The following is a 54,626-nucleotide window of genomic DNA, read 5'->3' on the forward strand; positions in this document are numbered from 1 at the left end:
TTACTTATGATTAAATTATACTAATTTTATTTGTTTTGCAGGATGGTGGGTCTTACTAACTTTTTATGCAGGGCTGACCCACCATATTTTTATTTCTATATTGTCTATTCTATAATCAATTTATATTTCGTTGTACACGGACAAGAAACTAAATGCCACCGTATCTCAAGAAACTACTCATTCGTCTCGGTATGGTTGGAACTACTTGTGTTGTTCCGTAACAAGAAATAATGTACTTTTTGTTTGTGTCTGGTGGACACGTGGGTGTCAATTCTTGTACTCATACCAGTATACCTGTATACTGACCCGTTTTGTCTCTTGGCAACTCGGGTGCGTTTTGTTTGAGCGCAGCTGAGCTTCATTTGCAGGATTAGTTGGGGCTACGGTGGTGACTTGGATTTACGATAGTGTTGGACCTGCCGTTTGGACTTCTTTTGTTTTATTGAGCTTAGGATTGATATTAGTCTATGTATTTATTATTCTCTTTATGACTTTAGTATTTGAATAATTTAGAATGGTTTGTAACCGTACTTTATTTAAGTTGTTTGGACTAGTTGTTGGCACTTAATGTTGAGGTATTTGTTAGTAATGAGATTATGGTGGATGGTTTAGTTGGCGTTTTAGTTTTTTTGTTTCACCCCTAGGATTTGGATGATGGAATATTGATTGGGGTTTAGTCCTAATTTAATATTTAATTCTCAAATTTTGGGGCGTGACAATGGGGAGGTTGCAAACCTTCCAAGTTTGGTGGATGGAGTTGTGGAGTAGTATGGCTAGGGGCTCTTTCTTGGTTGGGGGGAATATCTGGAGGTGGGGGAGGAGGCATTGGAAGGTTCCTTTGAAGTAAAGCATTTATCAGGGCTTGGGTTTGCTCGGCCATGTGGTTAATGCTGTTGGTAAGCTCGACAAAATACTGTGGTGGGTTGTTTGGATTGGGGGGGTCGGCTTGATGGTCGGCGGCATTATTGTGAGAAGCCATGGATCTACTCGTGACCATGCACTTTGACGGGTAGGAGAAAAAGGTTGTTGGAATGGGGCCTCCAGCGACAGTGAACACAACTGGCGCAAGGAGCAAAGCGTTCCCACAGACGGCGCCAACTGATGATACAGTTTATCCCCGGTGAATGGAGCGAACTGGTCCAAACTCCTCAAGCCCAAGCCCAAATGATCGAGCCCACCGGATACGCTGCAAACAAGTTCAACGGGGAACGGGATAGTCCCCCAGTGAACCCTCCGACGATCAAGTTAGGAAGAGAAATAGAGTATATGGGAGAAGATTAGAGATAGAAAGCTTAACCTTTTTCTTGTCGACAACGTTCGCTTATATCCTTTGGCAATCATTTCGCTGTCTCTTCCGATCTGCTCTCCTTGCCGAAAGCCTATGCTGTAGCCTACCTTGCTCAGGGTAAGAGGGTCCTGTTCCGGCGGAGAGGTGTTGTCGTAATAAATGCTGTGATGGGCTGCATTAATGGTGATGTGCAGTAGCAATAACTTTACAGATCTTTGTCTGCTGATGTGGTTCGTCCTTCTCTTGCCGTGTGTCTGGATATCATTGGCTCTTTATGTCATGTTGGACTCCAGCTGTCCTAGACCTCGTCAGCTGGGTTATGCACTGGGCTTCAAGTGATGGGCCACAGGTGATTCATGGCCTTTATAGGCTTATACATGTCAAAATTTTATCAATTTATACTCCAATTTTTTTTTTTTCAATTTAAACTATTTGCACATTTTTGTTAACTAAAATCGATAGAAAATTGATATTTTAATCATTAAATTCAATGTAAATGCAACACCCCAAAACAATTCTCATTAAACAACCATTAAGAGTATGCTCCATCAATCCAAACAACACAACTCAATCCCAATACTTCTCTTTCTCATTGAACTATAGATTTCAATTTACAAAATTACATATCACATTTCACAGTTCAATAAGTTAGAAAAAACAACAAAACACAGTGTCCCCTGAATTTACTAATTACATTGTGCCACTTAATAAAAAAGGTGCAAAATTTCAAAATAATAATAATAATAAAGAAGTTCAACAATTATATTACAACTTCAAAGTTCATAACAAGTAAAATATTTTAAGTAATGGTCATTTTCTTCTTCATTGGCGAGGTGGTGGCTCATTATGTCCTGAAATGTTAGTAGGTAGGAATGAGCAATTGCCTATTAGAGAATATATTTAACCAAATATATAAATATTTGATTTAAAATATGCATGATCTCTACCAATGCCCATGAGTTTTAAATGTTCAAATTTTATAACACAACACGTAATTCTACATTCAATTTCCACACATTTTCATCCTCACACGAATGGCTAATGGATGCCTCAAACCTTCCACATTTGTCGTCCTCACACGAACCAGGCAAGTGGATACCTCATAACATTCCCACATTTGTCGTCCTCACAGGAACCGGTCAAGTGGGCACTTCAACACATTCCCACATTTGTTGTTCTCACACGATCCGGGCAAGTGGACACCTCAACACATTCAAAAAAAAAAAAAAAAAAAACAATAACACCTTAAACACATTACAAGGAATCACAAAGACCCTCCAATTCTACTCATCAATTTCCTTTTTTACCTTTTTAAGTCAAAATCAATGAACAATCTCTAGGGTTACACAACAAGTTTTAGGGCTTTTTCTTCTATATATTATTTTCCTCTAATTCAAGTCTTTTTACACAATCTTCTAATTGGTTACCCAACCCTTCATCAATTTCACATAAAACCCTTCATCATCACAAAATCTATATATATGTATATGTATATCTCCCATCTCAATAATCACTCCACACTTTAAGATTCACACCCACTTAAACCAAATTATAAATATACAATGATAAAGATATTCCTATCTCAAGAGTCGAAAGTGAAGGATGAAGATCCACACAATGAACTTCCGAAATAGCATGATCCAATTAGTTCAAAACGTAGCTCGCAGCATGAATAACAACTTCATTGAAGACACAAGGATGGATTCTTGTTATTGATAGATGAAATCTAGAGTTGTAAGGCTAGGGTTTTCGGATAGAGGCTGTTAGAAAGAGAATAAGTATGAAAAAGTGAGCTAGAAATATGTTTGGATCACAATTTAACTCTGCTGCCTTGAACAGATCGCTCGAGCGATAAACACATGGTTTCAGAAATTTTGTAGAACTACAGTAAAAATATTGAGAGCTTAAATTTTACGCTCGAGTAACCTATCCCATGCTCGGGTGCTCTCGCTTGTAAACATACAAGATACTGAGAGCTGTGAATCTACGTTCGAGGGACCAAATGACTGCTCGAGCGGTGACCCAAAATCAACTGTTATAGTAAATGTATATAAAATGTCTAAAATATCCCGTTTCATTGAGTTTAATGATTAAAGCATCATTTTTTCATTAATTTTACTTAATAAAAACAAATAAATGAGTTAAATTGAAAAAAAATAAAAATAAAAATAAAAATTTACTTATAAATCCCATTTTGAAGAATGATGATTCGATTAGTTTTAAAATTTTTCTTATAGACCAATTAGTCCCATTGATTTTAGAAAGATAGATTTAATATATTATTTAAAAATTTAATTTATGATTATACCCTTATTTCTATTATGTTTTCTTCATTTTTTTTCTCTTTTGTGCTAGTAACGTAAGATACACAACATATGAAAATCAAATTTAGGATGGATTTTTATATGTGAATCTTTTTTTATTTAGAATGACTTGACATGTAAGATTTTTCAAATATTTCAAAATGAGTACAAAAATGACTTGACTTGAAATATGAGATTTTTCAAACATTTCAAAAAGATGTGAGATTCTTCAAATATTTCAAAAGGAATACAAAAACTTCGTAGTAAGATTTGAGCAAATGTATAATTTCAATTTGTAATACTCCAATGTAACACTTCAAAAAAACTCCTTAGTATAATTTTTCCAAAGATAACACTCTTATGTAATACTCAAAAAAAATTTCTTAGTGTAACACTCAAATGTAACACAAAAAAAATTTCCTTAATATACTTTTTTTTAAATAATTATTTTTGAATGTAGCACAAAAAAAATCCAAAAATTCCTTACATTAAATTTATGCTCATTTTATTTATTTATTATTTTTTTCTCCTGTTTTTTGATTTTGAATACAGACGAGAGAGAGAGAGAGCCCTTGTTTGGTTTTGGAGTCTCTCTGGTCCACGCGTTGATTAATATGCTGCACTTTACCTTTTAGGTAGAGAAGAGGCGAGAGAGAAGGAGGTAGAGAAGAAGATCGCAGGTGGGTATCTCTGTTTTTTGTATTTTTTTTTTCTAGTGGATCTGGATCTGGATGTGTTGATGATGATGATGTTGATGAAGGTGTTGTTGTTGATGATGATGCGTTGTTGAAAATGTTGTTGTTGATTTTTTTTTTTGTGTTGGGTGATTTGGATTTGATTTTGTGTGATGTTGTTGTTGAATTTTTTTTTTTTTTTTTTTTTTTTTTGGTGTTGGGTGATCAAAAATAGTGTTTGATTTGGGTTTGATTTTTTATTTTTGATGATCTGTATCACTCTCTCTCTTTCTCTCTGTTTCCTTTTTCTCTTCTTCCTTCTTCTTCTTCTATGAGTAACGAAGGAAAGAGGAAAAAAATAATAATAATAATTCCAAAACGACGTCGTTTTGGAATTTCGGGCCACTTGAGCTTTAGAGATTCGAGCTACAAAACGGGATTGCGAGTTAAATCGTAGTAAAAAATAGAATAAAGGTTGACACCCCCTTTGGGGTCACCCCTTGACCCCCTTTAGTTTTGATTGGTCAACTTTTCTTATTTTTTTTTTTTCTTCTCACCCAATCCCCAACCTCCATGTGTGTGAGGGGTTATGGGGTGGGTGTTTTAAGGGGGTCTAAATCAATGTCCTAAAAAATAAGGGCATTGCTTTCGACCCCCAGTAGCACCCCTAGTGACGTGGCAACGTGTAGTTGGCTGAAATCCAAAAAAAAAAAAAAAAAAAAATTGTTTTTGCACCAATCAGGGATGACCCCCCAGCACCCAGCTGAGGGTCTAAGTCATTTTCCAAAAAGAATAAAGATTGAGACCCTCTTTTTCTCACTTTTTTTGACCTTCTTTCTTTTTTAATTGGTCTTTTTTTTTTTCTCCAATTACTACCCGTCGCGTGTCTCGGGTGGTAGGGGTTGAGGGGTCTAAATCACTGCTGTTCCAAAAAAAAAAAATAAACACTGAGCAGTTGTGTGCCCTATCTAGGGGTGTCTGCAGTTCGGTTTGGGACGGTTTGCGGTTCGGTTTGGACCCGCCCGCATGTATGCGGTTTGAGAAAAAGTCAACCCGCAACCGCCCGCAATGCGGTTTGCGGTTTGTGCAGATAGGGTTCGCAGTTGCGCGGGCGGTTTGCGGATTGAACTTTTTTTCAAAATTTTTTTGTTAAACCCTTTTTTTTCCCCAATTTTTTTATCAATATTTCTTTTAAACCTTTTTCCTCTCATTTTTTTAAATATTCTAACATTAATAATTAATGAATTAAAACTTACAAAAAAACTTATAAAATAAAAAACACAACAAAATCAATTCATAACCTAAACGAATCATTCAAAATTTACTTTCATCATCAACTTGCATTCATCTCAATTCGCAACCTAAACAAATCATTCAAAATCTACATTCATCATTAACTTGCATTCATCCTACATTCATCATTCCTAACCCAAATACAAAAAAAAAAAAAAGGTAATTCTTCATTAATTTACATTCATCCAAAATGCAAAAAAAGAAATAAAAATAAAAGGGGTTTTTTTGAACGGTCAGATTTAGAAAAAAAAGAAAAAAAAATATGCGGGCGGGTTGGGCGGGTGCGGGTCAAACCCGCAACCCGCCCGCAACCCGAAAATTAGATAAAATCCAACTCGCACCCTATCCTAATGTGTTTGCGAAACCGCCCATACATGCGCGGTTCGGATCGGGTAGGGCGATTTGGACGGGTCGGATGACCCTATGCCCAGCCCTAGCCCTATCTATAAAAGCTCATCACACAACACACTTTCTCTGTTTTGGCAAAAACTCACCCAACTCTTCTCAAGACGGCGTTATCTCCAGAAATCTCCATCCCCGATCCTCACTCCTTACAATCTCAATTCATTCTCTCCTAAGGTTTGATTTCTTCAGATCTACACTTTGATCCATTTTTTCTCTTCAATTATATCGTTTGATCTAACTGAGATTCGTAGATCTACTGCTATTTTTTTTTCTCATTTTGGTTTCAACTCATTTCTTTTAGGTTTTGATATTGATTTGTTTCATCGTTAAACAGATCTTCCAAGTGTTCTTTATTTTTCTTACTTGATCGTAGATATACTCTTTTTCACGGTGTGCTCTGGGGTTTGGTTTCCTTCACCTTTGCGTTCTTTTGATGCATCGTGATCGATATTTGTAGTGGTTGAATTTCTGATAGTTCCATCGAGAGGAATTCAAATGAAAAAAAAAAAATTGGTGGTAGCTTCACTTCTTTTATGGTTAATGGGCCAACTGGTAACTTGTTATTCTGTGTCTTTCCTTTGAATTATCTTCGGTCAATCTACATTGTCCTTTGTAATTTAAAGTAACTATCTAAAGGTAATTGATTGTAATATTTTTTTCATTTGAAATTATTTGTGTTCGGCTACACGTGTGAAGCAATAGATGTAGTGTTTGTTTTATTTTTTTGTGGGTTTTGGACTGGGTTTACACATACTTGTTTTTGTTGGTACTCAAAGGGGTTATTTTGGTCGACACGTTGCGTGAATGTCGGTACTCAAAAGTTTGCGAAATTAGAATTTGCAAGTGGCTTTCCAGCAGGGGGGGGGGGGCGGCAAAGATGGAGCTATTTTATTTGTATCCACTTCCTTGTCTAGTTTTAACGTGTTACGTAATGGATAAAATTTAAAACTATGATTATTGGATTGAACATTTTAGGCAACAAGTGTGCAAACATATTTCTGTTAGAAACAGGGGCGTTATGGATTTGCGATGGATGTAGCTGAAATTGCTATTTTTCCCATTATGCATTTAAGTTGTTTTGAAAATGTAGTCTACATGTAATGTGGGCCATTGATTTTTGAATTGTTCGTAATCTGTTAGGTTGATTTTTGATTGTTGTATGAGCTTTCACTATGTAATATCAGTATGATTAATATTAATTGACTAAATTTGTGCTTGTGGAAAAACATAGTTGTTTGAAGACAGATGCATTTGATAATAATTGTTGGTTATTTTCCTTTATTTTTATATGATTATTCTTACTAAACTATGAATGTATTTGTTGTTAATACTTATTAAATTTAACTTTAAAAAGCTTGTATTGGGGCTGGTGGTGGCATAAAAGTACATCATAGATATTAAAAGACCGAATAAAGAAAACTACTAAGCTTTTTAAGAAAAATATTTTGCGACATCATTTTTAGTAGTAGTGTGCAAGATGAAAAAATTATAATGTCTCTGATGATGATCTTTATTTGTAATCATGATACTGTATAGTTCTCTTTAAATATCATATCTTGTAGTTATATATCATTTAAAGCTTTTAAACGGTGACAAAAATGCTATTTGTAAAGCTGTTAAAGCATTAATAACCCCATGGCCACTTTAGTTTCATTCATGATTCCTTTTGGAATCTAGATTTGGTATTATTAGCTGCAGTAAGTGACTGAATCTTGACGCCATGTTTATGATTCCAGTTTTAAGTTTGCTTGCCTTTGTGCTTTTAGTTGCCTAGCAATCTCCTTATCTGGAATTAATGAAGCATTTTGTGCTTTAAAAAATAGTTACTGAGGAGCTTGAGCATTTCCAACAAGCCTGAATTAAAGGGAAAGACAACAAGCATATGCATTATTATTTTATTGATTGGGATTAGTGGGGGGATATGCATTATTATTTTATTGATTGGGATTAGTTGAGGGGGTGTCAGGATGCACTTTAGACATTTATTTCCTTGTATGAATATAAATATATGGGAACATGAATGTTAATTATCAATTGCATTGATGAGAATCTATTGATTATGTATATTGTGAACTTAATGTTGCGGTCACAGTGAGATTCACAGTTTAAAGATTTGAAACCTTAAATATGTTGTGTCACTGTAGAATTAATATTTAATTGAAGGCATAGACCTCTGGGCAATATTTTGAAACCAGATTAGAGAGGCCAGTTCGAGTGATGAACCCATTCGCTAGTCATGTTTTTCGCCAAACAAACCACCAAAGCCGTTTGGACAATAAAACCTGTGTTTGCAAAAACCGGCAAAACACATGTTTTAACTGGTGAACCGTGAAACCCGGTTTCGGTTCATTAGAATCGCTTGGGCAAATGCAACATCTGTTTTCAGCTTTGAGACCTTTATAAAACCATAAAGTATTCATTCTGTCCACGGTCAATTGATGTGGGCATTTGAAATTTGGAGCTGAGTTTCTTAAGCCTTACACAATATGCTGCTCTGATGTTGGCCATTATAGGATTTATGAAGAACCTGTTAATGCAACCTCTTGTTATGGAATGTCAAACAATAATACAAATGATCAAGACTAAGCTTTGTAAATTTTGTTTTACAAGCCAACAAAGATATATATCCCACACTACTCACTTTCTAAAATCTAACCTGTAAAGAGTTGAACTCGGTACCTCATGTGCGGAAGGCGTTGAAGTGAACCACCATAGCACCACATTCCTTTGAACACATTTAGTAATATAAATTATTTGTTACATCAACTTCATTTTCCATTAAACACAAGATTAATTAACGTTCTATGTATGTATAAATTTATGGATTTGGTTAACATATTTACGCAAATATGTGTATCCTAAAATGTAAAAGTAGTTTAAATAAATATTTCTTAATACCTTTATTTTATATTTAAATATAATTTTAAATACCAACAAGGGTTGGTTTAGTTGGTAAGGCTTGTTCCCTTCGCCCATTTGGCTTAGGTTCGAGTCTCGCTGCCGGCAATCCTTTGTTTGTGGGTGATGTTGCGTAACGCCCTGGAGTGGGGTAGCCACCCCTCCTCCTAAACTTTTTTTGAATAAAAAAATATATATATATAATTTTAAATATATTTATGACATAATTATGACATATAGTTTAATTCTGGTTGACTCGACTGTTGGATGCCATGTTTTTAAACTTGAAAATTAATACGAAAACATGAAAGGATTGATCTTACATCCTATCCTAGCATCATATTTTTAGAGATTATAGGTGCTTACAGTACTGATCTTATATCTGAGTAACATAGTTACACATTGCAGTACTATATAGTGGTTGTGGGTGGGTTATGGTTTTTGGTTTTATGCTAGTTATGAATTGCAAAACTATTGAGCACACATGGTTGGGATATTGTATTTTGTTTGTGGAATTTCGATTCTTCTTCCAGTACCTGATGGTTATTGTTGTTTCTGTGTGTGCACTTGTGCATGAATATGGTAGCGGCTGTAATTATATTTTTGACTGGCTGCTCCAATCATGTTGTCCTTTTCAGATTATAGGTTAATTACACATACAGAAAAGCTTCAAATATCAGAATATTTTTGTCAATCCAATTTGAAGACAAGGAAAAGCTACTTTTCGGCAAGGAAAACTTTACTGCATGACCTTTTGACATTTCTGCAATGTCAGGGTTACTTGGAATGGCAACGGGGCGGGGCGGGGCCGGGGATCACACTCCCCGTCCCCGATCCCCGATGGTGAACATTGCCCCGTTCCCGATCCCCGACGGGGAACCTATTACTCTCTCCGTCCCCGCCCCCTATCGGGGATCGGGTTTCCCCAACCCCGAAAATTTCCCGTCCTAAATTTGTTTCAACATCATCAATAACAACATTACACATACATTTTCAACAACAAAAACACAGATCTGAGACTGAGACACGCACAAAATCATTAATATCATCAAATAGATCAACAACAACATAGATCATTAACACAGACCTCTTTAACAGATAAATAACAAATCATTAACATTTTCAACATCAACAACAACAAATCATTAACAGATCAACTGCACACAAAAAAAAAAAAAATGATAACATAAGACACACGGATCCGAGGGGACGACGGAGGAGAGAGAGAGAGAGAGAGAGAGAGAGAGAGAGAGAGAGACTAGATCTGTAATCGATCGATCATGCAGCAGCGAAGATCTTGAGTAAATCTGCACCATGCTCGATCGATCTATAATCCCTGGAGTTAATCTGCAACGGCGAAGATCTAGTGAGGGACGAGTTCCACTAGCCAGGGGTAACACGGTGATAGTGGCGTCGAAGGAGGTAGGGGCGTCGAAGGAGGCAACGGCGTCGGAGGATCGAGTCGACGTCGGACAACGGCGTCGAAAGATAGAGTAGAGGGAAGAGAGAGAGAGAGAGAGAAGTGGGTTTGTAAGGAAGAAGAGAGAGAGAGTCGTAGGGAGGGGAGAGAGAGAGAAAAAGAGGAAGAGGGGCTTGTATCAGTGAAATGGAGTGAGGGAGCAGGCTATCTTCTGTTTATATATATATATATATATATAGGGGTAAAATGGTAATTTAACATCAGGGATAAATCGGGCCGGGGATCGGGGACAGGGCCGGGCCGGGTACGGGACTGGGACACTTATCCCCGTCCTCGGCCCGAATCTGTTCGGGGATTGATTTTTAAATACCATCCCCGTCCCGTTGGGGGTATTTTTCGGGAAAAACCTGCTCAATTCGGGGTCGGGTCCCCATCGGGCCGGTTTCAAATTGCCATCCCTAAGGGTTACTTAATGTATAGTCCTCTTTTACATAACCTCTTTATACATAAAATGATGTTGACAGTGTTAGCCATATAGTTGTTGGATCTTTAGGTTCTTGTTTTTGAATGAATATATTGCATTTTCTTGTTTTCAACTCATCCATCCTTTTCAGTTTAATGTGGAAGTTACAGGACTTGGTCTTGTAATACATCAGTTTCTTATCCAACAAGAAATGCAGAAAGGCTGGGCTTAAAACATGTCCACTTTTTATATGGTTTCTCACTATGTTGTATGGAGGAATCTCTAGCATGTATAGTTAAACTATTTATGGAGGGTGATTGGAAGACCATCTTACTTCTTTATTTTATTCTTTTGTTTTTTGGCTATCAAGAGGCAAATCTATTTATAAAGAGGACCACCAAAATTTGGAGATAAATTGTTCTGGACGTGATTGTAGAGATACATTAGCTGTTGGGCATTCACTCAATTCCCTTTAGTTATGTTTAGTTCTACATGCATCCTCTATTTGTTTCACTTGAGTCTTGCATTTTTTGTATGCCAATTGTTTGATCTTGGTTCTGGGTTTTGTGAATGCTTACTGTCATATCAAAACTTGGACCACGAGTGGCATGATTTATATGGTCACATGCATATTCCTGGTGCTTGTAAAATTTATCAAACTTATCTGCAGTCATCTCTCAACGGATCAGCTTCAAATCTTCCAGACAGTACTGGGCGTTCTTTTGCTACATCTTTTTCTGCTCAATCTGGTGCAGCCTCCCCTGTTTTTCATCACACAGGTGAGTTGATTTTGCTGAGTATCGCTCTATATTTTCCATCAGGTTTTATATAATATGAAAATTTCCTTTTACAGGAACTATTCAAGGGCTACATAACCTTCATGGGAGCTTTAATGTTCCCAACATGCCTGGCACACTTGCATCTAGAAACTCTACAATAAATAATGTTCCTTCTAGTGGGGTTCAACAGCTTACTGTAAGCCTTTCTAGCGGACGTTTTGCATCAAACAATCTCCCTGTTGCTCTTTCTCAGGTATATGTGTTAGTTTTGCACATATTTATTAGTTGGTATTTTTCATTCACTGGTGTTTCACTATGTTTGCTAAATTAATTTCTTTGCTGAACTCTATCCGATTGCATATTGTTTTGTATTGCAGATATCCCATGGAAGCTCACATGGTCATTCAGGGGTGGCAAATAGAGGTGGAATGAGTGTTGTTGGTAGCCCTGGATTTAGTAGTAGTGCAAATGGAGTTGGTGGTTCCATTCCTGGGATTCTGCCAACCTCTGCAGCAATTAGTAATCGGAGTGCTGTTCCAGGACTAGGAGTGTCTCCAATTTTGGGAAATGCAGGTCCTCGGATTACCAGCTCAATGGGGAACATAGTTGGTGGGTGCAACATTGGTAGGAGCATGAACTCTGGAGGAGGATTATCTGTGCCTGGTCTTGCTTCTCGCCTAAATATGTCTGCCAACAGTGCTTCTGGAAATTTAAGTGTGCAAGGTCCAAACAGACTAATGAGTGGTGTGCTTCAACAAGGTATATTACCTTTAATTGGTGACAAAATGTTTGGCTTAAGAGAATGTTGTTTTGTTACTGACTACTATATACAGCTATGATGTTGCATACCACATTACTTGCGTAGTGTATGTAAGAGTTTTTATGTATACTGGACTTCATTTTGATATGGTCATGCTTAGTTTCTTTAAAGCTGTGATTTTTTCTGGAAATAGTATATTCTTAGTTCTTACACAATAGAAGTTACGGCTTAGATAACTTGGCAAGTCTTGAACGGTTCTATTATTTCTGAGAAAAAGAATTTGATAGTTGCCTTTATTGTTTGTCTATTGATTCAGTATATGTTTAGAGGTGTAAAAAGCTGCAAATGAAGCACCTCTAAGGTCAGACTAAATTTTTAAGCTTTATAAAAAAGAGAATATGTATTAGTTGAAGACCAGTATAGCATTGTGATGATTAGAATTTTATTTTATTTTATGTTTTGAACAGAGAGTAGAATGGACTTGCGATGGTACTTGTTTCGCATAAAACTAGATCCAAGTGTTTGGACAGCATGCTGAATGACCAAACTAGAATTTGAGATTTTGTTGGTGCCTTTTCCTTGTTTCCCCTTTGCACTGATTGACTGGCCCACAAAATTGATGGTTTTTTAGCATATTGGGCATGAAGGTTGCATAATCACAAACGAGAGGTTTTCAGAGGTCATCTTGCACTATACACTGTTTAAAGTGGGCGGGTAGTGTAGAAAGGGCTTTATGTAAGTAAGATCTTGTAAGATCGACATCTTTTTGCCACTAGTTCTTTTATTATCTGACTCTTCTGTGAACCCATTGGTTATGCTTGAATGGCAATTATTTGCAGGATTAAGGTTCTGTTTATGTCAATAATACTGTATTGATCTGTTTGAAATTTTTAAGAAAAGAACTTGTAATTGACATAGTGGTTTGTAATATCAGTCAGTGTGGAGTACGATTTACATCTTGGTCATGACCTAAGTTGGATTGAAATAGCTAACAGCTTTACACTATTGTTAAAGTCCATTTTTTTCTTATTTTTCATCCATCCATGGAATACAATTTGAAACTATATATGTTGTGTTGTCTTCCTGATGCTCATATAATTATCTACGCTTACTACTCAACTTGCTTTTGATAGGAAGTTATTGTGATTGTTGTGATAACTTCTGCCTTATTGGGAAGGGTGGTTGATAACCCAAATTTAGCAATAATTGAGATTCTCTATCTATATTAGAAATCCTTTCTCTTCCTACTTTTAGTTAGAGTTTGTTTGGATACTTTTATTTTTACCAGATTTTATCTTTAAAAAGTTAAAATCTGCTAAAAAATAGTTTCCAAACATGCCTATAAGTATTTTAGGTTGTGGGGGTAGCAACCGACTTGTAATTGGATGCCCTGGTTGATTAAATTATGTTCACTGGTTGTGTTGTATGTAATTCTTGTTGGATGACATTAGATTTCTTATTATTCTCTGTAAAGATGAAGATGTGTTATGTTTTTGATTGCTGACTGATGCTTTTGCTATAGTAAGTGACATTCTTTGGATTCAGCTTCTCCGCAGGTGATTTCTGTACTGGGAAATTCCTACCAAACTGGTGGCCCACTATCGCAAAGTCATGTCCAAGTTGTCAATAATCTTAATTCTATGGGAATGTTGAATGATGTAAATTCCAATGATGGTTCTCCCTTTGAAATAAATGATTTCCCTCAGCTGACCAGCCGCCCCAGTTCTGCTGGAGGTCCTCAAGGACAATTGGGTAAGTTAGGTGCTTATTTTTGCTTAGCATAGTCCTCTGCAGGTCTTTATGCCTGCAATTAGATCATTATTTTAAGTAAAGAATTTCAGGTTCGCTTCGTAAACAAGGTCTTGGTGTTAGTCCTATTGTTCAGCAAAATCGAGAGTTCTGCATCCAAAATGAAGATTTTCCAGCTGTACCAGGATTTAAAGGTTCTTACATGCTTTTATTCTCCCTCTCTCTCTCTCTCTCTCTCTCTCTCGTTTTTAATTTTTAAGTCATTTTCACTATTGATGTTATTTGTTCGGGTCAGGTGTTCTTGTAATCTATTTGTTTGTCTGGTGATCAGTGAAGTGCCTAAAAAGCCTGTAATAGAAATTTTTGGGCAGCCTTTTACCATTGTTGCTATGTCAGATTATTATTATTATTATTTTTTTCCTGGTGTTAATTATTAAATTTACATCTCAGGAAGAGTTAGGGACGTTAGATATGCATGCTTATCGCTCTTAACGGTTCATGTCTAGGTCTATTGGATATTAGGCAATGTATGCTGTTCTTAACAGCTGTGAATTTTTAAAATTGTAAGATGTTAAATTTTTTGTGATTCTTCCAATTGACATTGCCTCTTGATCTTTTTAGTTATCTTGATCTTTTTAGTTATTTTTCACGATATTTCTGCCTCTATTGTACGTTATTTCTTTCTTTATTTATTTTTTCATAGGATGCTTTTCATTAGTTATATGGCAATAGAAATTGCATATGCATGCAGTAAAACCAAGTTCGATGTGTCATATGGCTTGTTGCTCTGGATGTGAGAAACTGTTTATGCTGTAATTTGTTTGATCTTGTCTTCTGACTAGCATGTTCTTCACATTTTGTTATGACATACAACAATTTTATCTCTATGCCCTGGTAATGACCTGCTGTGATGGAAACATATTTTGTACGAAAAAAGGGAACATTTTTGGCAGCGTCAGTGCATCATTCATGTAATATAGCTTACATTTTTTATTTCAGTACAATGCTTGGGATTTGGGTCACATCACATCACATCTTCAGACAAAATAAACTTTCACCCACATCTTACTGACTGTTGTACTAGATATTGCACAGGTGGCAATGCTAATTATGCGATGGACTTGCATTAGAAAGAACAACTTCATGACAATACCGTGTCCATGATGCAGTCTCAGCACTTCTCTGTAAGTGTTAATTTGTGAAAGGTTTTGAGTATTTACCGTAATATCATCTGATGCTTTGTCTTTTCAATTTTGCCCATATACTTCTGTGCTTTAATGTGCAAATGGGGAGGTCTGCTGGATTTAACTTGGGAGGATCATATTCATTGCATCGTCCACAGCAGCAACAGCAACATGCACCATCGGTCAGTAGCAGTGGTATCTCCTTTTCAGCCATAAACAACCAGGATCTTCTCCATCTGCATGGCTCAGATATGTTCCAATTGTCTCATTCAAACTATCACTCGCAGGTGTGTTAGTCTTGTGACTTTAGTGGGTTATTTCATATGTAGAGGGTGTATGGATATCACAATTGAATTGTTTTACGTTATCCAAAGACCACTTGTTCCTTCCACTGCAACACTGGTGGAGTTCTAAATTTTTAAACCCCAAACTAAAGGTTTTCTATCACCGGCACTGAATCACGACCTTACCATTTTGTTCCAAGAAATTGGTATGTGGTTTATAGAAATGAATCTAGAATCAAATGTCATTATAAATACCTTGTAGGTGACACAGATTGATTCAAGTTGCTTCTTATAAGAGAGTTATTAAGTTACTAAATATTTTCAGAATATGCTGAATATGATTTTTTTCCCCGTGCTCTCTGGTTTGGCGTTCATGTCGTAAAACATTTCTGTACTGTCCATTGAATGACATCATCAAATGTCTATTTGATATTGTTACAGACCAGTGGACCGCCTGGCATAGGATTAAGACCTCTGAACTCTCCGAATACAGTTTCTGGTATGGGGTCTTATGACCAGCTTATCCAACAGTATCAGCAGCACCAGAGTCATTCCCAGTTTCTCCTGCAGCAAATGTCTGGTGTAAATCAGTCATACAGGGATCAGGGTGTGAAGTCCATGCAAGCTCCACAAGCTGCGCCCGATCCATTTGGCTTGCTTGGTTTGTTGAGTGTAATAAGGATGAGTGATCCTGATCTGACATCGCTTGCACTTGGAATTGATCTGACAACACTTGGGTTGAACTTGAACTCGACTGAAAATCTTCACAAGACATTTGGATCCCCATGGTCAGATGAGCCTGCTAAGGGTGATCCAGAGTTCAGTGTGCCTCAATGCTATTATGCTAAACAACCGCCTATTTTAAATGTAAGATGATCTATCTTCTTGTTTTTGGTCTGCTTTTTTTGGTAGCTACTTGTTAAAATAGATGTATTATTGATTGATATTTTGATATATTACAATGATTCCTATATATAGAAGAGAGGATGTGGGAAGAGAATAGGTGAGTGTGTAGTAGGTGAGGAGTAGGTGGAGAGTAGGTGAAGTAGGTGAGTGTGTAGTAGGTGGTAGTGGTAGGTGTGTAGTAGGTGAATTTTAACAGCCCCCTGCAAACTCAAGGGGGATAGGAACTAACCAACTTGAGTTTGGAGAGAGTAACAAAATAAGAAAATACATAAAAATAAAAGAGGATAGGAGACACTGTATGGTCGTGTCAGACCATTGGTGAAGACACTGGATGGTGGTGTCATAACGTTGTAGAGGACACTGTATGGGGGTGTCATAACGTTGTAGAGGACACTGTATGGTGGTGTCATAACGGTGTAGAGGACACTGGATGGCGGTGTCAGACCGATGTAGAAGACAGTTTATGGGGTCATGTCGGACCGTTGTAGCAGATAATGTTGTGACAGTTTACAGAGTCTTGCTGGACCCTTGTAGAAACTAACCGGAATCAATGTCGGGACAGTTTACAGAGTTTTGTCGGACCCTTGTAGAAACTAACCGGAATCAATGTCGGGACAGTTTACAGAGTCTTGTCGGACCCATAAAGGAGCTAACCAGAATCAATGTCGGGACAGTTTACAGAGTCTTGTCGGACCCATGAAGGAGCTAACCGGAATCAATGTCGGGACAGTTTACAGAGTCTTGTCGGACCCATAAAGGAGCTAACCGGAATCAATGTCGGGACAGTTTACAGAGTCTTGTCGGACCCATGAAGGAGCTAACCGGAATCAATGTCGGGACAGTTTACAGAGTCTTGTCGGACCCATAAAGGAGCTAACCGAAATCAATGTCGGGACAGTTTACAGAGTCTTGTCGGACCCATAAAAAGTCGCACCCTCAAAAGGTGTGCCCAATCTTTCAAAAAGGCGTGCCATCAAAAGGCGTGCCATCAAAAGGCGTGCCCATTCCATAAAAAGGTGTGCCGGACATGATGGCGAGACGCGTGACCACATTGGCTGGCGCGCTCGTTTTGTCGTCTGGCGTCAAGTGGCGCGCAATGCGCGTGACTTCCTTGGCTATTTAACCTAGGCTGAGGCAGAGGCTGAGACAAAAAACCTGCTAAAATCCTCTGAAAAAAACTCTTCATTTTCTGAGAGAGATACGCTGTAACACTCTGTTGCCCAGTCCTTCTCTGAAAGTACCAGTCGGAAATCGCTGCTTCGCTGAAACACTCAGCAACCCAAAAAACATGGCCTCTTCTTCCCGTCCAGCTACCCAGAACATGGCATCCTCTTCCCGTGGTCTGCTCACGCTCTTTCCAGACCTGAACGAGTCCACAAGAGAAATAACTGGTGCGGTGGCACTGGAAACTCAACCAAGCGCCCCGGAGTTTGTTTCGTTGAACTTTCCTATGCGGTCTGTGGAGCAAAGAATGGCAGTGCAGTCGGATGTAGAGGCCAATCAGTATACATTGAAGTCATGTGTGGAAACCATGACTGCGGTTACAAATTTGTCGAACCGGCTGCAGAGTAGGACAAATGAGGTGCAGCAGTTAAACGCCCAATTGGCTCTGCTCCAACGCATGTATAAGGATGCGCGAGCAGAGATAAGTGTGCTAAAGGCGGAAAACAAGGAGCTGAAGCAGAAGGCCACCGTGATGTTCCGATTTGGAAGGCCGCCATATGCTGCAGTAGAGGAGCAGGGAGTAGTGATCATGCCCAGTGGAGTGGGAAACACGGAGGCAACACCGGCAAGGGCCGTCCAGGACGGAGGCAAGAAGAAGAGGCCGGCGGCAGAGTAGAGAAAAAAAATCCTGCCTGTGGATATGTGTTTGGTTTTGTTTTGTTGTTGTTGTTTTTTTTTTTTTTTTTTTTTTGGTGTTGAGCCCCGATATGAATAAAACAAATGTGTTGTGCAAACCCGAATGGTAGGAAGGACATGCAGAAAAAATCAAGTGGTGAGAAGGTTTGTGTTTTTTTTTTTTGTTTTTGTTTGTTTTTTTTTTTGTTTTTGTTTGTTTTTTTTTGTTTTTGTTTTTGGTGTGGGGATAAAATATATATAGTATTGGTGGAATTAGGAGTGCCTACGGTGAAAAAGAAAATAATAAAATATATGTATAATAAAAGAATATATAAGTGGAGGAGGGGACAAAAGTGGGCTAGTGGATGATTTACAACTGTAAGCTTCTTAAAAGATGCAATAGATATTGGCACATATCCTTCAGCATCTTTGTTGATAAACCTCATTAGAAGAGCTGTAGGGGCCAAATTTAGAGCACTAAAATAATACTCCACCTGAGTGAGAATCTGCTGAGTAGCTTCCTCAGATAGACCATTGTTTGGTTTTGGTTTTGTTTATGTTAATGGAGGCGCATGATCGGGCTCAACAGGACCTGAGTGCTGAGCTTGCACAGAAGCCTCCCGATGATCAACAAACCCAACTCCATAGGACGGAGGACGATGCGGATGGTGAGGACGGAGGACGATACTGAACCGGAACATGATGAGGTCATCGATGTTCCTCTTCTCAAAAAGCTTAGCAAAGAGGCCTGGCCAGGACGATTCTATAGGCACGTTGGCAGCCTTAACCAGTGTCGCAATCTTCTCTGCGGTGACAGGGATGCCATCGTCGTGGAGGATATAAGTCAAAACTAGCTTGCAAATTTGAATTAACGGGTAAAGGAGAACTGAAGCTGTGGAGAACTGAGCGATCCTGGGCTGGGACTGAGTCACAGCGGTGGCCCGAGGCGAAGAAGAAGAGGAGTTGCTGCGAGGGACGAACGCGGGTGCTGTGGCGTGGAGTCGACTGAAAGATGAGTTTCGAGAAAGAGATGGATCTGACGGCAAGGGTGAGTTTTTTTTTTTTTTTTTTTTTTTTTTTTTTGAGGTCCGGCGGGCGGCCAAGGTGAGGTTGCCGCCCGCCGGGGAAGCTAAAATATTAGGTTCTAAACCCGCTCTGATACCATGTTAAAATAGATGTATTATTGATTGATATTTTGATATATTACAATGATTCCTATATATAGAAGAGAGGATGTGGGAAGAGAATAGGTGAGTGTGTAGTAGGTGAGGAGTAGGTGAAGTAGGTGAATGTGTAGTAGGTGGTAGTGGTAGGTGTGTAGTAGGTGAATTTTAACACTACTTTCTTTTCTTACTCAAATATTTGTTGGTGTGGTTGCAGCAATCGTATTTTATGAAGTTCCCAATGGACACATTGTTTTACATCTTTTACAGGTGTGCCTCTTGCTTGGTTTCTAAAAAGTCTTTTGGGTAAATTACAACAATATCGCTCAATAAAAAATGATACGCTTTGCCACCATGAAGTATCAATTTGTATAATCTGTATCAATCTGAACCTTACATTAAGGTTCTGCTACATAAATGGATGAGAAATTGACATATGCTTTGCATATGGCTCAAATATTGTGAAATGCTTAAAATATACTTAATCTTCTATTTCCCTTCTTTGCCCAAATCTTTTTGTGAATCTTGTTATCATAAGGTGATAATAACTTCTATTCTTATTGTGCAGCATGCCAAAAGACGAAGCCCAGTTATGTGCTGCATATGAACTGTATGCTCTTTCAGCCCTAGCTACTATAATTTATATAGATGTGTGCATTTACTTTCACCAACTGCTCCTTGTGTACCCTGAATTGCAATTTGTGAAGCATTTACATATTTCATTTTGAAATTTTACTTGAACTATATCATCATTTTGCCTTGCACTGTCCCTACTAACCAGTCATGTATGTAGGTTTGCAATTTGCTTATGGCTGTGTTACCTACTGTTTGCAGATACAACAGAGGTTGGTTTTATCACAGAGAGCTTCGTCTCTGGTTTACGAGGGTTTCCAATGTGGAACCACTTGTTAAGACAAACACATATGAGAGAGGGTCTTATATCTGTTTCGACCCAAACGCATGGGAAACAATCCGCAAGGTTTGGATTTTCAAACACCTGTTTTGTTGATGTCCTTCATTGTTAAATTTTCCTCGCAATGACTGACTGCTTTTGTTGAATCAATATTTTTTTAGCTGCAGGATAATTTTGTCGTTCACTATGACATGTTGGAAAAAAGACCAGCTCTACCCCAACATTAACTCATATTTCCCAGTTTACAGTGTAAGTTTCAGTTTAGTTTCAATGTTAGAATCTGAGAGTCAGTTTCCCATTTTAGTGTTCCTCCAATCGGCCATTGTAAGTAAATTGTTGCATAAATCTTGTTTTAGTTAAGTCATGTAGTCCCTTTTTTACATGATGCTAAATATAACATTAGAAAAGAAAAAAAAAATGAACTGGTTTTTACACCTGTTTTAATGAATAGTTTGGTTTTGATAATCAACAGAGATACTTATCATCAGTGGTTAATCACTTGATTCAAGATCAGCTTAGACATTGCGTGGGTTTTGCTTAATTTGGTTTAGTAGTTACACTGTATTTGCATTTTTATTTTGAAAATATTATTTATTTATAACCTAGAATATGATGAAATGAACTGACATACCAAATTACACATGTACTGAATCCTTACCTGCCTAGTACTGATTATAATCTGCCAAATCGAATATGTACAAGTTTGAGAAAGCTGTGGCAAATTAATAATAATAAGAAATGTTTGTTTATGAGGAGGTTTGTGAAAATTGTGGCAAATTAGCGGCAAATGTGTATCTTGCTGCTTTTGTGTAGTTGCTCCTGGAAATTTGTCTATAAATGTAGATCTGCTGGATTTTACGAGTACGATTAATTTTTGTAGGGAAATTTGGCGATAAATCATTTTTACCTTCCTTTCATTGTTAAAAGGACTAAGAAAAAAATTATAGACTTTGCTTGGTTGTGATTTGTAAAAGTGTTTCTACACGTGCGTTTGAGTATGATGTTTGGTTGTTGTTTTGGAATCAATTTTCACGAGCTTTGCAGAGAGCTCTGTGCATCAGCTGCAAAATTTTGCCCAGGGGAAGACCGCCCGGACGTCCTAAGGGACTTCCACCCGGATGTCCTTCACTGTACAGATTTTTTTTTTTTTTTGGCAATTGATTTATATAATTGGGAAAAATATTTTCTGAAATTTTTTTAATTTTTAATGTGCTTTGAAATAATTATGAGTTGTATGTTTAGTTATGAGTTGTAAATTTTTGTATTACATATCAAATATCACATCAACAATTCTCTATTCAAATCAAACTTCTTTTCAAAAATTATTTTCAAAACTCTTTACCAAACAAATTTTCTACACTCAAATCATAATTCTACAACATACAAACTCAAAATACAAAGATACGATTGTTAAGTGTTATACGTCACTATTCGTACGTCCATCAACGGATGAAATTGCCTAACGGGTACAATTTCAACAGGGGGGGCGCTAGTAATATTATATATAGCGCCCCCCCTCAGCTGGTGTGACCTCCCCTTATATAAAGCGTCGACAAACAACATTCACACCTGTGTAAGTTAAGTGTTAATCACTAAATAAGCTAAATAATGCCTCGCCAAGCCTCTTTCCGTTTTTATGCCAAGAATGCCTTTTTCACCTACCTACAATGCCCATGCCCAAAAGAACAACTCTTAGAACTCTTCCAATCTTTCCTCCAACTAGCCTGTCAGCCATATTACATACTTGTCGCAAGGGAGCTCCATGAAGATGGAAACCCTCACCTTAATGTCATGGTTCAATGCACGAAGAAGATCCAAACCTCCAACCCGAGATTTTTTGATCTCACTAGAACCAATGGGAGGATCTACCATCCAAATATAGAAAAACTCCACTCGCCAACAGCAAGTCGACAGTATATACAGAAAGGGGGCGAGTTCGTCGAATGGGGAGAATTTTCATCCAAGGGGAAAAGTCCTTCGAAAAACAGAGACGAACTCTGGAGGGGAATACTTGGCGAAGCAGAAACGGATGAACAATTCTTTGCTCTCTGTAAAGAAAGATGTTCCACCGATTACGTTACAAAATACCCCCAATTAAAAACATTTTTCAGGGATCATTACAAAAGAGAGAGGCCCTCATATACTAGCCCTTTTAATTCATTTCCTTTCTTAAATGAAGAAGTAAAAAAATGGGCAGAAAATAATATTTTGTTTGTAAGTCGAAATTGCGTTCAGTATGAGTTATGTCAAAATTGTTGTCTCTTCGTTTGGAGGGAAGACGATTTCCTTAGATTAGGGATATACAAAAATAATATAAACAATTTATATACTGACGAAGAACTCTCCTCCTCCTCTGATAACAGGAACCAGAGCAGAGGCCCATCCGCCCAATCTCCCTCTACCTCGAAGGACCCTCAAGAACAGGCAAAACCACCTGGGCCAGAAGCCTCGGACGACACAATTACTTCTCCGGCAGAATAAACTTCAAGGACTACGACCAAGATGCCGTCTACAACGTGATAGACGACATCAAATACTCGACAGTCCCTACCGAATTAAGGAAGAATTTAGTAGGCTGCCAGAGAGATTTCCATGTATTTGTTAAGTTCCAACCATATCTCACTATTAGAGGAGGAATTTCTTGTATTTTATTAACAAATGGGGACAGTAGTTGGTTAGATGCAATATCTCCAAAAATGAGAGAATGGTTTGATGTTAATGTAACCACTGTCATGATTAATGAAAAATTTTATTAATTTTATTTATGAAACCACTCAAAATTTTATTTACTTACTACATTTCCCTTATCATCAACTGTTACATATTAAGTCACATCACTATTTTTTACACTGATGATTACATTTCGTAAAACATTAGAAAATTCTGCTGCATCCATAACAACTGATCCTCTACGATCAACTTCCTCTTTGCTAACACCAACCTCTGAAATCGACGGACCAGGATCAACATCACTAGTGTCATCACCACCTTTGCGTACATCAATCTCTGACAAACTCAGACGACTTCTGCATTCATGAATAACTGAACCACTTTCCCCAAAACCTCCTAACAACAAATCTCTTCGCCTCTTCGGTAAACCAACAGACTTAGTCCGTGTCAGAATCAGAATGGCCTTCGTTGGAGGACAATGCTAGACATCAACATTATCATTAGTATATTTTTTAGATAACACAACAATAGAGGGGGCCCTCATTTACGAATCTTCTGGCATATCACTTGTAGAATACTTCAGATATCCCTTCATTTTACAATACGTAACCCCCCTTTTAATATTGGAATTTTCAAGTCGATACTTCACCATCCATGGCACCTGTTTGTCGTTAATTGAACAATAACCATTCCCATAATAGACTAACTCGCATTGACAATCTACTGGGAAAATAAACCATGCCTGCAAACTGTCATTACTGTCTAACCTCCGATCATAAACATTTACTCTGACCAACCCACTAGCATTGGGTGCGCAAAAGGGGGAATATTTTATCAATATTTTATCAACCTTAATACTTTTTTGTTTGTATCTTAACCCCAATTGAGAAAATAAATTTGGCAACGTAAGTTCAATACAACTGAAATCACTTGCCGAAACACCTTCAACAACCCCAGTTTTTATATCGTCCACCTCCATTAACTGGAACATTAAAAATAAAAATACATCAAATTACAATTCTAAACAGTTTTAAAGTACATTTGACTCCTTAAAGTAATTTTGCATTCCTTTCCACTAACAGTAGCAGCCACTAAATATATGGCACCCTTTTGAATGCTTCCAACATTTCCCAACAGCCTATCTTTGTAGTCTGTCCAAACATCAACTGTGAAGAACCGGTCTACAACTTCTATCCCGTGACGAACGTACTCTTTGTCCTTGCCACCAACGAGCTTGAATCTTATTTTCTTTAGCATCCAAAAACGGTCGAATTGGTCAGGATCAACAATCCAGGTCTCAGGATTACTAGCGCCCCCTATTGAAATTGTACCCGTTAGGCAATTTCATCCGTTGATGGACGTACGGATGGTGACGTGTAAGGCGGAGATTAAATCCGTACTCACACCAAATAGTAATCACTATTTGGTGTGAGTAGCCGGGGCTTGGTGTGAGTCGACGTGGCCATCTCCTGTCCACCCACGTGTCACAATCGTGGTGGTTTTGCTTGGATATAAAGCAAAGGTGCACAGAATTTCGCGTGAATGAACAGTAATGGGCGGGAATTCAAATTTTAAATTCCGAATCTCCGTATTTACAGCTATCTATATATCTGGGTGCAGCCTCAAATATTTGCCGGTGGAGAGAGATAAGAGAGATATGCTTTTGCAGTTTGAGAGTTATTACACTGAGGTGATTTTCTGGTACCTTATTTCGTCCCTCATTTTCTTTCTGCCATTTTTGTCGATTTATTTGGTATACAATGTTGTACTCCTTAGAAGAGTATCCAGAGAATTACGGGCAGTTCACTCAAATGTGTGTAGATTGCTTTTTGACGTGGCAACTAGGACTGTGGGAAGAGAGCCGGCGGAGAGCTCCGGTGAAGTTTGTTCCGGTGTACGAAGATCAGAGTGCAAAAATATCAAAGCTAAGGTGTCTGAACAAAAGGGTTAGCAGAGGTAACAGATCCTGTAGAAGTGTTCGTATAAAAGATTTGGAGTTATTTATAAAAAATGCAAGGAATAGGAAGCAATCATTACCGGACCTCCCTCGCGTATCAGAGGTCAAGGACACCGGCGGCCAATGGATATAGGCGTAGTTACTGTAGTCGTGCACCTTTTAAGACCTAGTATGTTCGCAGATGGTACGTTCAGAATATTCCCCGATTTATTAAGAAGACTAAGAGGGGAGTAAGGAAATTACAGCTACACGATGAACAATTAAGGGACATTAAGTTTGATAATAAAGGCGTGGCGAGATTACTTAATGGTATTGAGTTGGGTAATAAGAGATCTGACTGTCAATCAGATAAGATCGTGGTTAAGGGTATCAAATTCATTGGTAATGTTCAATTGGGACAGGATGCTAAGGACGAAATTGTGGTCCACCACGTGTTGTTTTTGTCATCAGTGATAATAATCCATCAGATTCCGTCCCTACACCTGACAATATATTTATTGGAGTTGGCGAGGGTAATCCTAAGACCTGGATTGTTGATCCTGACCAGTCCAACCGTTTTCGGATGCTAAAGAAAATGAGATTCAAGCTCGTTGGTGGCAAGGACAAAGAGTACGTTCGTCACGCGATAGAAGTTGTAGACCGGTTCTTCCCAGTTGATGTTTGGACGGACTACAAAGATACGCTGTTGGGAAATGTTGGAAGCATTCAAAAGGGTGCCATATATTTAGTGGCTGCTACTGTTAGTGGAAAGGAATGCAAAATTACTTTAAGGAGTCAAATGTACTTTAAAACTGTTTAGAATTGTAATTTGATGTATTTTTATTTTTAATGTTTAGGTTAATGGAGGTGGACGATATAAAAACTGGGTTTGTTGAAGGTGTTTCGGCAAGTGATTTTAGTTGTATTGAACTTGCGTTGCCTAATTTATTTTCTCAATTGAGGTTATGATACAAACAAAAAAGTATTAAGGTTGATAAAATATTTCCCCATTTGCGCCCCCAATGCTAGTGGATTGGTCAGAGTAAATGTTTATGATCGGAGGTTAGACGGTAATGACAGTTTGTAGGCATGGTTTATTTTCCCAGTAGATTGTCAATGCGAGTTAGCCTATTATGGGAATGATTATTGTTCAATTAATGACAAACAGGTGCCATGGATGGTGAAGTATCGACTTGAAAATTCCAATATTAAAAGGGGGGTTACGTATTGTAAAATGAAGGGGTATCTGAAGTATTCTACGAGTGACATGCCAGAAGATTCGCAAATGAGGGCCCCCTCTATTGTTGTGTTATCTAAAAGATATACTAATGATAATGTTGATGTCTGGCATTGTCCTCCAATGAAGGCCATTCCGATTCTGACACGGACTAAGTTTGTTGGTTTACCACGATCGTGACAGGTGGGTGGACAGGAAATGGCCACGTCTACTCACACCAAATAGTGATTACTATTTGGTGTGAGTACGAATTTAATCTCCCCTTTACATGTCACCATCCGTACGTCCATCAATGGATGAAATTGCCAAACGGGTACAGTTTCAACATAGGGGCGCTAGTAATATTATATATAGCGCCCCCCAGCTGGTGTGACCTCCCCTTATATAAAGCCTCGACAGACAACATTCACACCTGTGTAAGTTAAGTGTTAATCACTAAATAAGCTAAATAATGCCTCGCCAAGCCTCTTTCCGTTTTTATGCCAAGAATGTTTTCCTCACCTACCCACAATGCCCATGCCCAAAAGAACAACTCTTAGAACTCCTCCAATCTCTCCTCCAACTAGCCTATCAGCCATACTACATACTTGTCGCAAGGGAGCTCCATGAAGATGGAAACCCTCACCTTCATGCCATGGTTCAATGCACGAAGAAGATTCAAACCTCCAACCCGAGATTTTTTGATCTCACTAGAACCAATGGGAGGATCTACCATCCAAATATAGAAAAACTCCACTCGCCAACAGCAAGTCGACAGTATGTACAGAAAGGGGGCGAGTTCGTCGAATGGGGAGAATTTTCATCTAAGGGGAAAAGTCCTTCAAAAACCAGAGACGAACTTTGGAGGGAAATACTTGGCGAAGCAGAAACGGAGGAACAATTCTTTGCTCTCTGTAAAGAAAGATATCCCACCGATTACGTCACAAAATACCCCCAATTAAAAATATTTTCCAAGGATCATTACAAAAGAGAGAGGCCCCCATATATTAGCCCTTTTAATTCATTTCCTTTCTTAAATGAAGAAGTAAAAAAATGGACAGAAAATAATATTTTGTTTGTAAGTCGAAATTGCGTTCAGTACGAGTTATGTCAAAATTGCTGTCTCTCTGTTTGGAGGGAAGACGATTTCCTTAGATTAGGGATACACAAAAATAATATAAACAATTTCTATACTGACAAAGAACTCTCATCCTCCTCTGATAACAGGAACCAGTGCAGAGGCCCATCCGCCCAATCTCCCTCTACCTCGAAGGACCCTCAAGAGCAGGCAAAACCGCCTGGGCCAGAAGCCTCGGACGACACAATTACTTCTCCGGCAGAATAAGCTTCAAGGACTACGACCAAGACGCCGTCTACAACGTGATAGACGACATCAAATACTCGACAGTACCTACCGAATTGATGAAGAATTTAGTAGGATGCCAGAGAGATTTCCATGTGTTCGTTAAGTTCTAACCAGATCTCACTATTAGAGGAGGAATTCCTTGTATTTTATTAACCAATGGGGACAGTAGTTGGTTAGATTCAATGTCCCCAAAAATGAGAGAATGGTTTGATGTTAATGTAACCACTGTCATGATTAATGAAAAATTTTATTAAATTTATTTATAAAATCAGTCAAAGTTTTATTTACTTACTTTATTTTTCTTATCATCAACTGTTACATCTTGAGTCACATTACTATTTTTTACACTGATGATTACATTTCGTAAAACATTAGAAAATTTTGCTGGATCCATAACAACTGATCCTCTACGATCAACATCCTCTTTGCTAACACCAATCTCTGAAATCGATGGACCAGGATCAACATCAATAGTGTCATCACCACCCCGGCGTACATCAATATCTGACAAACTCAGACGACCTCTGAGTTCATGAATAGCTGAACCACTTTTCCCAAAACCTCCTAACAACAAATCTCTTCGCCTCTCCAGTAAACCAACAGACTTAGTCCGTGTTAGAATCGGAATGGTCTTCGTTGGAGGACAATGCCAGACATCAACATTATCATTAGTATATTTTTTAGATAACACAACAATAGAGGGGGCCCTCATTTGCGAATCTTCTGGCATGTCACTCGTAGAATACTTCAGATACCCCTTCATTTTACAATACGTAACCCCCCATTTAATATTGGAATTTTTAAGTCGATACTTCACCATCCATGGCACTTGTTTGTCGTTAATTGAACAATAACTATTCTCATAATAGACTAACTCGCATTGACAATCTACTGGGAAAATAAACCATGCCTGCAAACTGTCATTATCGTCTAACCTCCGATCATAAACATTTACTCTGACCAACCCACTAACATTGGGTGCGCAAATGGGGAAATAATTTATCAATATTTTATCAACCTTAATACTTTTTTGTTTGTATCTTAACCCCAATTGAGAAAATAAATTAGGCAACGCAAGTTCAATACAACTGAAATCATTTGCCGAAACACCTTCAACAACCCCAGTTTTTATATCGTCCACCTCCATTAACCTGAACATTAAAAATAAAAATACATTAAATTACAATTCTAAACAGTTTTAAAGTACATTTGACTCCTTAAAGTAATTTTGTATTCCTTTCCACTAACAGTAACAGCCACTAAATATATGGCACCCTTTTGAATGCTTCAAACATTTTCTAACGGCGTATCTTTGTAGTCCGTCCAAACATCAACTGGGAAGAACCGGTCTACAACTTCTATCCCGTGACGAACGTACTCTTTGTCCTTGCCACCAACGAGTTTGAATCTCATTTTCTTTAGCATCCGAAAACGGTCGGACTGGTCAGGATCAACAATCCAGGTCTCAGGATTACCCTCGCCAACTCCAATAAATATCTTGTCAGTTGTAGGGACGGAATCTGACGGACTATTATCACTGATGACAAAAAACAACAGGTGGTGGACCACAGCTTCGTCCTTAGCATCCTGTCCCAATTGAACATTACCAATGAATTTGATACCCTTAACCACGATCTTGTCTGATTAACGGTTAGATCTCTTATTACCCAACTCAATACCATTAAGTAATCTCGCCACGCCTTTATTATCAAACTTAACGTCCTTTAATTGTTCATCGTATAGTTGTAATTTCTTACTCCCCTCTTAGTCTTCTTAATAAATCGGGAAATATTCTGAACGTACCGTCTGCGAACATACTAGGTCTTAAAAGGTGCACGACTACGGTAACTACGCCTATATCCACTGGCCGCCGGTGTCCTTGACCTCCGGTACGCAAAGGGGGTCCTGTAATGGCTGCTTCCTATTCCTTCCATTTTTTATAAATAACTCCAAATCTTTTATACGAACACTTCTACAGGATCTGTTACCTCTGCTAACTCTACTGTTCAGACACCTTAGCTTTGATATTTTTGCCCTCTGATCTTCGTACACCGGAACAAACTTCACCAGAGCACTCTGTCGGCTTTCTTCCCACAGTCCTAGTTGCCACGTCAAAAAGCGATCTACACATATTTGAGTGAACTGTCTGTAATTCTCGGGATACTCTTCTAAGGAGTACAACATTGTATACCAAATAAATCGACAAAAATGGCAGAAAGAAAAGGAGGACGAAACAAGGTACCAGAAAATCACCTCAGTGTAATAACTCTCTAACTGCAAAAGCATATCTCTCTTATCTCTCTCCACCGACAAATATCTGAGGCTGCACCCAGATATATAGACAGCTGTAAATACGGAGATTCAGAATTTAAAATTTGAATTCCCGCCCATTACTGTTCATTCACGTAGAATTATGTGCACCTTTGCTTTATATCCAAGCAAAACCACCACGATCGTGACATGTGGGTGGACAGGAAATGGCCACATCGTGACACGTGGTGTGAGTACGGATTTAATCTTCGCCTTACACGTCACCATTCGTACGTCCATCAACGGATGAAATTGCCTAACGGGTACAATTTCAACAGGGGGCGCTAGTAATATTATATATAGCGCCCCCCCCAGCTGGTGTGATCTTCCCCTATATAAAGCCTCGACAAATAACATTCACACCTGTGTAAGTTAAGTTTTAATCACTAAATAAGCTAAATAATGCCTCGCCAAGCCTCTTTCCGTTTTTATGCCAAGAATGTTTTCCTCACCTACCCACAATGCCCATGCCCAAAAGAACAACTCTTAGAACTCCTCCAATCTCTCCTCCAACTAGCCTGTCAGCCATACTATACTCTCAAATCACATTTACAAAACACAACCAAGCGCAGGCATACATTTTAAACCCCTTCATAATTATAAAGTTTTGCATAAAGGACAAAATTTATTATTTAAATATTTTATTAGACTATTATATCCTTAACTAAATTTTCTCACATTTTCTACCCACTCTCTCCCTACCTTCTCTGTCTCTCTCCTCCCTCTTTTCCTTTTGACTTTATTCTCCGTTGACATGCTCCTTCCCCTTCTCGTTGCCTCGGTCGCCGTCGATGGCCGTGACATGATTAGATTACCGTCGGAAACTTCCAGATTCTTCTCCGGCGATGATAGCAACGATGGCTATGATGATTTCCTTCAAGATCTGAAGCTTTGTTTCTTGACAATTTTGGTAACTTCTTCTTCTCCGGCGATAATAGCAACGTTATCGTCATCACTTTCCTAGCCAAGTCCGGTCAGTTATCAGGCGAAACTCCGGCGATCAACAATGCCGAAACCGATTTCTACGATGAACTCATCAAGAACATCGGGAACGAAATCAACTACGGGTCGAAAAATTGTCCTCCGGTGCCGGAATCGAAGGAGATCGTCTAGAGGAGAAACAGATCGTCTCTAAATTGAGGCATGTTTGGTGGAGTTGTTTGGTTATACATATTTTTTTAAACACAGATTTGAGTTTTGAATATATGTAATATATATGTATATATATATATATATATATTTGTGTGTATGAGTGTTGTTGAATACATGTATTCTTTTCATTGAGATTTGTGATTGTTGATCGAGTTTTAGAAGTTTTTCTTTTCAATTAGATATGTTGATTTGTTGATTAATTTGTTTTGTTTTTGTTTATTTGTGTTTTTTTTTTATTTATTTTTGTTGTTTTTGATCTAATTTCATTTGACAGAACCAGAATAAAATATTGCTCTGCTTTTTGTTTCAGATAATGAGAGTAAAATTTTATTCTTGTTCTATTGCTCCGTTTTTTGTTTGTGAGAATTAGAGTAAAATTTTACTCTGGTGTTAGAATGACAGTAAAGTTTTACTGTCAAGAGGTGGTCATTGCCAAACATTTCAGCCGCCACAAATACTGCCTTCGCTTTTTTACTTTTGTGCAGAGTAACATTTTACTTTTAGCTTCAGAGTAAAATTTTACTTTTATACAGAGTAAAATTTTACTTTTGTGTAGAGTCTAACATTTTACTAGTTTTTCAGAGTAAAATTTTACTTTTATACAGAGTAAAATTTTACTTTTAGCTTCAGAGTCTCACAGTTTGCTCATTTTTCAGAGTAAAATTTTACTTTTATACAGAGTAAAATTTTACTTTTGTGTAGAGTTTAACATTTTACTAGTTTTTCAGAATAAAATTTTACTTTTATATAGAGTAAAATTTTACTCTGAAATACACAGTGAAGATGACTTAATAGGAGAGCTGATAGATATGAAGGTAATATAGTAAAAGAAACAAGCTTTAAAATATTAGGGGGTTTTGAAAGTATTTATATAATTCTTGTCCTTTTGAAAGATAAATTAGATAGTAAGGGAGTTATCATCAAATCCCCCATTTTTTTATGCAAGTGGGGCCGTTTGGATTTTGAATTTATGGAGTGAAAATTATATAATCATTTTTTTCCCCCAGTTCTCTTTCTATTTCTTTTCAATTACAATTTTATTATGATCCAAACATAAAGCATTAGGAGTGCCGCGTGTGTGTGTGCGTGTGTGTGTGGAGATGGTGATTGCTTGACCTCTCATGGTGCTATTTTTTACGTGCCTCAAGAGCACATGATGACTTAGATCTTGGGTTTGGTTGAGGCACATGATGACTTAGACCTTGGGTTTGGCCTAGTTGTCATCTTAAGGTGCTATTTTTTACGTGCCTCAAGAGCACATGATGACTTAGATCTTGGGTTTGGTTGAGGCACATGATGACTTAGACCTTGGGTTTGGCCTAGTTGTCATCTTAAGGTGTGAAGGTGTGGTGAGGGGTAAGTCAGATGTACGAACTGATAGAATAGCGGCGACTCCATTAGTTGTTATCTAATATTACTAATAAATTAATATCTTACAATTTTGGGCAAAAAAAAGAAAAAAAAAAAAGAAAGCAATGCAAAACTTACGAATTTCAATGGGTAATTAAGCACCACAAGCTTAGTTCATTGATCGAGAAAGATTTAGTCTCACTCTCTCAATGTATAGAAGTCAGGTGGGATGGTCAGTAAAAATAAATCAAAAGAAACCGTTACTTTTTAGGTCTACAATGTTAGTGGCAATCAAAATTTTACAAGTTATGGCTGTTTTTAGTTTATAGATTTGGGGAGAAATTTAAAAAGAAAGAGAGAAAATGTGTGAAATGTAATTATATTTTGCATACATTTTATTCATTTTTTTTCTTTCTCTTTTCAATCTCTTCTCAAATTCATAAATCAAACACAACATAAATGTTTTTTTCCTCACATAGGGTGTAGGGTTCACATCTAGTATGAATCTCACATCCTGTAAAATTTTGTGTATTCAAATACACATTTGAGTAACCATCGGGAGTGGTGACCTAGTGGAGAAAGTAGTTCTCTTCACTAGGGTGACCTAGGTTCAAATTCTTAGGGTGTAAAAAATGGCTAGATTTTCAGCTAGCTCTTTTTGAGATTTTGCATTGTATTTCGATCGATTTTGAATTCTTCTGTGGCGTGTGGCTGAATTCCATTGATACTTTGGTGGTGAGTCCCTTTCTATGAGTTGGGTTAAATTTAACCGACAACTGACTATCCTAGATTGGTGTCTAGGGATGCAATGATGACACCACAAAATATTTTTTTTGTTTTTGTTCAAAAAAACAAAAACAAGAGCACATTCGAGTAGTTTTGGACAAGTTTTGAGCGTTCGTTTTGATTGCACATTGTACGGATTAACTAAATGTTATTACGTTTGCTGGTAATAATTAGAGAATTCATGTGAACGTATATTTGTTTGGTAAATAAAAGACACTATTGCTCAAGTCCAATTCAGACACACTTTTTTATGTGGAATGGAATTTTGTCCTGTTTTTAAACAAAACAATAAGAGTAATAATAATAATAATAATAATAATAATAATAATAATAATAATTTTACTCAAAAGAAATGAAAGGAAAAATTATAAATCCATGGTGCCTTTACAAAATATATTTACAAATTCATAAAAAAATTTATAACTTTAATTATTAAAGTTGATCAAATTTACCATTGTACCATTGATTTGAATTTATTTTGAAAACATGCACTGAATTATAATTTCTTCAAAACAAAATGTGTACCGGGTCTAGATAAGAGATGAGTAGGCCAATTTTAATGCAATATAAAAGTGTCCTACTAATGCATAATATTTATGTAGATATATATCTACAAATGTAACACAGCAATGCTTGCATCAATAGTGTCAATATTCCACCCTTTCAACTCGTGACTAATGTAGTTGCAGAGTGCAAGTGCAAACTGTGTATGATTATGAACTAGAAGATCTCACTTATGTTCAGTGAAAATAGGAAAACCTCTATCTGAAACGCTCTACATTTAAAAAAATCAAAAAAATACTCAAAAAGTTTAAACTTAGGTGTGATGGGTCACGGTCAAAATAAATCTGACACACATTACAAATTTTAAATATCTTTATTAATAATATATATATATATATATATTTGAATAAATAGCATTGCTGATTAGTATTATGCCCACTACATAACTAATCTAAAGTTGCTTCCTGTTGTCAATTTGAACTTCATGTAGTACAAAATCTATGCTGATTCAGGATTGAGAAGTGCTCACGACCAAGCCTTTCAGCGCTGGCATTAAGCCTTCCAGGAGCTCCCTTTTACTCAAAATTCTATCGGATGTACAGTCTTCATCCTAACCACAAAGCAAAATCATTCATAAAATAGCAAGTGATCAGCATACAAAATAAAACAGGTCTGTGATTTACCGTAGTCTCACAAACAATGATTGTAGTGTTGCTAGAAAACAATTTTAACTCTATTAATAAATAGAAGAGAACTTTAAATGAATAGTATCAAATATTTACTTAAGAGTGCAATGGAATTGGAAAAAATGCAATATTAACTCACATCACCAGTTGCAGCAGACATGAGTGCTAAAAGGGTCACAGTTGCACTATGGTAATCCATTAAGATCTTGTATGCTGAATCATCTAATTTGTCCTGCAACATTGACCCAAGCTTGAGAGACAAATCAGAAAAAAAAAAAGAAAAAAGAAAAAAGAATTAACCAACTCAAACATTGAATCCTAACATGTAAGAAACACATCCAAATGTTCATGTAAGAAAAAAGAAAAAAGAAACACATCCATGTAAGAAAAAAGAAAAAAGAATTACCTTGCATACTGATAAACATATATTTTTCAAGTGTTCATGTTGCCGCATTTATTAGTAACCATCTACACATTGAATCCTAACATGTCTCTACAAACACATCCAAATCCTCTATAGGAGGTATATTTTGCAAAGTTTATATTGTTTAAAAGACGGAATCTAACCTGCAACCACTAAAACCCTTTCCAACCAATAGTTCTGGCATATATTTTTTCTTGGCTAAACATGTAAATTGGGCCAAATCCTTTTCCTATATTCGAAACTGGGTAGGATTTACCAAATAAAAAAGATACATATATAGGTAGGGAAATAACTACTGAGATCCGTGAGGGCATTTAAGACAGACATCTAATCAAATAATGCCTATTTGAAAAGGCTAATTTGTGTAATCTTTTTCTCCGAAGCTCCAAGGTTTTCTTCTTCTTCTTCTTCTTCTTCTTTTTTCTTTTTATTTTTTTAACAAAGGAAAACAAGTGTATGTAGTCCCGCCATGATTTCAGGTAAATGGAAAATACACTATAGTCTATAGACCTTTGCTTCACTTGGAATAATTACAAAGACAGTTCATACCTTCAATCGGGATACAGCAACGAAAATGGCCCTCCCAGGGGCCTGAAGAGCTTTATTGTGAACCTAACAAAGAAAAAAAGAAAAAAAAAAAGTTCAGAACAAGTAGAAGAATGAGTGCCTTTATATAAAAGTAGGTAATGGCTTCAAAAAGTGAAAATTGATTGACCTGTATATAAAGTAGGGATACAACTTTTGCGAGAAGTGACACTGGGTCAGTTTCGGCGGAAACTTGAGATGTCAAATCCTACAAATAAAAGAAAACTTATTGCATGTGAATTACCATGAAATTCATGCTAACATGTCTATCATCACTTGGACGTGAAGAATGAAGGTAACCACTATTTTGATCATATATCAAACTTTACATTTACAAGAAGAAAATACGAAAGGATAAAAAAATAACTTCAATATAGCACATCATTTCATAGTTCTAAAACAGTTGCTAATACAATAAAGCAAAAGAATATAAGCAAATAATGTTATGAACCCAATGTGGCCCATGCTATAATCCTCAACATACAAGTTAACACTAGGATTGCCTACTTTTAGTAGTGCCAGGAATTGACGATTTTGTGTGTGTGTGGGTGCAAGTGTGGAGAGAGAGAGAGAGAGAGAGAGAGAAGGCACACCTTGCGATATGAGTGCAGAAGAGTTCTTTCTAATTTTTTATCAAGTTTTTTCAAAGTTAACCCACTGCAGATATACACAAACCAATACATATGCTTAGTGCCATACTGATAGAAATGTCTCATAAGAAGACAAATGGAGTAAATAAACCAGCTTCGCTACGTTTCCTCAGCTATGTCTCTCAGTGCAGTCATAAATGTTTCCACTTGCTGCAATACACAACATTAAGCTATTAGAGTCATCGATATGACCTGAATATAAAATGATAAGCAATAACAAAGAGTTCTCTGAATGCATCAAATCAATCCCTCACAGGATGTAAAGAAAGTAGTTGAGATTACAGCTTTTCCCCCTTATGACGACCCCCCCCCCCCCCCCCAACAACAACAACAACAACAACAACAACAACAAAATGGTATATAAAGTAAACCACTAAAATAGGCGAAGATGTACCGACAGAAAAAAGTTCAGATAACACAAGAAGAAAGAAATTACACACACCTACACTCATTCCCACCCAAAATTCACCCCAAGAAAAGTACCAGAAGCCAAATATAGACACCAATTATTAAAAAAGAAAGAGAGGTGTTTCCTACAAACAACAGCTAACCTTCCCTTCTGAAGCTTCAACTACTGCAACAGCCTTAACTGAAAGAGGTTCTGGAAGGCTCTTTGCCTGTAAAAACAAAAGAAGAAACCAGAAAAATTACAACTCAAATTGGTTGCAAAAGTAACTGAGCTTTATTAGGCAGCAAAATATTCCATACAAGAGTTAATCTCTCTCCAGAACTAAGTGATGCGGGTTCTGAATTTTGAGATTCATCAACTTCAATTCCAGTCTTTAACTTGTTGAGCATGTCCTACATTGGAAAAACACTTGGTATAAGGCCTCCTGTACATCTTAACATGGATTTAGTCCATTTAGACGAAGTAAGCCAATAAGGGGAAACGGTGCATATGTGCTACCAGATTAAGTAAGAGAGTGTCCATCATAGAGGTAGCTGTGGTTCTTAACAAATGTCTGTGCAAAATAACCTGTGCATCATAAAACACCTGTTTTACTATTGTATCATCAATAGCAATCTATTACAATAGAAATAGCAGAAAAACTTACTGAGGTTGATTGGTCATCTTCAAACAAATCTAGCGCCTTTTCATATAGCTGCATATTTAAGAAAGACTGCTACCAGCAAATATTGAAAAGGGCATAAGAAGTCAGTTTACCATAGTTTTAATAGTATACTCTCTAACTTGAAATGGGTAAAAAAACCAAAGAACAAAACATAAGGTGCTCGAGGGAATGAGGTGTTAGTGCATACTGTAGTGTGATATTGGGCTCCACAACAATAATGATAACTTCATAGAGGAGCAAAAAAGTAATGTATGGATCCACTAGGGTTGGCCCAATTGCCAGAACTTGTGCACTCACGAGTTTGACTTCCCTCACCCCCTCCAATGTATCCCCCAAAAAATAAGAAGTAATATATGGCAACAAAAAAACAAAAAATTGAAAACATCATAATTATGTTAACCTCATCAATTTTTCTTTGTAAATTATCAAGTAAATGCTTTATTCTCTGAGCATATTCTGTTAATGCCACCTTTCTTCTCTCCTTCCATGAATTGTGCAACATTGGTCTCAAATGATTCGCTAAAGGTCTAAGAATTGTCTCAGGATCATCCATGCCTACAAAATTCGACCACTGCATCTGTCAGAATCAACTACAAACTAGATAGCTAATCAGTTGAAAATTTAAGAATGATAATCACAATAAAATTCAATGTACCTTGCTCTTCAAATTCAGGGACCAGCAACATGATCTTCTGAATTAGCCATTCTTCTGAGAGACTAAGGTTTTCCTCTTTCTTCTTATCTGATTCTTTCTTGGCACCTGACTTTGCATCCAACATTTGCAAAGAAGATGCATCCTTGCCTTTCCTCTGGTTCTTTTTCAATTTTGCAGGGATAGGCTCTTGGTTATCTGGACTAGTTTCAACAGCCCCTGTTTTAGCATTCCCTGCTGATTTCCCCTTTTTCTTTTTTGATCCTTTCTCAAAACCTTGTTTACTAGCTCCGATCTCATTACCAGTTTCATTTGACTCAGTTAGGCTGCTGCTTAATTCATTTCTGGGTTTAGCTTCTTTGGTTGCATGCATATCATCACGCAGCCCACTACTGGAATGCCCAAAAAGATTTAAGGTTTCCATCTCCTTGTCCATACGATCAAACAAATCCTGCCAGATGAAGTAAAAGAAAAAAAACATTTGCAAGACTAAGATTTCAACAAGATTCCAAAAGATGATAATAAAATGAACACATGCTTCAGGTGTTACACCATATCCAGGTTCATGGCAGATTCAGCTATAAACTTTAAACAATAAGTTCACATGAACTTGGGGATTCGTCTTTTCATTATGCCAGGTTAAGTATTAGAGTTAAATAAAGAAAGAGAGAGCAAGAGCAAGAGAACACCAACCAAGTGGTCCACTTTCGTGCCAAAACTTCAGCTGTCACGTATATGAAACTAAATCTTGATGTTGATGCAAAATGTGGCGTTGTTTGGTTTCATTTTCAGAATCAATTTTCTGAATTTTTATTTTTGAAAAACTAGAAATTAATTTGATAAAGATAAACACTAAAAAATATTTTTGAATTTTTAAATATTATTTCCGCCCTCAAAAAACGTAAAACCATATGAATATGATGAGTCTTTTTTTTGCAAGTAACACATTCAAATATCACAAGCAGAACCATATGAGCAACATGAGGATTTTGGGACAACAATTATAATATTTTAATGACAAAGTAAGCTATTTTTCCCCATCCCACACACTTCAAAAAAATAAACTCCATAAACTATTTGCTAAGTAATTGAGTCACCAAGTATAGAAAGATAATCCACATCAGTCCCCTCTCCTAAGTCTCCTGACCCCTGTGCTCTTTCAAATGAAAGAAATGTAAGTTTAATTAGTACTTTTGGGAGATCTGCCACCCAATAATTTTGCACCTTCTAACGTCTCAAAGTTGATGGAGTTTTTTTCATTTTTTTTTTTCTTTTTCTCCCACTTATAAGTACAAGAAACACCGGCCTTGTTTGGTTTGTGTTTCTTAAAAAATTTTGGAAAAAATTCTCTACAAATAAGTTTTCAAAAGTAATCAAACCAAACAAATTTTTCCAAATTTTTTTTCCAAAACTTGTTTGGTTTACAAGTTTTCCAAACAAATCTCTCTCTCATACATATCAAATCAATCACTTTTTTCAAAACTCTCTCTCAAAATAATTTTTTAAAACATCTTTTAAAAAAAAATCAAACCAAACAAATTTTTGTACTTTTTATCTGAAAACATGTTTCTCAAATACAAACCAAACAAGCCCACCATGTCCCAGCCAAGACTCGAACCCCACCATTTCCCCTTCGGTGGGTGGCAAAAGATACACTCACGAGTCACACCAACAGCATGTGGTAGCCTCACATAGTCTCATCACACTGATATGTACAGTTCATCTTATGAATTTTTCAAATTATTTTAATTTAAGGGATCTCACCTGGAATACAAAGCATATTTTGATATAGTCTACAGTACATGAACACCAATCCAATCTCTATTAAAATAAAAAAATAAGAAGAGTTAATGATCCTGCCATGCCGTGATAACCACTTGAGCTGAAATCTGCCGTAAGGATGGAGGTGTAATATGAGAAAATGTCAGAACTTTATTAATAAACTTTTTTATTCCTTAACATCACCATAACAAAGCACAAAACCATATTGAAGTAGACAACTGAACCCCTTTGAACTTTTTCAAGTTTCAATTTGTTAGCATGCAACTGTTAGCATGCAAATTTTACACCAGATGACAGCACCAAGCCATTTGATTCACATCCATCAGCTCTAAAAAATTGTCAAGCTGGCTTCTTATGCCAGTTTGAGAACAATTCCTCATGTCCGAACAATGACAAAAACATAATGTGCACACATAATAATTGGTTTATATATATGTAAAGGCTCATATTTGGCAAAACTAACAACAAATTTAGGATGGTTCCTTGTAATTAGGGGATAGTGGTTTTACCTTCACAAAGCCTGCACTGACAACAAACGACTCTCCTAAGAGAATTGCTTTATTAGACTGAAAAACAACATAAAACAAAGAAGTAAATAGAACATACCAAGAAATTAAATGCATAAGCAAATAGTGAAAAGGGAATGGAAAAACACCTTAAGGGCCACCTGAACAGATCGACAAAGGGACAAAATCTTAGATGCATCTTGGGATCCAAAGGATGCAGGTAAAATTAGAAGTGAATCAATCCTGCAGTGGTCCAACCAATTAGATCTGAAGAAAAAGTATTGTACAATTAGGTCTGAAGAAAAAGCACTCTATAAATGCATTCAAACCACTTTTACAAAATATCCTTTTACATTTAGTCATGTGCTCTAGAGAAGCACCTCAACCCAATAAACACACCAAGGCAAGGCAGCAATAAGAAAGGGCATTCATGGGACATAATCTGATAATATTATGATTATCAAATAGAGATTTATTGAATCAAACAGCTTTCAATTGGGGGAGACGGGGTTTAGAATCATGAAATATCTTTAGATATCAAAACCTAAACAGCCATCTGCCATTTATCCAAGCTAATAAAATCTGGAGTGCCTGAAATGCATATCTGAAATGAATGGGTTGCCCAGTACATGCTATTTTAATGCATTCTAATCATAAAACATCGCAAAATCACTTTAAGTAATTTTGTAGTACATGCCATCAAATAGAAAGGTAGCTAAAGCAGGAAAGATGCTGTGCTTTACAGGGCAGTAGTTATGTTCACATCGTCTGGAATTACTTCAATAATATCCAATGAGTTGACAAAATAAATAAAGAGAGAATCAGAAATACAAAAGAGAATAGGCCATGCTAAAGTTGGGCCCTTACCAGCTACCGCGTTCTATGGCATCCTCTGTAGCAGAATCCAACATCTCAATCATTGATGGATGAACAAATACGGTAACTAGAGGAATACCTTCAGGATATCTGGACTAAATATGCCAACAATTTTGATTAGATAAAAACTAGAGAAGCATCCTTGAATACGTAGTTATTCCGCAAACAAAAACAAATAATATAACAGTATAAAGATACCTGCAGGTACTGAATGGGCTGGGGAATTCCAAGTTTATGCAGTAAATCGTAGCTGATGAAGGAATTCTGCATTGGGAAACCATACCAAACAATAAATTAAGAACATATAACCTTCCAGAGGCACACTGATCGATACATACACAGCAAAGCCATAAATACACTCCAGTCACTTCATTCTTAATGTGCTAGGCGACAAGCTAATGCATCCCACTGTTAAGATTCGAAAACAGGCTAATAGGCTATTGTTTGCAAAAACAAAATGCACAGCCAACCCATTAATGCGTTTCAATTTTTTATATTTTCTTTTTATATTTCATCACTCTTCTCACACTGATAGAGAAATTTGAATTTGAATATATATATATATATATATAAATATAAAATGCACATATGACTACCTTTAATTTTTATGGTTATATATGTATTCTTTTTCCACTAGGATGCTCACCTCTGGTGTATCTACCAATAGATCCCAAGCAATGAGAAACACGAGAAAATAAAACACAAGAAACAGGTGCAAAAATATGAATTCAAACCTGCGAAAAGAAAGAATCTACAGATTCCTTTTGAGCAATTGCAAAAACCTGTTGCAGAAACCTGGTCAATGTTATAAGAACAAGAAGACGAATGGTGACAGATAAAAACTACTTGTATATTTGAAACCCAATTGACAGAAACAATTAATGGCATCACATACTGTGGGTGTCCAATGAACTCCTGCACGAAGTGATCCAAGAATCTCACCATCCTTCACCAATCCATTGAACAATGTTTGGAAAAACGAACTCTCAACAGCCACACCACTGGCTCCATCCATTTCATGCAATAACAGCTGCAACGAGCTCCACAACGCTGACAAATTCATCGGAACAGTAATACCCCTTGCAGCACCGCGAACCATTGCATTAACACGTGCAACATAAGCGGGAGTATACAATTGCCCACCTTCAAGTCTACCTTTTACCTAAACAAATCACACAATTCAATGAAATTTACAAAACCCAACTTAATTTTCATGACAGTGAACAGAAAACTCACATACAATTATCAAAATTAAGTTATCAATGTCCCAAGTCGCAGCTCTAACAAGTTTGCAACTAAACAAATCACAAAATTCAATGAAATTTACAAAACCCAATTTAATTTTCATGACAGTGAACAACAAACTGGCATATAATTATCAAAATTAAGTTACCAATGTCCCGAGTGGCGGCTCTAACACGTTTGTAACTAAATAAAACCACACAATTCAATGAAATTTACAGGCCCAATTTAAAATTTTCATGACAGTGAAGGGGGAAAAAAAAAATCACATTTAATCTAATTTAACCCTCAAAATGAAGTTACCAATGTCCCGAGTCGCGGCTCTAACACGTTTGCAATTAACTCAGAACCGACTTGTAATTGTGCTGCAAGTTCAGCCAACGCAATTTGACTGCATTCTTGAAGGCGCTCGTTAATTTCTTCAGCTACGGTGTCCCAATAAGAGTTTGAAATGATTTCACCGTTGATTAGCATGAGCGATGAATCATTGGATACTATATGTTGAGATTGCTTCTCTACATAGTATAAATCTACACCAATTGTGTCAGCGAGATCAATCACCGAAACACGCCCTAATTTCTTGATCTCAGCAACGATTTCAAGCCTCAATTGTTCCTATTTAATAATAATAATAATAAATGCATATTATAAGAAGAAGAAATATATAAATATATACATATATACAGACATATATGAGAGAGAGAGAGAGAGATACAGGAGTGATGTATTCTTTGCCGGAGACAGTGTGGAGGAGATCGAAATCGATGATTTGGAGTTGTTGGAGTTTCTGGACCAATTCGACTACGTTGCGTTCGGATAATCGAATGCTCGACTTGGCTTGTTGAGCGAACTCGAATTGTCTCTGTAATTCCACAAGTTCTTCATCCATGGTTCGATCTTTGGTTGCACCGACACGATGAAATATGTATATATGTATCTGTATGTATATATCGATGTGAAGAGAAGAAGAAGAAGAAGAAGAAGAAGAAGAAGAGAACGGTGTTGGATAGCCCAAGATTATTGGGCTTGAAGACATTTCATGGGCCTAGTACAGAGGTTTTCTGGACCTTTTTTCATAAGAGAATGACTTCTATCTTTCGGCTGGATTACACAGTTAAGATTTTTTACCGGTCAAAATCATTAAATAGAGATTTTTTTATTGTTAAGAATCTTTAAAAAAATTTAATTGAATCATATATTCATAGACTTTTACCGGTTAAAAACTACTATTTAATGGCTTTTACCGATAAGAAATTTTAACGGTATAGTCTAATTAAAAATTTAACTGAAAAGAAACCAAATCCTTTTCATAATTGGAAGTTTGTGAATTACCTATCAAAATTGGATCTTAAAAAAAAGAGTAAATTATACTTTGCTTCTTGATGTTTGGCCACTTTCCTATTTTGGCCGTAAAAGATTTTTTTTTTTTTTAGGCTTTCATGTTTCAATTTTTTTTTTCAATTTATCCTTAAAATTAACTTATGTACTTCAAAATTAGACAGAAAATACTATGATAACTATCACTTGACATAAAAAAATATATTATTGTATTGGGGTTTAAGTCAGTTAATGTCATTTTTATCTAATTTTTAACAGAAATTAACTTTAGGAGTAAGTTGAAAAATATTTGACACATTAAGGGAGCAAAATGAGAAAAAAAGGCCAAAGTGAAAAAGTGATCAAACTTAAAAGGAGCAAAATGTAATTTATCCTAAAAAAAAATTACATATCAATTTATCTCTTTACTGCAATAACAAAAAAAAAAAAAAACAAATATATCAATTTATTTCCACTAATTTCCACACCCAAAAAAAAAAAAATGTAATATGCTTTTTTTTTTAAGTACGTAAAGTCCCTCAATACCGTTATTTGGAACAATGAGGTTCATATTTTTTGTGACAATATACCATTTTAAGATGATTTTATTTTTGTACGATAACAAAGAATTTTTTTTGTGGTGACAGTGACAACAGTTGACGGTAATAGAGTAAGGCATAGTTTGGGAAGTTAGTTTTGATGGGTTAAGGATAAAAATAGTCACAAAAAATAAAATAGGTTATTTTAGTCACAAAAAATAAAACATCAAATTCGACCCATAATTATTACACTCCTCTCTCACAAAAAAAGTTAAAAAAGTTAAAAAAGTCAAAAAACCCTTTCCAAACCAGGCTTTTTAGCCCCAGGTTAAAATAACCAAAAAGTCAAAAAGCCAAAAGTCAACCCACTTCCCAAACGGAGGCTAAGGCCTCGTTTGGGAACAGGCTAATTTAGTAACTTTTTAGCTATTTGGCTAAAAAGGTAAGTAAAAAAAACTTGTATGTTTGGGATGACTTTTTGGCTAATTACGAAAAGATGTGCAAAAAGTAGAGAGAAAAGAGAATCTTTGACTTTTTGGTATGAGTTGTTGGCTTTTTAGTTAATTTAGTAACTTTTTGACTAATTGACTAAAACAGCCTCTTGCCAAACGAGGCCTAAGTAGACTTTAGTGGTTGCAATGACCGTACAAGTCATGGTGGTGGTGGATGGCAATGCCTTAAAAGCGAAATGTTAGTAAAAGACTTTTTCAAATGATATTTTTTAATTTTTTATATTGTAATTTATTGTGTAAAAATTATTTTTTCTTTTAACTTTACACTAAATTTTGTAGGTTAATTAAAAGCTTTATGAGGGTTATGAAGTGTAAATTGTCATCATTTTTTCCTAATTGATAAGGTGGCAGTGATTGTAGTGAAATTTTTCCATTTAGATAATGTAAAGTTTTTTTTTTTTTTTTTGAACGCAGATAGTGCAAAGTTAGAGAAAAAAGAAATGTGTTGAACAAAAAAAATTTCTAAATCATTGTATTGGTATTGGTAGTGGTGAAAATTTTCTATTCAATCAAGTGATGCTCAAGGAGGGAGGTCCAAGTACTCAAATTTGACAAAATTTCACTTGTCATAGTTCCCATCAAACCATAACTAGAGTTGTTATATTCATAATCAAAGTTCAAAAGAGAGGAACTACCATTTACTTAAAGAATAATGCTTGGACCCCTTTTTGGGGGTCACCCCCTCACCCCCTTTGCCACGTGGCGGGTGGTGATTAGAGGAGCAGAAAAAAAAAAAAAAAAAAAAAAAAGAAAATGTAACCAATAAGAGAGAGAGGGGGTCAAAGGGAGTGGGGGAAAAAGGGGTTGAATCATTGTTGTTACTTAAAATTATACACATGAAAGTAAATATGTAGGAAAAAAAGGGAAGACATCCCCCTGTATTTAAAAAAGAAAGAAGGTTAATTAGGTGTACGAAGCTTTTAAATCGCATACATTTTCTTATACTCGCTGTTCAAAACCTCTGAATCTGACATCACTGACATTGACCATGACTTCGACCTACCATTTTGCGAGTTCTTTCTTATACTCCTCAAATTCGAAGCCTCAATCCGATGCATAATCACCCAATAACACATTATACCCAATGTAGTTGCCATTATAGTCGATCCAATGATTGTCACTGCAACTGCTAGCCACATTTCTTTCTCACCAACCACAACAAATGACAAGGCCAAGAAAGCCGCTGAAATGAGTGTACAAGCCAACCACATTAACTTATTTATAATTGCCATCATTTGCTTTTTTGCTTTGCTCTCTATCACAACAACTGAGGTTTGGACCACCACAACCGCAAGAGAAATGAATAGGGCAATCGAGTCGAATACAAAAAAGATCATAAACGATGCTGTTGGAGCAATATTCGCTTCCCCAAGAGAAAGCCCGGTAGGTATGTCTTTTGGGTCATCGACATATTGGCCAGGGACGGTAAAAATGGCTGCGAATGCCACAGTGGCAATTAGGACTGCGACCACAGTTGTTGAGTTGATCGCGTTGTTTAGGCCTTCTGTGTGCATTTTGTTGACACGTTTGGCAATTACTTGCACGCGTTTTCTTGTTTGGCGAGTGTGTTCTAGTTGGTCGTGGATTTCGTGCTTTATGTCGCTCACGGTTTGTTTCAATTCTCGGGCTGGATTTGGTGTTTGGGGCTTGATGGCTCGGACGCTTAGAACACCGTGTTCTCTTAGGATTGCTGCAACTTCAGATTGTCCGGTTTTCTCTGCAGTGTCCAAGGCCGTTTCGTTGCACCTGTTGACAGCTTTCGTGTTGGTTTCACTGTGGCCTAGTAGCAACTTGACAATCTGCACAAGTATAATGAGCCTTATGTTAGTTTGAAAACAAATACAATGAAAAGTTTAAAAAAAAATTATCGTGTTCATATTGTTTTAATTTCTGTGTGAAAATAATTTTTGAAAAATAAAAAAAAAAACTTCTGTTTTGAGAAAATGAAAATGGCAAAATAGAAAACGATGAAAACACAATTTTTTTTTCTTTGTTTTCATTTTCAGTGTTTTCATGAATAAAACAACAAAAGTTAAAAAACACTCATTGAAGATTCAAAAATAACTTTTTAGTATTTTATAAAACTGGGATGTTTTCACGAAATTTTCTCGAAAAGAGTTTTAGAAACAGATTGCTAAACAAGTTTTCATTGTCTTTTGAAAAATGAAAACACAAAAACATGAAGTCAAAAACATGCTCTCTTCTCATCAATTTTGCTTCTGTTTTAACATGCTCTCTTCTCTTTAATTTTCTGTTTTAAGCTCATGTTTGTGTTCTTATATATACGATAGAAATAAGTGTGTGAAGCACAAAAATTAGAGCAACAATAAAGCGCTAAAATGTAGTTTATCAAAGCTTCTAAACTAATAAACCTATGTCAACTAACATTTGTGACATGATTATGAACTTGAAGACAACCTATCTCAACTAACTTAAAGATCAGTTAATATGATACGAAAAATTCAAAAATTCAAAAAAAACCTGATTCCTCCCTTTCCGAGTTGCAATGTGCAAAGCGGTGTTGCCCTTAGTATCAACCATGTTTACCAATTCAGGGTCTGCCTTGACCAGCTCCTCCACCACTTCAAGGTTTTGACCTTTCACCGCCATGTGAAGGGCGGTTTGCCCCTTTTTATCAGTCCTTGTTGCAATTCCAAGTTCATTGCTAAGAAGAGCTTTCACAACCTCTACATGCCCGTTTCTTGCTGCAGAGTGCAAGGCTGTTTTCCCGTTGCTCTTAGCTATGGCGGCCAGGCTGCTCTCCGACTCCAAGAAGAAATCCACTACCTCCCTATGCCCTTGCATTGCAGCAGTGTGCAAAGCCGTGGTGTTTGTCATGTCAACGGTCATTGACAGCTCCGGATGGGCCTCCATTAGTACCTTCACCACCTCTGCAATACCATGCCAAAATATGCGATTTGTTAAATTTTAGTCTCCATTCCTTGAAAACTAATTTCCACACTCTAGTCCTTAAAATGTGCTTTCTTTTACATTTTATTCTCTCGCATCAACTCCATTCAAAATCAACAATGGAAGGAAGGACATTTTTGGAATTTTACATGACGCGTCAACAAAATCAAAAGCACTAAATATACACAGTCCCCAAAGTATGTATTTTGTTACATTTTGTTCCCCAAAGCATGCATGTTGTTGCATTTTGGTCCCTCCAATCTTTTAGTTTTGTTGCATTATTTTTGTAAAGTTTTGAAAATAGCCCTCCTCTCGTTATTGATTTTGAACAATACTTTGATATGAGGGACTAAAATGTAACAAATTGCAAGGGCATAAAGTGGAGGAAAAAAAAAAGATAAGGAACTAATGTGTAACAAATTGCATAATTTGGAGATCATTAGTGTAATTAACCCAACAAAAATTTATCTTCACATTAAGATGGGGCAAGTATGACAAAATCAAACAGAGCAAACACAACTTGAATATGAGTCATAGCTTGACATACCCAAATCTCCTTGTTTTGCAGCAATGTGCAAAGCATCAAAACCATTCCTAGCTTTAATGCTGGCTTCAACAAGATCATAGTACTTGATCATCTCCCTCACCAATTCAACATAACCATACTCTGCGGCCACAAAAAGGGCGGTTTCGCCAGCCTGGTTTTGCTTCAACAACAATTCTTCTAATTCTTCCTCTCCATTTGAACCATTTAGGATCTCCATTATGACGCCAAGTTGCCCCGCCCTCGCTGCTGAGTGCAATGGCGTGTCATCGCGCTTCCCCGTTAATTGTTTTGTCATTTTTTTCCGGGGTGTGCTTTGCACACCTACCGGTGCCTCCATGGTAATGGTGTTTAATTCCCCTAAAACACCCCCCTCCAGTTCTAATCGATAGAACAAAGTCTTTTATTTTTTCCCTCAAAAACCCAGATCAACAATCGCATTTTTAATTCTAAAAAATCTATAATTATTCAATGCAACCCAGAAAAAGTTCATCTAGATTACTATTGAGCTCTAGGGATGAAAAGGGGAAAACTTGGAATTTGATTTCCACAGCTCTCATCTGTGGTTGGCAATGGCATATCCTGAATCCCAAATCAATTTCCTGTTCACAAACAATAATCATATAACCATCCACACATTATAAGTTTTATAAAAAAAAATAACAGTTCCGCGCACGAGGTTGTGGGTCTGGGAAGGGTTAGATATACGCAACCTTACCTATACGCAAATATGCTATTTTACACATAATTTGAAATTTTGATTTCCAAGCCTACCTTCTAGCAATGTTCATTATACAAGTTAATTACAATTCCATATAAGTGTCTAGCTATATATATTCATCGATATCAGATTGTATCAGCTGATATATCAATTAATATGGGCATTGAAATTTCAAAATCTTGATACAATGATGTTTAAATTTTAAAACTCTAGTTATCAATTCTTCTTCATTTGTCTCTTTCTCCTATATTTTTTTTTTCCCATGTTAAAATTACAACTAAAATGATAAAATTGCATAAAAACCAGGAAATAAAAAATAAAAAAATAAAAAGAGGCACCAATGTTTACCTGGGTATGATGAAGAAAAGTGCAGCTTTTGCTCTTCTCCATCAAAAACCAATGAACCCATATGTCAATATATGTATGTATGTATAACTATATATATGTATACGTATTTGTTTAGATGAAAGCTAAGTTTGGAGCTGTTTCATTATTGTATTGAAGCAAAGAACGGTGAAGAGAGAGAAAGAGAGAGCAAATGGTAAAGGCTGAGAGGAAGGGGGTGGGGGATATGAAAGGCACATGCAAAAAAAAAACAAACCTTTTGACAAATACAAATCTGAATTACACACACAACTCTAAATTTTAAATAAAGAAACCAAAAGTTAAAATCTAATAAGGATGGGTCTTTTGTAAAGGTGATGGTAATGATGATCAAGATTGAAGATTTCTTTTTTTTTTTTTTTTAAATTTAAAATAGAAAGCCTTATAAAAATTACATAAAAAAAGAAAAAAGAAAATAAGGGAAAGGATAAAACCAGGGGTGGTGGCGGGTAATGAACCAACTGTAATACCTGAAACGCGCGTTGAGACATGAAAGGGATTTATTGGAGATGTTTGGTACAGTTTAAAGTAAAAAATTAGAAGTTAAATGCACGTATTCCTTAGCCTTAAGATAATCATATTTTTTAAACTAATTTATGTTAGAACCCCACAAAGGTACGTGTGTAAATTAATTGTATAAATTAAATAAATAATAAAATAAAATAATTTAGAAAAATAATTATACAAATTATTTTCCAAATTAAATGTTTACAGAAATTAATGTCGAGGGTTGTGTTGGATACAATCTCCTTAAAGTAGATTTCGCCTTTGCTCCGGTGCTTTGAGTTTTATTGGCGTCTACTTCCCAGGATGCAACGACTAACACTTAAATTTACAGCATTACAAATTCAAGTCTTGCGAACCAAAACTTTGATGAAACTCTTTTTTTCTTTTCCTAAAATTAAATGCTGAACAAATGCAGAAAATATGAAGACAAAAAGGGGAGAAGAGAGACAAAAATCTGAGGGAAAATCAATGTTCTGAATTGCTGGAAGGCTGGCTTTTTATAGGCAGTTTGGTGGCTTTTCCGAACAGGTATAAAACCTATTTGGACAGATTGAAAAGGCACCAGCAGATTTGAATCTGTTTGGAATAGATTCATTTCAAGTTGAACTTGTTTTGAACCCTTTGAACTGTTTGGGTGGGTTGAACCTGTTAGGGACTTGTTTGGGTGAAGAAATAATTCTGGACCAATTTATTTTGAATTTTGAAACCAAAATTAAAAATCAAAAATAAATTACAAAAGTTTTTTACCCAAAAAGATAAGTATTGGGCCGGACAAGCCTAACCCAACCTCACACTACGCACCCAAGCCCAGCCCAGCTAGCCTGATCGACCGGACGGACGGCGACGGCGGTGCGCACGTGTGGTTTTAATTTTGGGTCCAATAGGTATAGCCCACTTCACCCATAACCTCACCCTTCCACAAACTTGGGTACTCCTTGGGGTCCATCTTAAGTATCCCAAGCTAAGTATATAAACCCATTCAAAACCTCAAGCCTTTCCAATGTGAGACAAGAACATTTCACAAATGTGTAGGAAACCCACCAAAAAACTAGTTCCACAAATCCGAAAATGTGCGTTGAATTCTCATTCATCTGGAAATGGTTTTGAGCAACCAAATACATGAATTTATTCACTGCACGACATTAAACATGAACCTAATTAGAAACGTTAAAAATAACGCTTGGGTCCCACCTTAATTAATGCTCAAAATTAGCAAAAAATAAGATAACACAAAAGCCATTTTTTAACAATTCCTCACATGAATAGAATTCACGAGAACGGACATGCAACAAGATGCAGACAAAGAAAGAGTACATTAAGAAGATATACCACATCGAGATAGGTAGCTTTTGGTTTTGAACCTCCTCTAATGAAAGCCTATCGGACTTACTGGCTAACAAGTGGATACGATGCCTTAAATTGTTCTGCTATTTGTGTAAGCCAAGACAATAGACTACACATAGTGTATATGCAGACACAGTTTGGTTCTTACGGTTGTGTTTATTTTGGCCCTGAACAACGCTTGGTAATTCATAAGCGCTCTAGAGAATTTAGCCTTCTTAATTCTCACAGAACCGGCCCAGTTCACACTCATATAGGTGGTTTCTTATTAAGAGTATCCTGCTATATCCACTTGGATGTCCAAGTTATAAGAATCATTAAAAGCAAAACTTATCCGACTAACGTTGCAGGTATCACTCTTCTTATCATAGAAATGGGTAGAAGTAAGCCTCCTTAGTGATACGTGAAGTCATCCATAATTCGGTTGTCCCTTTGAACTTAGATTTTGGGATTTCCAGTCAACTAGGTTGGGTTGCCATTAAAGCGACTTTTAAGTAATAGGCTTCAATCCCATTTCTCTCGATAAATAGTACACTTGCTCTCTGGCTAGCCCTTTAGTCAATGGATCTGCAATATTCTCCTTTGGCTTTACATATTCTATGAAAATTATTCCATGTGAGAGCAAATGCCTAATGGTATTATGCCTTTGATGAATGTATCGAGACTTACCGTTATACATATGATTCTATGCTCGTCCTATTGCTACTTCACTATCACAGTGAATGCATATAGCTGGCACAGGTTTAGGCCACATTAGAATGTCTTCTAAGAAATTACGAGGCCATGCTGCTTCTTCTCATGTTTTATTTAATGCGATAAACTCAGATTCCATTGTCGACCTAGCTATGCATGTCTACTTGGAAGATTTCCAAGAGACTGCAGCACCTCTCAGGGTAAAGACATATCCGCTAGTGGATTTTGAGTCTTTAGTATCCGATATCCAATTTGCGTCGCTGTACCCCTCGAGTACTGCTGGATATTTGGTATAATGTAAGCCATAATTCTGGGTGTGTCTTAGATACCTAAGTACCCTAATTATCGTTTTTCCAATGATCGGATCCTAGATTACTTGTGTACTTGCTCAATTTGCTTACAGTATAGGCTAAATCTGGCCTAGTGCAATTCATTAAGTACATCAAGCTTCCGATTATCCGACAGTACTCTAATTGTGATATACCTGCACTTGTATTTTTTGACAAATGAAAACTAATGTCAACAAGTGTTTTAGCAGGACAGTTGTCATGCTTTCCAAATTTCTCCAAAATCTTCTCAACATAGTGAGACTAAGATAAAGCATATCATTCAGATGTTCTAGTAATTTTTATTCCTAGAATTATATTTGCTACTCTCAGATTTTTCATGTCAAACTTTTTGTTCAACATTTTCTTTGTGGATTTAATCATGTCATTATTGCTTCCAATAATGAGCATGTCATCCACATAAAGACAAACTATGACATAACCTTTGTTTGTGCTTTTAACATAGACGCATTTGTTACATTCGTTTATCTTAAAACCATCCAAAAGCATAGTGTGATCCAATTTTTCATGCCATTGTTTCGGAGCTTGTTTTAATTCATAAAGGGATTTGACAAGTTTATAAACCTTTTTCTCTTGGTTGGGAACTTGAAACCCTTCTGGTTGTTCCATATAGATTTCTTCATCTAACTCGTCATTCAAAAAAGCTGTTTTAACATCCATTTGATGTATTTCAAAATTACACAAAGCTGCAAACGCAATCAACTTGCGAATGGATGTTATTCTTGTCACTGGTGAATATGTATCAAAATAATCAAGGCATTCCTTCTACTTGTATCCCTTAACAACAAGCCTAGCCTTGTATTTATCTATTGAATCATCCGTTTTCATTTTTCTCTTTAATATCTACTTATATCCAAGAGGTTTTCATTCTGGTGGAAGATCCACCAATTTTCAAGTATGATTTTGCAGTATTAATTCAATTTCACTATTTACAGCCTTTCTCCATAACGGAGCTTCAGAACTTAACATTGCTTCCTTGAAGTTTTGAGCCTCATTTTCTAGCAGGTATGTCAGGAAATTTAGACCAAATGATTTAGAGATCTTAGCCCTCTTGCTACGTCTAGGTTCATCTGATTCATTATTATTGTGGTCTTCACTGCTACCTATAACAGTATCAAAAGTTCTTTTATTTGAACTTATCTCTTCAGTTTCCTTGTAAGGAAAAATGTCTTCAAAAAATGATGCATCCCTTGACTCAATAATAGTGTTTACATGCATATCAGGATTTTCAGATCTATGAACTAAAAATCTATATGTACTACTATTATTTGCATAACCAATGAACACATAATCAATAGTTTTTGGTCCTATCTTAGTTGTTTTGGGACTAGGGACTGCAACCTTGGCCAAACACCTCCGCACTTTGAGCTAATTGTAGGTAGGTCGTCGACCTTTCCATAATTCATAAGGTGTTTGATTGAGTTTCTTGTGGGGTACCCTGTTAAGGATAAAGTTAGCAAACAAAATTGTCTCCCCTCACAAGTTCTGAGGTAATCCTGAGCTAATCAACATGGCATTCATCATCTCTTTAAGAGTTCGATTCTTTCTCTCAGTAACTCCATTTAACTAAGGAGAATAGGGTGTAGTGGTTTGGTGAATGATACCATGTTTAGAACAAAATTCTTTAAATAGTGCATCATACTCACCATCTCTGTCACTTCTCACTATCTTAATAGTTTTGCCAAGTTGATTTTCAACCTTAAATTTATATTGCCTAAAAGCTTTTACGGCTTCATCTTTACTTCTCAATAAGTAAACATAGCAATATCGAGTGCAATCATCAATAAAAGTAATAAAGTACTTCTTACCTCCTCTAGTTTGAACAAATTTTAAGTCATAGATATATGTGTGAATTAAACTTAGAGGTTCAGTACTTCTTTCAACTTTATTAAATGATGCCTTAGTGAGTTTTGCCTCAACACAAATCTCACATTTATGATTAGGATCAAATTCTAAGTTAGATAAACATTCTAAAGCAACAAGTCTACGAAAAGAATTAAAATTAACATGTCGTAATCTACCATGCCATAAGAAAGAAGACTCAACAATATAAACAAAAGATGTGCTCTTATTATTAAAAGCCAAATTAGGTACAATAGTATTTACATTGAGCTTAAAAAGCCCATCACTCATGTAACCTTGCCCCACATACATTCCACTCTTGGAGAGTAAAAGGTTATTAGATTCAAAGACTAATTTAAACACATTCTTGATCAACAATGATCCAGAAATCAAATTATTGCGAATCTCTGGCACATGGAGTACATTGTTAAGAGTAAGTTCTTTCCCCGAGATCATTTTCAACACAATCTTTCATTGTCCTTCTACAGTTGAAGTGGAGGAGTTTCCCATAAAAAGTTATTCCCCACTTTTCACCACTTTGTAGGTTGTGAACATCTTTTTATCTGCACAGATATGGCGGGTTGCTCCAGTATTCACCCACCATTTCTTGGGATTACCCACCAAATTTGATTCAGAGACTACTGCAGCAAGATTGATGTCTGCCACTTCATCGGAAAGATAAAAATCCTCAGCTATGTTGGCTTGTGCTAGCTTTTTGCTTGAACTTCCTCCGTCCTTGCGAACGTGACAATCCTTAGCGCGATATCCATCTTTGCCGCACACAAAACACTTTGCCTTTGAACCTCTTGTTGAACCTCTTGTTGATCCCTTTGTTGATCTTACTAGTGGATCCTTGTTTAGGACCACTGCCATCATGCTTCC

General features: G+C 36.6%; 3 protein-coding genes and 1 non-coding gene across 4 annotated transcripts; 1 reads left to right on the top strand and 3 right to left on the bottom strand.

Annotated features, from left to right (window-relative positions):
* Window positions 1–6,047: 6,047 nt before the first annotated feature.
* LOC114288542 (putative NOT transcription complex subunit VIP2) lies at window positions 6,048–20,842 on the top strand. The gene is given in 13 exon segments (XM_082919745.1): window positions 6,048–6,137; window positions 11,415–11,523; window positions 11,598–11,776; window positions 11,901–12,282; window positions 13,829–14,035; window positions 14,125–14,226; window positions 15,128–15,213; window positions 15,315–15,503; window positions 15,942–16,367; window positions 19,626–19,678; window positions 19,977–20,018; window positions 20,243–20,387; window positions 20,489–20,842. Coding segments are annotated over 11 exon segments (1,821 nt in total). The 5' UTR covers window positions 6,048–6,137; window positions 11,415–11,523; window positions 11,598–11,647; the 3' UTR covers window positions 20,549–20,842.
* On the bottom strand, window positions 11,443–11,523 carry LOC145823157 (small nucleolar RNA snoR35). The gene has a single exon (XR_014365391.1). It is a non-coding gene; the product is annotated as a small nucleolar RNA snoR35 (small nucleolar RNA).
* A 13,027-nt stretch (window positions 20,843–33,869) lies between the features above and the next one.
* Window positions 33,870–43,167, bottom strand: LOC114288543 (E3 UFM1-protein ligase-like protein). The gene is made up of 20 exons (XM_082919746.1): window positions 42,803–43,167; window positions 42,391–42,702; window positions 41,741–42,007; window positions 41,580–41,627; window positions 41,044–41,109; window positions 40,837–40,940; window positions 40,119–40,212; window positions 39,973–40,029; window positions 37,685–38,132; window positions 37,430–37,584; window positions 37,012–37,077; window positions 36,864–36,932; window positions 36,665–36,757; window positions 36,508–36,573; window positions 36,060–36,106; window positions 35,900–35,963; window positions 35,437–35,514; window positions 35,271–35,333; window positions 34,437–34,529; window positions 33,870–34,221 (listed from the first exon to the last, which is right to left on the bottom strand). The coding sequence occupies exons 1-20, from the start codon at window positions 43,121–43,123 to the stop codon at window positions 34,120–34,122; spliced, it is 2,613 nt and encodes an 870-aa protein (XP_082775872.1). The 5' UTR covers window positions 43,124–43,167; the 3' UTR covers window positions 33,870–34,119.
* A 2,078-nt stretch (window positions 43,168–45,245) lies between these two features.
* Window positions 45,246–49,358, bottom strand: LOC114288567 (Ankyrin repeat family protein). The gene is made up of 4 exons (XM_028232097.2): window positions 48,979–49,358; window positions 47,913–48,511; window positions 46,937–47,346; window positions 45,246–46,254 (listed from the first exon to the last, which is right to left on the bottom strand). Exons 2-4 carry the CDS (start codon window positions 48,247–48,249, stop codon window positions 45,376–45,378), a joined length of 1,626 nt encoding a protein of 541 aa, XP_028087898.2. The 5' UTR covers window positions 48,250–48,511; window positions 48,979–49,358; the 3' UTR covers window positions 45,246–45,375.
* Between the last annotated feature and the right edge of the window lie 5,268 nt (window positions 49,359–54,626).

Source organism: Camellia sinensis, chromosome 3, assembly GCF_055761805.1.
Source record: "Camellia sinensis isolate YWXY chromosome 3, ASM5576180v1, whole genome shotgun sequence".
NCBI lineage: Eukaryota > Viridiplantae > Streptophyta > Magnoliopsida > Ericales > Theaceae > Camellia > Camellia sinensis.

Bases quoted from the DNA above. Each gene is read 5' to 3' on its own strand.
- LOC114288543 (XM_082919746.1), bottom strand. From the start codon at position 43,123: ATGTCTTCAAGCCCAATAATCTTGGGCTATCCAACACCGTTCTCTTCT. The intron at 41,110-41,579 runs GTTTGAATTCAT...TTCCCAATGCAG, and splicing joins TAGATTCTTTCTTTTCGCAG to AATTCCTTCATCAGCTACGA. The intron at 34,222-34,436 runs GTGAGTTAATAT...CTTTGTGGTTAG, and splicing joins TGTCTGCTGCAACTGGTGAT to GATGAAGACTGTACATCCGA.
- LOC114288567 (XM_028232097.2), bottom strand. From the start codon at position 48,249: ATGGAGGCACCGGTAGGTGTGCAAAGCACACCCCGGAAAAAAATGACA. The intron at 47,347-47,912 runs GTATGTCAAGCT...ATGGTATTGCAG, and splicing joins TGCAAAACAAGGAGATTTGG to AGGTGGTGAAGGTACTAATG. The intron at 46,255-46,936 runs GTTTTTTTTGAA...ATACTTGTGCAG, and splicing joins CTCGGAAAGGGAGGAATCAG to ATTGTCAAGTTGCTACTAGG.